At 43.4% G+C, this 59,922-nt stretch overlaps 1 protein-coding gene and 1 long non-coding RNA gene across 3 annotated transcripts; one reads left to right on the top strand and one right to left on the bottom strand.

Moving 5' to 3' along the window:
- The first annotated feature begins 17,844 nt into the window (after nt 1-17,844).
- Nucleotides 17,845-39,528, top strand: LOC106009709 (uncharacterized). The gene is made up of 3 exons (XR_001183724.3): nt 17,845-18,352; nt 33,294-33,503; nt 34,270-39,528. It is a non-coding gene; the product is annotated as an uncharacterized LOC106009709 (long non-coding RNA).
- Nucleotides 22,249-57,566, bottom strand: Slc18a1 (solute carrier family 18 member A1). 2 transcript variants are annotated; one of them, XM_087216874.1, is made up of 16 exons: nt 55,880-57,566; nt 53,792-54,003; nt 52,144-52,507; nt 51,481-51,539; nt 48,550-48,633; nt 47,644-47,736; nt 46,047-46,136; nt 45,781-45,824; nt 40,348-40,408; nt 40,170-40,265; nt 34,286-34,364; nt 33,290-33,341; nt 31,844-31,907; nt 31,515-31,634; nt 31,161-31,294; nt 22,249-23,593 (listed from the first exon to the last, which is right to left on the bottom strand). In XM_087216874.1, the coding sequence occupies exons 2-16, from the start codon at nt 53,913-53,915 to the stop codon at nt 23,480-23,482; spliced, it is 1,578 nt and encodes a 525-aa protein (XP_087073000.1). In that variant the 5' UTR covers nt 53,916-54,003; nt 55,880-57,566; the 3' UTR covers nt 22,249-23,479. The 2 variants fall into 2 exon arrangements, with proteins under 2 accessions (XP_087073000.1, XP_004848312.2); XM_004848255.3 differs by lacking the exon at nt 55,880-57,566 and having other exon boundaries at nt 53,792-54,648.
- Between the last annotated feature and the right edge of the window lie 2,356 nt (nt 57,567-59,922).

Here is a 59,922-nt window from a genome sequence, read left to right as displayed (position 1 = left end):
CCTGTTATTTTTGCCAGGCTTGTAAGGTTTTCCAGGCTACTTCTGAAAAATCTCAATTGGTCCAGACCACAGAAAAATAAAATTTGGGAACATGTTCCCTGAAATCAAGGACCCTGAAGAACCTAGTGGTGCTGGGAACCTAACAAGTCTCCTGCTGTTTGCAGACTCCTCCCAAGTACTGTGACCACTTTGCTGCTGCCTGCTGTGGATGTCATCTGCAGACACCCTTGGCTACAAAACAACATTTCCTGGTCACCACCACTGGCCCAGCCACCAAACATCCAGCCCAACCCACTGAGCTGTGCCAAGAAACATTTCCAGAGAAACAAACCAACACCCAGGAAATAAATCACAATAGCTTCTTCACTTGGGTTAGCACCACAGTTGGTTCAATTGAACATTTGCTAAAACCAATTCAAAAGACTTCCAGCAAATGTTACCAACATGATCCGGTTCTCAATGCCAAGTTTAGAAAAACCAAGTTAACACACTTCCAAGCAAGCGTAATGGGTAATTTTGTTAGAATTCTTTCCTTGCCCTCTCTAAGCCAGAGACAGGCCATGGAAGTCCCTCTAGGAATGATTTGTCAAATATTCCCAAGTCCACTTTTCCTGCGTTGTACCAATGGTCACGAAGTAGAAGTGATGCAGGCATCAGGAATTCTGAGGTTGACCCTCTCAGCTTCCATGTATAAGGACCTCTAGGCACGCACAGAGACACATTCTGTGGCCATGTTCACCCTGCCCTGTTCCCAGCACTATGATCTACCCAAGCTCATCTCATCCATCCCCTTTGCTACTCTGTGGTCTTCTCTGCCTCTTGAATAAATAAGAAAATCACCCAGCTCTTTAAAAATACACCTTCAGGTTGAAAGCACTGTGTAGGTCAGTGGTGGCAAACCTATGGCGTGCATGTTATTTGTTTTTCTTTTAAGACAAAAGATGTTATTGTAGGAGTGATTTTTTTTTCCAAACTGAAACCTCAGTATTCAGGTTTAATTGCAATATTGACACTTTGAGGTAAATAAGCGGGTTTAGGGTTGATGTTTGGCACCCATCTCTAAAAGGTTCGCCATCACTGGCCTAGGTGCTTATGAGGGGCTCCGAGATGACTTATAGAGCAGCACAGAGTCCTGACTGTGCCACTGTTGCCTCCCTGCTGGTGCCACACAATGCCAGCATCCTGGAACCCCAAATCTCTCCTTATCCCAATCCCTGTCCACAATTTCCTCAATGAATCTAAGTCAGATTCTTCACTAGGACAAGTTTTGGAGACACTGTCATTATAGAAAGGATAAAATTAAGATTTCTGGTATTTCAACTAGGAAAACAGAAGTTCAGGTCAGCTGAGTATTGCTGGGCACCAAGAACGGTGTGCAGAGGCCTGGGCTGCGTCTCTGCTGCTTGATTCCTGGGGTGGGGTGGGGAGTGTCAGCCTGGGTGGAGGCACTGGCTCACCAGGGAGGGCTTTCTAAGAAAGGGGTGGGCCTGGCATCTCCTAGTGGGAAATCTACTGTTCACCTCATGCCTAGCTCCCAACTTCCCTCCCACCAAGCCTATTAAAAGAGGGAGTTCGGCTGGGCTTTTAGGAGCTCCAGCTGTCTGAACTACACACCAAGCCAGCTGCAGCAAAGAGCAGCTCCACTCCCCAGTCAGGAAAAGCCCAGGCCTGGTGAGCACAAGGAAGAGCCACAACTCGGTAGAAACAGAGACAGACGAGCAAGCACAGTCAGGCTGCCAGCTGTCTCCTGGAAGGACAGAAGTCACCCTAGCAGGAGGTCCGTCTCAGGGTGGGTGTGAAAGTAAGAAGACTAGAACTCACTCGCGTGCTACATGGAGGTGGTGTTTGGAGTTTCCTCTGTCCAGTGCTGTTCAGCCACACACAGCGCCTTACAGCAGACACTGTCACCCTGGCTCCCCAGGAGGAAGCCGGCTCTGAGGGGACCCTGTTTCCTAGTGCGAGCACTGGCAAGACTGGGCCTGATACCAGGTCTGTCTCCTTTCCTGCTCAGACTCTTTCCAGGAGCCAAGCCCTCACCCAACCCCCTGGTCAGAGCCACATGGGAGTCCTGGGGTGTTTAAGTCAAGGCTGAAACTGTGGCCCCCTCAGCAGAATTTCAGGGATGCCCTTGACTGACAAGTTCTTCCTCGGTAGCTCACCAGCAGCGCCTGGAATTCACACCACACTCCCCTTTTGGTTGTTTCCTCGGTGAACAGATTCACCTGTATTCGACGGCCCCCTAACCATGGGCTGCTGTGGGGGTCTGTAAAGCATTCAGCCCTTCCCATTCTAAAAGCGCTAAAACTCCATCCAACCTTTCCACTCCTCTGCCCATCCTCACTCTCAGCCTTCTCCCTGGTGCTCCCACTGTGGAGTCACAATGCTGCTCTCTTGCTCTGTCCCTTGTGACCAGTCCCTGCTTTGGTAGAACAGACTTTGTGAGGTGCCCAGTGAGACCTAATTGTCGTGGGTCATGTAATTTTGCTGTCTTCTTTCTTCTTGACCTTTCTGGAGGTTCACGGTTACTGACCTCCCCTTCCTTGAAGTGTCTTTTTCCTCAGCTTCCGACCAATTCCAGCCTTTCCTGATTTATTTTTTGCTGCTCTGAGTATTTCTCCAGCTTTTTTGTCTACACATGACACTGGTCTCCAGTTGAAACTCCATGTCCTCTCTGTTTCTCCTCCTTTATCTCCCCGATGACCAAAAGGCATCATCACAAAAACCACTCCTCAGGGTGGAGAGGAAACTGTGTGTTCTGACACTTTCTTCAATTCCTACTTCTCCACATTCATTTTACAGAGTGTGACCAATTCCGCTTTCTTTCATTCACTCCACCTCCTCTGCTTGTACTCCCTGAGAGGTCATTTATAGTAGGGAACTCCTAGCTGGTCTCCCTGCCCACGATATTTCCCCACATCTGCCCAACTTCCACATAGCTGTGACTGAGATCTTTTAAATGTACAAAGAGAGCCACAGTAAGACTTGAATAAAACCTTTAACTAAAGTCATGGGTGACCAATATCACCAGATGCTCAAATCTCTTCTATGAAATGGCATAATATTTGCATATCACTTACACACATTCTCCCATGTACTTTAAATCACCTCTAGAGGTCTTATAGTCCCCGATACAATGTATATCCTGTATAAATAGCTGTCTTATAATCCCCAATACAATGTATATCCTGTATAAATAGTTGTCTTATAGTCCCCAATACAATGTATATCCTGTATAAATAGTTGTTATACTGTATTATTTAGGGAATCATGACAAGAGAAAAGACTACACATGTTCAGTTCTGAAGCAACCATTGTTGATCTGACTACACCCTGCACACTCCGCTGTTGGTAATTTGGCAGGTGAGGAACCCACGGATACGGAGGGTCAGGTGGAATCCCAACTGACTATAAATTAATGTGTGAACTCCTTGGGTTGGGGTTGAAGGCTCTTCATCAAAGAACTCCACTGTGCTTTGCCAGAACCGCCTCCAGCCTCTTCGGCCATGTGCCTGCCCCTCCAGGTCCATGCAATGACCTGCCAGCCCTCCCTTCTCCTGCACTCCCTCCCCGCCATAGGATTGCTGATGGTAGGGTAGGGTGGGCCTCCTCTGCATTCCCAGAGTGCTTTTATCCTTCTGCCAACAGAATCCCCTCCTGAGCTCCTCTTGCCTAGCAAGTTGCCCAGTAGTCAGGAGCCAGGTTTGATCCAATGTCATTTTTCTAGTACAGTAACTGGTGCCTCACAGGAGCTTAGTGCATGACAACACTGACCATGGAAATGGATGAGTGAACCAGCTGGCAAGTGGACAAGTCCTTCCAAGGACTTTCAGGAAGGACTGGGAAGGTAAGAGATGAGGTGGACAGAGGAGGAGCAGAGGCGGTGACCGTAGCAGCATACGTTAGCTTCCGGGCTCACCAGCTGAACTGAAATGAGAGAACCCAGTGGGTCTTATTGGGTGGAAAACTGGCTGGCAGCTTAGCACTCCGGAGAGGTCTTGGAAGGCCAGGAGAGGTGAGAAGCTGCAGGAAACAAACCACAGCCTGGCAATGACAGGGCTACACCGGGCCTTGGGGTGACTTGCGCAGTCCAAACTAAAAGGGGATGGAAAAGTAACCAAAATTACCACTTTTCGATATCACCTTAGGCCTGTTTGTAGAGCGACATTTCTCTCTTGCTTGTGGAGGGCTCCCAGAAACGGAAAAGGCTGGGAAGTTTTTGAGGAGCACAGATGGGCGTCGGTAGTGTGGTGAAGGCGCCACCTGGTGGCCCTTTATAGAGCCAGGGAAGAAACTTTCCTAACTCCTCCTGCCAATTTATTCAGCTCGCACGCGCTCTCTCTTTCTATATTTTTTCTTTTCTTTTCTTTTCTTTTCTTTTCTTTTCTTGTCTTTTCCCTCCTTCCTTCCTCTTCCACCTCTTTTTGTCCCGGGGATCAAACCCAGAGTTTCACATTAGGCAAGCACTCTACCAGGCAGCTACATCCCCAGCCCTCTACTACTGTTTTATTGCTACTGTAATAAATCACCACAGACTCAATAACCCAGAGCAATGCAGTTGCTTTTTATCTTACTGCTCTAGGTTAAAAATTCACAATGAATCCCACTGGGCCCAAACCAGGGATGTGCTCTGCAGGCCCAAGGTTCTGGAGGAGCCATTTCTTTGCCTGTACTGATTGCCCGAGGCCAACCACACTGGGTGCTCACCGCGTCTTCAGCGTCTTGCTTCTGTCTTCTGCCCTCACGTCTTGCTCTGACCCTGACCTCGGCTGCGACGGTTCTTCTCCGTGGAGAATCTGTTTGATTGGATTAAACGCACCCCAGAAAACCCAGGATAATCTTCCCATCTCAAGCAATCACAGCTGCTACATCCCCTTCGCCACACAGCGTGTTATATTCACCGGTTCCCGCCGCTGGCCCGCTGGGGCACAGGCCGAGCCTTGAAGCACTGAGGCCTGGGAAGCTGCCTCAGAGTCAAAGCCCCTGTGACCTCGCCTGGCTCCTCGCCAAGTGCACAGAGAAGCTGTTCCTGGAGCTCGCTACCTTACTGACTAAGGGAAGGAATGCAATTGAATTACGTCCCCTCCCTGGGAATCCCATAAGTAAGAAGGGAAGACCTAAAGTCTCCACACCCAGGACACCGCGTCAGACAGACTCTTCCAGTTTTCCTCCCCCAGCTCCTCGGAAGTGTTCTCCTTCCACCGAGCCGTACCGCAGCTTCCCAGCTGCACAGCTCTTCTCCTGAGGAATACTCCAGAGGCTTCCTAAGAGACTTAACCAGCACACTAAGGCAACCTTCATCGTTCTTGTATTCCTCTCCTCACTCCTCCATAGCTTGAAGCCACCACTCTCCCGAGTGCCCCAAGCCTCTTCCTACCAAATCTTACAACCCATGAAGTTATTTAAGCCTTGGCATCGGCATCAACCCCTCTGGGGAGACACTTACTTTGCATATGACACTTCTCTGATTTGTCCCCATGCACCATCTCCCCTTGTCTGCTCCTTGCAGCAAATCTGGGACAGGTAGGGCCCATACCTACTGAGCCTCACACTGTTGGGAATGGGATAAAGACCAGGCATCCAGATCAGGCCTTTGATTGTGAGGTCCAGGTCCCTTTCCACTGTGCCATAGTTATCTTAGGAAATGAGCATGCCAGAACAAATAATCCCTGAGGTCTTTTAATGTCCACAAAGGATGCCCAGTGTTTTTAAGGAAGTTCTGACCCTCACATTTTTCTGACAACCTCCTGTGTCCCACCATGAGCACCATTTCTAATCTGACCACCAGTGAAAATTAAGTTTTCTAAAGCTGTGAGCAAAAAGGCAGTGAAGCAATTTAATCAAGCATGAGACAACACTGCATGTAAGATTTATGGATCGTAATCATGAGTGTATCTCATAAATAGAGCTATTCAATGAGGCACTTATTTGAACACAGATTTTTCATCAAGTTAGTCCCTGCTGAGGAAAATTCTGCTGGTACCTGGCTCCTATGGGACATGGAAATCATATTCTCCATTTCTCCACAGCCTTTTGGAAATGTTATTTCCTTCTTTGCTATGACCAAAGCCTCGTACCATAGTGGGCTCAGAGGTTTCATCTGATGTGCTGTAACTTCTAGTGATCTCTCCAGCCAAACTCCTGTCTTCCTTTGACTGCTGAGAACTAATGTAAGGAATCACATGATAAATGTCAATATTCAAAAGATTTGGAAAACAAGAAATAACAGATTTCCAAGTCACAGGTCACAAAACATTCCCCAGGGCCACCCAAACAATTCTGACTGAGTTTAATTGCTCAGCATTTTTCTACACAGATCTTCATAAAAGAAGAAAGCGGGATACCTAGAATTCTAGAATGAATGGTAGGATAATAAGGACCAACCCATTTCACAGATAAGGACACCAAAACCCGGGGGTCCTACAGTCTGGTGGGGAGAACCCCTCGTAAACTCTGGTTAGTAAGAATAAACCCTGCAATGTGTATGAATAGCCAGGTAAGGAACAGTGGGTATTTTTACACACCAACATCAAGTTCTGTAATTCTGTAACTGGGGTCTCCAGCAATGCAATTTGATTTGGGCACAAACCACTCAGAGTTTGTGCAGACCCTACAGGGCTCAGTTTCACAAGATGCCCCTGCTTAGGATGCTAATAAGTCCTGAGCCACTCTTACTTCTGACTGACTATAAATCAGGATTCCCACTCCCTTCCTGGGGTTTGATGATCTGCTAGAACAGCTCTGAGAACTCAAGAAGATACTTTATCTTTCCTGGTGTATCATAAAGTATGCAGCTCAGAAACAGCCCCTTCTGAAGAGCCGAAAGCCCCAAGTTTCTAACCAAAGCTTGTTCTTTCTGCTCACTAGCCTCTGTCCTAAAGCCATCCAAGACCCTGACAAGAGTCACCATTTGAGGGCAAAGACACTCCTGTCACCCTTAGAGTTTAGGAAATTCCAAGGGTTTGGAGTTCTGTGCCGGGAACCAAGGACAAAGCCCAGATGCCTCCCTGTGATACCACAATGTTACAGCCAAGAAGGCAGAGTCTTCTGAGGGAAAAAGGGCCTCACATAGCGGGCAGGAAGGCTCTCCATCCTGACCCTGGTGAACCACAGGGCTGGCTGTGACATCAGCTCTTAAAATGCAGAGAGAGCTGCCCCCAGAGCACAGGAGGTGAACTTTCTGAGCCCCTGTACCACCACCTCAATCACAGAGGACAGAGCTGCCCCCAGCACAGAGGAGGTGAATCTTCCAGGCTGCCTTACCACTGCACCTGGTGCCAAGGAACAGAGCTCCCCCCAGCTCAAAAGAGACGAACATTCTGGCTGCCATACCACTGCCCCCAGCACAGAGGAGGTGAGCCACATGGGTGCCAGCAACACACATCCCTCCCCCACCAACCCCCCCCCCGTTGAAATGAGAAGACATGTAAACAAGTCTCAAAACCAGACTTCCAGATCACCTAAAGCAACCCCAAAGAGAAATAAGATGGAACAATCTGATACTCAACCACCTGGACTCCCTGAACTGGCAACAAAAGAAGATCTGGAAAAAATGAAATCAGAAATAATTGCTCAGATAACAGCAGAGATTATGCCCATTGTGCAAGACATGATTAATAAATCTAGGGAGGACACAGATAGAAAAATAGAGGAGTTGAGGAATATGATGGAATCCCAACATAGGAAACAAATTGAATCCATAAAACAGACGCAAACAGATTTCCAGGAAATTAAAAACTCCATTGGAAGTTTACACACCAGAATGAGCCAATGTGAGGATAGAATTTCAGATATAAAAGATAAGATTGCAATTGGTGACCAGCAAGGGAAAAATTTCTATAAAATAGTAAGGGGCCATGAGAAATCAATCCAGCAGCTGCTAGTCAATGCAAAGAAGAATAACATAAGACTGATTGGAGTCAATGAAGAAAAAGGAGAGAGTGCAGATGACATAAAAAAGCTGTTCACAGAAGTGATGGCAGAAAATTTCCCAAGCAGGGGAAAAGAACTTGACATAAAGATAAGTGAAGCATATAGGACCCCAGCTAGCCTTGATAAAAAAAATCAACATACAGGCATTTAATAGTTAAAAATCCAGACACCCAACAGAAGAACAAAATTCTACAAGCACTTAGAGAAAAGAAACAAATTACATACAAAGGAAAGCTCATCAGAATCATAGAAGACTACTCAATGCAAACCCTCAAGGCAAGAAGAGCTTGGAGTGACATATTCCAAGCCCTAAAAGAAAACAGCCTCCAACCCAGATTGATGTACCCTGCAAAACTATCTTTCAAACTTGATGGAGAAGTAAGATACTTTCATGACAAAGAGCACCTTAGCAACTTCACGAATACCAAAGCAGCACTCCAAAAACTTTAAGACAATATCCTAGGAAAAGACAATGAGTATTACAACCCCAGGAAGCACAGCAGAATGAATCCATTGGGTGTGACAAGAAATTAAATGTAAAGGGGAGAATCCAACAAAAAGAAAAAGTCATAACAATGATAAGTCAATATATATCAGTTATAACCATCAATGTTAATGATCTCAATCCACCAATCAAAAGAAAAACACTGGCGGATATTGACTAGACTGGTTTCTGGCGTTCCCATCCACTCGCGAGAAGAAATTTTATTATTTTATCCTAACTCTGTGTCTCTGTGTATTTCTTTCTGAGATTTCCGTAACATTTGGTGCGTTGGCTGGGAATCGGGAATGAAATAGCCCCTTTGGGCATTGGCCCGAACCCCACCGGAGGGAGCGGCTCTCTGTCTCCTTGAGAGGAAAGGTGCGCCCCTGGGACTAATTTCCTAGGCTCCCCAACAGGACACAGAGATCCGCTCACCGTTGGAGGTTTGCCTGAACCTGAGAAGGAGACTACAGAAGGAGGACTGGTGCTCTTGGTGTCTCGTCTGTCTCTTTCCTTTGCTGGGTGAGAAACCCCTGAAAACCTCCCCCTAGTCATTAACTTTCGATTTCGTCTTGTGAATTTGTATTCTGTAACTTTGGGCAAATACAGCACAGGGGCCTGATCACCCCTTGTGCTTTGCCGTTTGGAAAGATAGCTCCTCCTATTTGTCTTGGTTCACTTTGTGAACGTTGGGCAAACATAGTGCAGGGGCCTGATCACCCCTTGTGCTTTGCCATTTGGGGAGGTAGCTTCTTTCATTTGTTTTGGTTACGATTAGGGGGTCACCGGGAGGGAATGTGATAACTTCTGAATAAATGTGTGAGTGAAAGAGTTCTCGATAGGAGAGTGTGTGGAACAAGCTGTGGAACAAGCTGTGGAACAAGACAGAGGGAGGAAGCACTTGCACTTAAAGAGTCCTCCCCGAGTTGTAGAATTTGTGTGTGGTCGCGTTTAACAAAGGCACAATGGTGAGCTTAGGTGACAGCCCACCTTAGCCTGAACGGACCTTAAAATGGCCGAGAAGCCCGCAACCAGGCAGGTGAGTGAGTGATCCCCCACCTTTGTTTGTCTTTCATCTCTGTACAAGGGTACCCATATAGGCACCAACACTCTGATCGGCCGATCATGGGGACAGAAACATCTCATCCTACTGTTTTGGAATGCATGCTTAGGAATTTTAAGAAAGGTTTTACTGGAAATTATGGTATTAAGATGAAACTCCAAAACTTAGAGCCTTTTGTGAGTTAGAATGGCCCAAGCTTTGCCTAGCTTGGCCAACTGGGTAATCCCTAGGTGAGGGTCTCGTCTGGTCCATCTGGCTAACAGTCACTGCCCCTGGATGGGAACATCCAGATCAATTTCCCTATATTGATTTATGGCTCAAATTGTGCCACAGAATGCCTCCTTGGCTTCATATGTGTGCCCTGGAAGCGAAAAGCAGCATCCTGGTCATCTGTCAGAGAGGGGACGATGCTGAAAAGTAACTGGTTCTTTCAGATCTGGACTGAGAGAATTTAGACTTTCCCCCTCTTTTTGAGTTGCTAAATTCACAAGTTTGGAGGAGGTGGGGACAAAAGCATGAAAACTGCTTGGCTTCAGAGCACCGTGCTGTGGTCAGACTCAGGGAGGATCAAATAGGGCTTACACTCAAATTTTAAAAATTAGTAAGAAAAAATAAGTAATGGATTAAAAACAGCTAAAAAAAAAGCTCTGAAGGACATAAAGCCAGAGAAAGTAAGAAATTTTAAAGTGTCCCTTTTTTCATTCTCAGATTGTTACACTTTAAATTTGGTTGGCTGCCAATTGAATGGTAGTAACCTTGAGGGTTTTTTTCAACAAAGTGCAGAAAAGAGCAAGTTAACCTTATAATTACAAATGAAGAATTTGCAATGTACAATACTTTAAGCACACCAATTAAACATCAACTCAAACTGAAACACAGATACATTTATCAATTAACTAAAATTTGTAACCCTTGTAAAATTTCTTTTAAGGATTTAAGGAGCCAAAGGTGGGAAAACTTTTCCTTTAATTCTACATCTATTAATGGAATGATTGGGGGAGATTGCCCATAAATAATCTGGAAAGGGGACAGATTGAGGGGAGGCTTGGGAGTACATCTTATTTGGAGGAGGGCAAAAGGGAGAAGCTCTACCCAACCTAGGTCAGTCTCCAAGCATAATTTAGTCAGAGTCTCCTTTAAAGTCCTATTTGTTCTTTCTACCTGTCCTGAACTTTGAGGCCTATAGGCACAGTGTAGATTCCACTTTATTCCAAGGATATTACTAATTAATTTAGATATCTTAGCCGTGAAGGCCGGACCATTGTCGGACCCCAGAGCTAAGGGCAAACCGAAACGGGGAACTATTTCTGTCAAGAGCTTTTTGACGGTTACTTTAGCTGTCTCCCTCTTAGTGGGGTATGCCTCTACCCATCCTGAAAACGTATCCACAAAAACTAGCAGGTATTTGTACCCATACATGCCAGGCTTCATTTCAGTAAAGTCCAATTCCCAATGTTCTCCTGGAGTTAGTCCTCTGTGTCAGACCCCAGGGGGCCCGGTTACCCAATTAGCATTTACCTTGAGGCAGGTGGGGCATCGTCTCACCATGTCCTGGGACTTTTGAGCTAATCTCTTGCTGACGAAATGAGGTTGCAGGGCAGCCATCATCCTTTTCTCGCCGAGGTGAGTGGACTCGTGCAGTTCTCACAGCAAAGTATCTGCCACAGCGGCTGGAAGCACCACCTTTCCCTCTTTAGTCATCCACCATCCATGCTCTCCTTGAGTCCAACATTTCCTGTTCATTTCTTTTATTTTTTTATCTGTGTATTCCTGTCTTTCTGGGAGCACCGGTGTGGGGAGTAGAACCATTTGTTTCCCCACTGATTTTTGGGCAGCTTGTTTGGATGCCTGGTCAGCAGCATTATTACCAATTATTTCGGGGCTAAGCCCATTTTGGTGCCCACAGCAGTGGATGATGGCGACCTCTCGAGGTAACCAGATTGCTTGTAGCAATGCCAATATCTCAGTCTTATTTTTGATCTCTTTTCCTTCAGAGGTCAACAGTCCTCTATTTTGGTAAATTTCCCCATGTACATGGGCAGTGGCAAAAGCATAGCGGCTATCAGTGAATATATTTATCCTTTTTCCTTTTCCCAATTTCAGAGCTTTGGTCAAGGCAATCAGCTCAGCTCTCTGAGCTGAAGTCCCTTGAGGTAGGCCCTGTTCCCATTCTACCTGTTGGTCCTGGTTGACTACTGCCGCTCCAGCAAATCGTACACCATCCCGAACGAAACTGCACCCATCAGTATAGAAAGTTATTTCTGCATGGGGGAGGGCTTGGTCCGTTAGGTCCAGATGCCCTCCTCTCAAATTTTCAAGAGTCTCGAGACAATCATGGATGCGCAATTGTTCGTCAGATTCTGGGAGCAGAGTGGCTGGATTGAGGCTAGCGGGGGTGGTAAACTTAATGCGTGGCTGTTCTAATAAAAGTCCTTGATACTGTAACAGTCTGGCATTAGACAGCCATTTGCTAGGTGAGCTATTCAACAAGGGCTCAATGGCATGGGGAGTGATCAAAGTTAAATCTTGTCCAAAGGTCAATTTGTCAGCCTCTCGGGTTAAAGCAGCTGCCGCTGCTATTGTCCTCAAACAGGTAGGCCAACTCCGGGCCACTGGGTCGAGTCCTTTTGAGAGGTATGCCACAGGCCGTTTTCATGGCCCCAAAAGCTGAGTAATCGCTCCCTTAGCCACCCCATTTTTCTCTGCCACATACAGGGTAAAGGGTTTATTCAAGTATATATCAAAGACCACTAGGGATGAGATAATGGCTAAAAAGGATATAAAAAGGGAAATGCTGAACAAAGGGGCCATGGATATTGACCAGACTGGTTTCTGGCGTTCCTGTCCGCTCAGGAGAAGAAATTTTATTATTTTATCCGAATTCTGTGTCTCTGTGTATTTCTTTCTGAGATTTCCATAACAGTACAAGATTCCAATGATGAATGTAACTGTATTTTATACCTAAAATGTACCAATAAACTTAATGGGGAAAAAAAAAAAAGAAAAGACTGCCAGAATGGGTCAAGAAGCAAGATCCAACAATGTGCTGCATAGAAGAAACACACTTAATTCAAAATTCATATACTGAAAGTTAAAGTGTGGAAAGCAATATTCCATGGGACAGGAACCTGAAAAAAAGCAGGACTAGCTATCCTCTTTGCAGATCAAATGGATTTCAAACCAACACTGATTAAGAGAGACAATCAAGGACACTACATCCTCGTAAAGGGAACAATCCAGGAAGAAGAGATGACAATCATGAACATATGTGCACCAAACACTAGTGCGCCCAACTATATAAAACAAATACTAACATACAAGGAAAATCAAATAAGCACTAATACAATAGTAGTGGGAGACCTCAATACCCCACTGTCACAAATACATGGATCAACTAAACAAAAAATAAGTAATGAAATACTAGAACTCAATCGAACTCTTGAACAAATGAACTTAACAGATGTTTACAGAGTGTTCCACCCCACAAAATCAGAATACACATTCTTTTCAGCTGCACATGGGTCGTTCTCTGAAATAGACCACATACTCACACATAGAACATGTTTAAGTAAGTGTAAAGGAATTGAAGTTATGCCCTGTATATTATAAGACAACAGTGCAATGAAATTGGAGATCAATAGCAAAAGAAACTGCAAGAATCTCATAAACACATGGCAATTGAACAACACACTTCTGAATAACCAATGGGTCACAGAGGAAATTAAAGAAGAAATCAGACAGTTCCAACAAATAAATGACAATAACAATACTACATATCAGAATCTATGGGACACAATGAAAGCAGTCCTACAAGGGAAATTCATACCAGTGAATACTCATATTAGGCAAACAGAGAGAGCCCCATTAAACAACCTGAAGCTGAACTTCAAGCTTCTAGAAAAAGAAGAGCAGGACAAACCCAAAGCTCATACAAGGGAGGAAACTTAAGGATCGGAGAAGAAATCAATGCAATGGAGACTAAGAGAACAATATGAAAAATCAATGAAGCCAAGAGTTGGTTCTTCGAAAGAATCAACAAAATTGACAAACCCTTAGCCAACCTTATGAGAAAAAGGAAAGAAAAGGCCCAAATCCATGCAGTTATGAATGAAAAGGATGAAATTAAAACAGACACAGCAGAAATCCAGAGGATCATCAATACCTACTTTCAGAACCTATACGCCACTAAGATGGAAAACACAGAAGAAATGGACAGATTCCCAAATACATATGAATGACCAAAGTTGAACGAATAAGACCTAAAAATTCTAAACAACCCAATATCAATCAATGAAATTGAAAATGTAATTAAAAACTTATCAACTAAGAAAAGCCCGGGTCCTGAGGGCTTTACTGCTGAATTCTACAAGACATTTAGAGAGGAACTGCTGCCACTACTGTTTAAACTCTTCAGTGAAATTGAAAGGGAAACAATACTCCCAAATTCATTCCTGGAAGCAAGCATCACCTTGATCCCCAAAGCAGAGAAAGACCCAACCAAAAAAGAGAACTATAGGCCAATCTCACTAATGAACATAGAGGCAAAAATCCTTAATAAGTAGGTAAATAGAATGCAGAAGATCATCAAGGAGATCATACACCCTGACCAAGTGGGATTCATCCCAGGGATGCAGGGATGGTTCAACATATGCAAATCAATCAATGCAATACACTATATCAATGAAGCCAAGGACAAAAACCATATGATCGGGGCTGGGGATTTAGCTCAGTGGTTTTGCCGCCTGCTGCGCAATTGCAAGGACCCAAGTTCAATCCCCGGTACAAAAAAAAAACCCCATATGATCATCTTAATAGATGCAGAAAAAGCATTTGACAAAATCCAACATGCATTTATGATAAAAACCCTACAAAAAATTGGAATAGACAGTCTTTACCTCAATCTGATAAAAGTGATCTATGGAGAACCAGGACACAATATCATATTAAATGGTCAAAAACTGAAATCCTTCACACTCAAATCAGGAACAAGACAAGGATGTCCACTATCACCACTCCTGTTCAACAGAGTCTTGGAACCATTAGCCATAGTAATTAGATAAGAGAAAGAAATAAAAGGAATAAAGATAGGAAATGAAGAAGTCAAATTGTCATTATTTGCAGATGACATGATACTCTACATAGAAGACCCCAAGAACTCCACCAAAAGTCTTCTAGACTTAATAACCAAATCCAGTAAAGTAGCTGGATACAAGGTCAACACACAAAAATCAATAGCTTTCCTCTACACGAACAACAGACTCACTGAGACAGAAATAGCACAAACAATTCCTTTCACAATAGCATCCAAAAACCTGAAATACCTAGGAATCAACCTAACAAAAGAAATCAAAGACCTCTTCTCTGAAGAGTATAGCACTCTGAAAAGAGAGATTGAAGAGGATATGAGAAAATGGAAAGACATCCCCTGTTCCTGGGTAGGAAGAATCAACATAGTGAAAATGGCCATTCTTCCAAAACTGCTATATAGATTCAATGCAATCCCAATTGAAATCCCATCAACATACTTCTCAGACCTTGAGAAAACAATCCAAAATTCATTTAGAACAAGAAGAGACCTAGAATAGCAAAAGCAACAGAGATGTGGCAGGGAGTATCACAATCCCCAACTTGAAACTCTACTACAAAGCTACAGTGATAGAAACAGCGTGGTACTGGCAGAGAAACAGACCTGAGGACCAGTGGAACAAATTAGAAGATGCAGAAACAACTCCAGACACACTCAACCATCTCATCTTTGACAAAGGAGCCAAACACCCTCACTGGAGGAAACATAGCCTCTTTAATAAATGGTGCTGGAAAAAATGGGTTTCAACTTGCCAAAGATTACAAATAGGCCTATATCTCTCACCATGCACTAAACTAAAATAAAAATGGATTAAAGATCTAAATATTAAAACAGTAACGCTGAACTGGCTGGAACAGAGGTCAGGTAGAACTCTTGAAGACATTGGGGTAGGAAAAGATTTCATGAACAAAACCTCAGTTGCCCGTGAACTAGCACAAATAATCAACAAGTGGGATCTCTTCTCATTAAAAGGCTTCTGTATAGCAAGACAAACCATCAACAGTGTGAGGAGACAACCCATAGCATGGGAAAAAATCTTCACCTGCTGTTCCTCAGACAAAGGTCTACTATCTAGAGTCTATAAAGAACTTTAAAAAATCAGACCTCCCAAATTTAAAGACCCAATCAAAAAATGGGCATCTGAAATGAACAGATATTTCTCAGACAAAGAAGTAGAAATAGCAAATAAACATATGAAAACTATTTGGCATCACTGGTCATTCAAGAGATGCAAATGAAAACAAAGCTGAGATTCCACCTCACCCCAGAAAGAATAGCTGCTATTATGAAATCAACCAATTACAAATGCTGGTGGGGCTGTGGGGAAAGAGGAACCCTGCTCCACTGCTGGCGGAAGTGTACACTGGTGCAACCACTGTGGAAATCAGTATGGAGATACCTCAAAGAACTAGGACTGGAAGTCCCATTTGACCCCGCTATTCCCCTGCTGGGTATCTTCCCCAAAGAATTAAAAGAATCACACCACAGTGATATATGTGCACCCATGTTCATAGCAGCACATTTTGTAATAGCTAAAGCTTGGAAGCAGCCCAATTGCCCATCAACTGGAGACTGAATAAAGGCAGTGTGGAGTTTTTTATAAAATGGAGTACTACTCCACCATAAAAAATGAGAAATTAGAGACATTTATAGCTAAATGGATGCACATTGAAGAGATACTCATAAGTGAAGTAAATAGGACATACGTGTAAATACCAAATAGTTTCTCTAGTGTGAGAAAGTGAAAGTGTAAATAAGGACTAAAAGGTATAATAGATAATGTGAAATAGGAAGAAAAGCGCAAAGAGGAAGTGGGAGGGGTAGAGGAAAGGAAAGACGGGAATGGAATTAATATGAGAAAATGAAAAAATGGAAACAAAGTCTTTGTAAATAGGGAAGGATGGAGGGGTTGAATGGAGGGCAGGGGAAGGAGGAAAAAATAAGAACCAAGAGAGATTATGTAAAGGTGCAAATTTCCAATGATGAATGTCATCATAGTGTATACCTAAAATGTGCAAATAAAATTGATTTAAAAAAAAAAAAGATGCAGACATCGGCCTCTATGGGGTTTTCTCTGGTTCCAGAAGATGGTCCCTACCTGCTCAGGAATAGCAGGCTCTCTGCACACCAGTGTGTGAACCATAACTGCTTCTGTGGGTGCCTGAAAAGTGCTTGGCATGGAAAACGTTTGCTATTATTATTTTGAGTTTTTAACTTGCCTTGAAAATTCCCTGAGGGACTTGCCTGATACTAAGCAGGTAGCAGGCAGTTTCTGTGGCAGTGAAGTCAGATGGCACCTGTCATTTCAAGGTAAGTCCTCAACACACCCAGGCAGCTCCTTATCAGGGTCATCACTCTCCTGGGGAGAAAACAGAGTTCTCACCCATCTACTCTGAGAGCTAGGAGCAGGTAGGAGCAGACCCTTCTGCCCAGAGGCTTCGGTGAGTTACAATTTAAAAAAAAAAAAAAAAAAGATAAGGATCCAACAAGGAATGCAAAGTGTAGGAAAAATATTTAATGAAAATCTATAAGTATGTGTAAGGCTCATAATAAGTAATACATATAAAATCAATAAATCAACAAACCCAGTTTTCAAGTCTCTAGGCAGAGCCTTTTGACTTCCTAGTTCAATATTTAAGCAATTTAGTGTGGACTCTACTGCCCTCTTCTGGAAAGTGTGGAAATTGACCCCCACTCCAGGTTGGGCAAGTGGATCATAAGTACTGGAAATCTGAGGCCAATGTCACACGTGTTGAAACTGACTCTGGCAGGTGGCTCAGGACGAAAGGGAAGCAAGGTGGGAACAGATGGAGGTGACAGAAGCATATTTCTTAAATATGCAAAAGGGTCTCTACAGACCATTCAAACTTTGTTAATAATTCACAAAAGAAAGAAAGGAAGGAAGGAAGAAAAGAAAAGAAAGAAAGAAAACTGTTAAATACTGTTCATGAGCAGCAAAAGCTGTGTGTTGAGATGCTGGTTTACAGAGGAAAGACCTCAGGCTTTGGAGTCAGAACCTGAGATCAAATCGAGGCTCTGCCTGTTACCAGGTGAACAGGTAACCACGTGACTGGAGCAGCTTAAACCCTCAGATGCAGCTTTTTCATTTGCAGACTAGGGGGATGACATGAGATGTCCTTGTTGCAGGCTTTCCTTCCAGAAACGCAGTTGAAAAAATAATTATAAAATCCTGATGAGAAAAATGAGGCTCTAAGTAGATAAAGAAATATATAAAATATGGTCAGCAACAGGCAAAATGAACTGCTAGGACTAGAAGTCAGTTACCTCTGGAGGCTGGTGGAGAAATCCCTCTGAGTGCTCTGGAGGGTTGGACATTTTCACACTAGAGGTGGTGACACACATAAATTTATCACACACGCACTTCAAACACACGCACTTTACCACTGTAACACACACAATTCTGAACAAGAGTGGTAGGGAAGAGAAAGAACGAGGAGAAGAAGGAAGAGAAGGAGAAAGGAAAGGAAAGAAAGGACTTTGAAGGTTGAGGTGGGGTGGGGGACCTCGGACCTTAGGGCAGGAGAGCAATCTTGGCCTCTTTCACTCCCTCCCATTTGTTGTGGAAACAATTGCTACAGACAACCATGCAGAGAGCAGGAAGTGCTTCTGTGGGCGGAAACGTGTGCAGGTAGAGGAAAGGGAGCAAACCTTACTGGGCCAGGGCCGGACAGCGAGGAATTCCACAAGGAAACAAAGCAAGCCAGTCCAGAAACAGCGCGCTGTCGACACCATCCCGGGTCAAGCATCCAGCAACACTGCTTTGTTCATGGTAAGGCAAATCCTGACTACTAATTAGTAAGTTGGGATGGAACCATGTTGGGCATTGGCTGCCGTGAAAGGAAGACAGCAGATTAGGTCAGAACCTGTCAGATCAAGAAAGTGCTGAGCAGATGTTTCAGATGTTAAGAAACAACAATAATAATAAATAATAAGATGGATAAAATGTGGAAGTGAAGGATAGGAATCTGGAGTGAGGAAGGATGTCACGGAAGACTGCTGGGGTTTTTGTGACACACGGGAGCATTATTTTTGGCCCGCAGTCGTGCATCGTTTAACAGCCGGCCGGGTGGGACAAGGGCAGAGGCGGCCTTCCGTCCTGACCTACCTTTGCACCAGGGCCTGCTGCACACGGAGGCTGCACACTGGGCCACTGTTCCAGGCCACAGCCCGCGCGGTGTCAGTGTGTACTGAACTGGATTCTGTAAGCCGCCGTAACACAGCTGTGTGAACACGGAAACGGCGCGGTATACACGAACGCGGGGGTGGATGGGGCTCGCAGGACCGGAAGTTGCTGGGGGTGATCAGTGGGGAGGGGATGGGAAGGCCTGAGGGTTACTACGTGCGGCTGCGGGCCGTATAAGCGCTGTGCATTTAGGCTACACTGCTTGGATTTTTAAAAAGTCTTAATAAGAATCTTAATTACTGTAACATTTTTACTTTATAAGTCTTTGGGGTTTTGGGGGAATTGTGGGGATTGAACCCAGGACCTTTGCACTAAGCCACATGCCCAGCCCTCTTTTTTTTTTTTTCCACTTTTTGAGACAGCATCTTGCTAAGTTACTAAATTGCCTAGGAGGGGCTCAAATTTGGGACCCCCCTGCCTCAGCCTCCCAGAGTGCTGGGATTACAGGCGTGCGCCACTACACCTGGCTTAATTTTTTTTTAACTTTTTGAGTCTTGTAACAACACTTGGCTAAAACATAAATACATTTTACAGCTGTGCAAAAATATTTTCATATTCTCATTGTATACATTTTTTCTTTCATCAAACTTTAACATTCTATTTATTTTACTTTTTAACTAAAAATTAAGACACAAATGCACACATTAGCCTTGGCCTACATGGTATCAGGGTCGTCAGGATCACTGCTTTCAATCTCTGCCTTTTGCCCACTGCAAAGTCTTCAGGGGCAAAAAACCAAAAACACAAAAAACATTGTTGCTAGTCTGTAGCAACAATGGCTGTGTTCTTCAGTCCTCCTGAGGGACCTGCCTGCAGCTGTTTTATGGTTAACTTTAAAAAATTAATATATCAGTAGCAAAAGCACTGTCTGAAATAATGACAAAAAGTACAGTGTAGTACATAAACTAGTAACATAGTCATTTATTATCATAATAAATAATGACTGATGCACTGTACATGATGATATGTGTTGTACTTTTATATCACTGGCTGTGCAAGAGGTCTGTTGACACCAGTGTCTCCACAAACATGTCAGTGGACTTTAGGACAGCTACGGTGTCACCAGGCAATTGGAATCTTCCAGTTCCATTACAGTCTTATAGGACCACCAACATATACTCAATCGATTGTTGACTAAAACCTGTTTATCAGTGCACATCCTTTTCTCAGGACTTCAGGAGACTGCATAGTGACTCAATTTGGAGAACAAGTCCAAAGAGAACTTTATCACTTTCATGCCTCTGTTGAAACTGTGTCGTTTCTCCAGAAGAAGGGGGAGGAGGAGGAGGAGCAGGAAGAGGAGGAGGAAGGGATGGAAGAGGAAAAGGAAGAGTGTGGGAGGAGGGGGGAAAGAGAGGGGGCGAGGGACACACTTCATTTCCATTAATTTCCTGAAAGCACAACATCAAACCTCAAGTCATGTGCCATAGGTGGGATGGAACCATAGAAAGCTAAATCTATAGAGTGACGATAATTCCAGCTGCCCTCGGGAGGCTGAGGCCAGAGGATCACTGGGAGTTCAAGGCCAGCCTGAACTACACAGCGAGAGCCTATATCAAAACAAAGGAGTACATGGGCCAGGGATTTAGCTCAGTCAGATCAGAGCTGGAGAGCAGCCAGAGCACTAAAATCGGGGCTGATTTACTCCTGATTCTGTCCTCCTGCTACCCCAAGTCCTATGGCCATTCCTCTCTCAAGCTCCTCCTAGCGGATTGGAGGCTGCACAGAGCATGGAAGCCAGGGCTCAGCTCCTCCCTGGATGTCCTCCTCCTCCTCCTCCTCCTCTTCACAAGGCTGCAGGGGTGAATTTAACAGACGGGCAGTGCTTAATGCACTTGGCAGTGCTTAACGCACTTGGGCCCAGGGGTGATCTAAGGACCGCAGGAATCTTTCACCGTGTCCCCTCCGGGCACACCCGGAGACAGGACATGGAGGGCTGGATTCCTTTCTTCACATCAGCCTCAGGGCCCCTGGACCAAGCATGACAGAGGCCTCTGGAAACGGAGTTCCATCTTCTTGGAACATTTATCATTCTCTGCTTGGGCTTTCACTCGAATAATGGATTCCATAAGTGAGACAAGAATGGGAGGCAGTTTTCAAATATCCGACTAGTATCAGCTGCTGTGGGAGAAGCCATGGGAGTAGGCGGAGGCTCTGTGACCAGGCCCCTCTGAACGGTGTTGGCTGCGTTCATCGTCTCCCACGAGACTGGTCCTGCCCCCCTTGCTGCCCAGAAATCTCTCCTTGTCACCCATTGTCCTCACAGCTGTCTCCTCTGCATCGCCTCCAGCTTCTTGGTCGCTGCCCCGACACGTGGTGCTGTGGCTTCCAACCCAAATGTGGAAGCAGCACACTCTGTACTTGGGGAAGAAGGTGTCTTCCAGTTTGTTTCCAGCACTTGGAGAATGTCCAACATTTTCCTGGCTTTTTAAAATCCCGCTGTCTTCTTTACTCCATTGCAACTGGTAACTCAGAGCCCATCACCCCCTGAATGTGTTCCTGCCTTTTGCAGGGATATCTCCATCTGTCCCGCAATGCAGCCCACCTGCCGTTCCATGCTGCTTTTATAGAAAACTTCTTGGGGCTCACACTTGCTGGGTTGGCGTTTTCATTTTTAGAAGAACTCCGTGTGACCTGTGAGTGGGGGAAGTGTGTCACACATTCTCTTCTTCATATCACTTATAAGGCCACTAATAAAGACTAATGTTCTGTTTTGTGGGATTCTCCTTTATATACACTGCCATGCACAGGCTACGTGCATTGTCCTTACTTTGCTTCTGATCTACAGCTTTAAACATGATTGCCTGACTTACTCTGTGGTGTTTGGGATCGACTCATCTGAAAGTATTTGGTTCAAGTGTTCCTTATGTGCATCACTTTTTTCCTTATCCATCTTTGTTTGTGACTCCATGTTAACTGGCAAGTCAGGAATGAGTTCCTCTTTAAAATTTCTCCCTGCATCTTTAAATGTGTTAGCAATTTCCGTAACAAGCTGACCCTGGGACCCCTCCCAACACTGCCACCTCCCCGCCCCCTCTAGCTTTGTGCAAGGGTCTAGTGGCCACCCGCTCCGCCACCGTAAGCTGTTTGTTACAGCTTATATATTTGGTCAATTTTCCAGTTTTATCTTTGCGGTCCTTCACAATCCAAGACACCTATCATCTTGACTAAAAACAGTGTAAATGCATCTCATCTTGCAAAGACAGGGAGTGTCATTAATGCTCAACCCCTAAAAACATATCCACCAGTCAACTGGGGCTTTGTTGTCTAGGTAGTAAGGATTTATCAAGAGCTTTGGCCCAAATGTGTCCTGGGGATTTGGGTTTTGTGCCAAATCCTTCAAACTCCTGCAAAGCCAGGTGTCACTCCAGGTGAAGTCCGAACACCCCGTCTGATAAGCATCTGTGGGTCTCCCCATCTTGTGTCCCCCCCACCTCTGCCATTACCCCCAACCCAGACCTGGAGCAACCCCACCTCCTCGTACTTGAATGTGCAGTCTACACAACCTGCAGTATTGCTTATCCCTATACTGTGTGTCTCTGCTTTGCCCAGATGCTGCCTAGGGTGGCTGCCCTGTCTCCTGTCTCTCTGAAAGCTCAACACCCCATAACTTTTCAAATTGTAGCAAAATGTTGTAATATGACACCTACAGTATTTGCCCTCATACTCACTTTTGCTACAGAACAGCATCTAGTTTCCTTGTGTGAATTAAATAGCAACTTTCTCGTTAACAGATGTGAACAATGGCTCATTATGCTCTTCATGTTAAGAAATCCACATTAGGAGAGATTTCATGGCAGCTTCTTTTCCCTTCTTCCCAGGAGATCTTGGGTGCATTAGAATACTTTTAGGGGCAGGTGAACGTAAGGCCTTTTTACACTTTTTAATTTTTAATTTTCAGATGGGTTCTTGCAAAGTCACTAAGTTGTTTAGGCTCGAATTTACAGTCCTCCTGCTTCAGCCTCCCCTTCACCTGCTTTTATTTCTAATAGTCTGAGAAGTTCAGGAAAGATAGAAAAACACAGATGGGAAAGCACGAGGATGTCATAACTCAAGTGAAGGAGAAACACCTGCTTTAATCTCACTAGATAATGAAATTAGGAAGACACTTTGTTCATCTTCAGTAGTCATTTGAGAAGCAGTAAGTAGGTTTAGCTACAGAAAAATCAATCAATTTGTTAAAAAAAGAAAAGAAAAGAAAAGAAAAAAATCCCCTCCCTGTTGGCACTGCATGATGGTGAGGCCACCTGCTCTACTCAGCTGGGAAAACTCAGGGCGGAATGCGCCAGGGAACAGATGACAAACTCTTGCAGTATGTTGGGAATGTGCCAATGAAAATCAGAAAACAAAGGAGCCAAGGTCTGCAGTGGCCCCTCAGTTTCAGGGGTGCCCTGCTCACTGCAGCCTCCAGAAAGTGAGTCACCCTTGCAGAACTGGTCCCGCCTCAAGTCTAGCAGCCTCAGAGCAGCCAGGGAGGAGGGATCACTCTGTCCTCCCACAGGAGAAGCTTCGAGGGAGAGCTAGGGGGTGCTCAGGTGAGCGAGCAGAGTAGGAGGCGCAGCACCTCTGGGAGAGAGGAGGCAAGATTCCCCAGGACCTCGCAGTGGGGCCCACTGAGCAGCCCATCTCCAGCTGGTTCCAGGGAAGAAGCGCCACCTGGAGTCCAAGCCTCGTCGGGTCAGTAAGACCTGACTCAGGGGCCACCTTCAGCTGCTACTCCTCACTGTCAGGGTCCTCATCTCCATTCTTCCCCAGGGGAAATTCCTCTGTGGGCTTCTGGGTTGTGTATATCCGGGTCTCCATGGGGCAGTCCTGGCTCAGAATAGCCTGCAGGGAGAGGCAAGAAGAGAAATCCTGCGCATAAGTGACTGTCTCCCCATTCCTGTCCCCCCAGTAGCTCATCCGAGTCTAGTGCTGTTTAGGAAAGACTCAGATGCAACTATAGACTATAGAGCCTTCTTTCTGCTCCGTGTACATGCACAGGTCTCCCAAGATACCTAGGTAAGCACCCCTGTAGGGTCACACATCTAATATGCTTTTGACTGAATCCCAGTGAAAGTGCAAGACATAGCAGGAAACCTGCTGAAATCGACACCACTTTGCATCGGACCTTCCCATCTTCCTTTATTCCTTTGAGCACCATCAATCATCCCCAAGCTATTAGAGCCTCATCCCCAACCATCCCCAACCATCAGAGCCTCAGGGTTGAATGCTGGAATAAGAGGAAAATAAATACCTTGTTAGCTAAAATCACATGCAGAAGATCTTTTCCTTGAGGTTTTTACTACTTAAAGAGAGATGGCTCAACCAAAGAGATACAGACACAGACACACAAAGAGAGAAGGAGGGAGGGAGGGAGGGAGGGAGAGGGAGAGGGAGGGACAGAGAGAGAGGAGAGAGAGAGAGAGAGAGAGAGAGAGAGAGAGAGAGAGAGAGAGAGAGAGCCAGTAAAGATAATGGCGGACTAATTGGGTGTGCTGGGCCACACCTGTAATTTCAGCACTCAGGAGGCTGAAGCGGGAGGATCACTGTGAGTTCAAGGCCAGCCTGGGCTATATGGTGACTTCCAGCCCAGCCTGTACTACCTAGGAAGATCCTGTCTCAAAAACAAACAAACAAACAAACAAAAACAATGAAAAAAACCAGATAATAGCAGACTCAGATGAATGAATGGATGAATGGATGGATGTACTCAGTGGAATTCTGCCCATCTGTGGAAGGAATAATTTGTTAATTTATACCATGCTAATAACTATAGTAAGTACAGGATAGCTGCTTTTCTTCTTCCTCTTCTCTTCCTCCTTTTTTTTCCCCCAGTATTGAGGATTGAACCCAAGACCTTCCTGCTGAACTACATCCGCAGCCCTTTGTATTTTAGTTTTTGTTTTGGCCTGATTTGGTTTTTTTGTTTGTTTGTTTGTTTTTTATTAAATTCTTTTATTGGTACATTGTAGGTACACAACACAATTACATTTCTCATTGGGAATTGTACCTTTACATAATCCATCTTGGTTCTTACTTTTTCCCCATTCCTAGACCTCCCTTCACCCCCTCCACCCTTCCCTATTTACAAAGACTTTATTTCCATTTTTTTCAATTTCTTAGCATTTTTCCTTTCCCTTCTTTCCTTTCCCTTGCCCCTCCCACTACCCCTACCCCTTTGGACCTTTTCTTCCTATTTCAAATTTTCAATTATTCATTCTAATCATTGGTACATTTTAGGTATAAAATATAATGACATTCATCATTGGAAATCTGCACCTTTACATAGTCTCTCTTGGTTCTTATTTTTCACCCTTGCCCAGCCCTCCCTTCAACCCCTCCAGTCCTCCCTATTTACAAAGATTTTCTTCCTATTTTTCCATTTTCTCATATTAATCCCATTCTATTCTATCCTTTCCCTAGCCCTCCCACTTCCTTCCCCTTTGCCCCTTTTCTTCCTATTTCACATTACCTATTATACATTTAGTCCTTATTTACACTTTCAGTTTCTCACACCAGAGAAACTATTTGGTATTTACACATGTGTGTCCTATTTATTCCACTTAAGAGTATTGCCTCAATGTGCATCCACTTAGCTATAAATGTCTCTAATTTCTCATTTTTTATGGCTGAGTAGTACTCCATTTTATAAAAAAAACACATTTTCTTTATCCAGTCTCCAGTTGATGGGCATTTGGGCTGTTTCCAAGTTTTAGCTATCATAAACTGTGCTGCTATGAACATGGGCACACATATATCACTGTGGTATGATTCTTTTAATTCTTTGGGGGAGATCCCCAGTAGTGGAATAGCGGGGTCAAATGGGACTTCCAGTCCTAGTTCTTTGAGGTATCTCCATACTGATTTCCACAGTGGTTGCACCAGTCTACACTCCCACCAGCAGTGGAGCAGGGTTCCTCTTTCCCCGCAGCCCCGCCAGCATTTGTTATTGGTTGTTTTCATGATAGCAGCCATTCTTTCTGGAGTGAAGTGGAATCTCAGCATTGTTTTCATTTGCATCTCTCGAATGACCAGTGATGTTGAACATTTTTTCATGTATTTATTTGCTATTTCTACTTCTTTGTCTGAGAAATGTCTGTTCATTTCAGATGCCCATTTTCGGATTGGGTCTTTAAATTTGGGAGGTCTGATCTTTTTCAGTTCTTTATAGATTCTAGACAGTATACCTTTGTCTGAGGAAGAGCAGGTGAAGATTTATTCCCACATTGTGGGTTGTCTCTTCACACTGCTGGTGGTTTCTCTTGCTGTGCAGAAGCCTTTTAATAAGAAGAGATCCCATTTGTTGATTGTTTGTGCTAGTTCACAGGCAACTGAGGCTTTGTTCATAAAATCTTTTCCTACACTGATGTCTTCAAGGGTTCTACCTAACCTCTGTTCCAACTGGTTCAGAGTTTCTATTTTAATATTTAGATCTTTAATCCATTTTGATTTTAGTTTAGTACATGGTGAGAGATACAGGTCTAGTTTTAATCTTTGGCAAGTTGAAGCCCAATTTTTCCAGCACCATTTATTAAAGAGGCTATCTTTCCTCCAGTGAGGGTGTTTGGCTCCTTTATCGAAGATGAGATGGCTGAGTGTGTCTGACATTGTTTCTGCATCTTCTAATCTGTTCCACTGGTCCTCAAGTCTGTTTCTTTGCCAGTACCATGCTGTTTTTATCACAGTAGCTTTGTAGTAGAGTTGCAGGTTGGGGATTGTGATACCCCCTGCCATCTCTCTGTTACCTAGAATTGCTTTTGCTATTCTGGGTCTCTTCTTGTTCCAAATGTATTTTTGGATTGTTTTCTCGAGGTCTATGAAGTATGCTGCTGGGATGTCAATTGGAATTGCATTAAATCTATATAGCAGTTTTGGAAGTATGGCCATTTTCACTATATTAATCCTTCCTACCCAGGAGCAGGGGATGTCTGTCCATTTTCTGATATCATCTTCAATCTCTCTTTTCAGAGTGCCATAGTTTTCAGAGAAGAGGTCTTTGATTTCTTTTGTTAGGATGATTCCTAGGTATTTCAGTTTTTTGGATGCTATTGTGAAAGGAATTATTTGCCCTATTTCTCTCTCAGTGAGTCTGTCATTGGTGTAGAGGAAAGCTATTGATTTTTGTGTGTTGACCTTGTAACCAGCAACTTGACTGAATTTGGTTATTAAGTCTAGAAGACTTTCGGTGGAGTTCTTGGGATCTTCTATATAGAGTATCATGTCATCTGCAAATAATGACAATTTGACTTCTTCATTACCTATCTTTATTCCTTTTATTTCTTTCTCTTCTCTAATTGCCATGGCTAATGTTTCCAGCACTATATTGAACAAGAGTGGTGATAGTGGACATCCTTGTCTTGTTCCTGATTTGAGGGTGAAGGATTTCAGTTTTTGACCATTTAGTATGATATTGGCTGTTGGTTTTTCATAGATGGCTTCTATCAGTTTGAGGTAGAGACTATCTATTCCAATTTTTTGTAGGGTTTTTATCATAAATGCATGTTGGATTTTGTCAAATGCTTTTTCTGCATTTATGGAGATAATCATATAGTTTTTGTCCTTGGCTCTATTGATTACATTAATTGATTAAATTGATTGATTTTTGTATATTGAACCATCCCTGCATCCCTGGGATGAATCCCACTTGATCAAGGTGTATGATCTTCTTGATGATCTTCTGCATTCTGTTTGCCATTATCTTATTAAGGATTTTTGCATCTATGTTCATTAGTGAGATTGGCCTATAGCTCTCTTTTTCAGTTGGGTCTTTCTCTGCTTTGGGGATCAAGGTGATGCTTGTTTCCAGGAATGAATTTGGGAGTATTGCTTCCCTTTCAATTTCATTGAAGAGTTTAAACAGTAGTGGCAGCAGTTCCTCTCTAAATGTCTTGTAGAATTCAGCAGTGAAGCCATCAGGGCCTGGGCTTTTCTTAGTTGATAAGTTTTTAATTACATTTTCAATTTCATTGGTTGATATTGGGTTGTTCAGAGTTTTTAGGTCTTCTTTGTTCAACTTTGGTAATTCATATGTATCTAGGAATCTGTCCATTTCTTCTGTGTTGTCCATCTTATTGGCGTATAGGTTCTGGAAGCAGGTATTGATGATCCTCTGGATTTCGGCTGGGTCTGTTGTCATTTCACCCTTTTCATTCCTAATTGCATGGATTTGGGCTTTTTCTTTCCTTTCCTTTTTCCGATAAGGTTGGCTAAAGGTTTGTCAATTTTGTTGATTCTTTCGAAGAACCAACTCTTGGCTTCATTGATTTTTCTGTATCGTTCTCTTAGACTCCATTGCATTGATTTCTCCTCTGATCTTTATAATTTCCTCCCTTGTATGAGCTTTGGGGTTGTCCTGCTCTTCTTTTTCTAGAAGCTTGAGGTTCAGCATCAGGTTGTTTAATTGGGCTCGTTCTGTTTTCCTAATATGCATATTCACTGCTATGATTTTCCCTCGTAAGACTGCTTTCATTGTGTCCCATAGATTCCGATATGTTGTATTGTCATTGTCATTTAATTGAAGGAACTGTCTGATTTCTTCTTTAATTTCCTCTGTGACCCATTGGTTATTCAGAAGTGTGTTGTTCAATTTCCACGTGTTTATGAAATTTTTTGAATTTCTTTTGCTATGGATCTCCAATTTCATCACACTACGGTCTGATAGTATACAGGGGATAACTTCAATTCCTTTGCACTTACTTAAACATGTTCTATGTGTGAGTATGTGGTCTATTTTGGAGAATGACCCATGTGCAGCTGAGAAGAATGTGTATTCTGATTTTGTAGGGTGGAACACTCTGTAAACATCTGTTAAGTTCATTTGTTCAAGAGTTCGATTGAGTTCTAGTATTTCATTACTTATTTTTTGTCTAGTTGATCTATTTGTGACAGTCGGGTGTTGAGGTCCCCCACTACAATTGTATTAGTGCATATATGACTTTTCATGTCTGTTAGTATTTGTTTTATATAGTTGGGTGCACTAGTGTTTGGTGTATAGATATTTATGATTGTCATCTCTTCCTCTTGGATTCTTCCCTTTACAAGGATGTAGTGTCCTTCTTCATCTCTCTTAATCAGTGTTGGTTTGAAATCTACTTGATCTGCCAAGAGGATAGCTACTCCTGCTTTTTTTCGGGTTCCTGTTGCATGGAGTATTGTTTTCCACCCTTTAACTTTCAGTCTATGAGTTTCCTTTTGAATGAAGTGTGTTTCTTGTATGCAGCATATTGTTGGATTTTGCTTCTTGACCCATTATGCCACTCTGTTTCTTTTGATTGGTGAATTGAGACCATTAACATTGATGGTTATAACTGAAACATATTGACTTGTCATTGCCATGACTTTTTCTTTTTGTTGGGTTCTCCCCCTTTCCATTTAATTTCTTGTCATGCCAGATGGGTTCATTCTGCTTTGCTTCCTGGGGTTGTGATCCTCAATGTCTGTTCCTAGGGTATTGTGTAAAATTCTTTAGAGTGCTGGTTTGGTATTCACAAAGTTCCTAAGGTGCTCTTTGTCATGAAAGTATCTTATTTCTCCATCTGTTTTGAAAGATAGTTTTGCAGGGTACATCAATCTGGGTTGGAAGCTGTTTTCTTTTAGGGCTTGGAATATGTCACTCCAAGCTCTTCTTGCCTTGATGGTTTGTGTTGAGAAGTCTGCTGTGATTCTGATGGGCTTTCCTTTGTATGTGATTTGTTTCTTTTCTCTGACTGCTTGTAGAATTTTGTTCTTCTGTTGTGTTTCTGGAATCTTAACAATTATATGCCTATGTGTAGAATTTTTTGATCAAGGCTATTTGGAGTCCTATATGCCTCACTTATCTGTATGTCAAGTTCTTTTCCCCTGCTTGGGAAGTTTTCTGCCATTATTTCTGTGAAGAGATTTTTTATGTCATCTCCACTCTCTCCTGTTTCTTCATTGAGCCCAATCAGTCTTATGTTATTCTTCTTTGCATCATCTAGCAGCTGTTGGATTGATTTCTCATGTTCCCTTATAATTTTGAAGCAATTTTTCTTTTCCTGGTCACTAATTGCAATCTTATCTTCTCTATCTGAAATTCTGTCCTCACATTGGCGCGTTCTGCTGTGTAGACTTTCAGTGGAGTTTTTCATGTCCTGGAAATCTATTTGCATCTGTTTTATGGATTCCATTTGTTTCTTATGTTGGGATTCCATCATGTTCCTGAGCTCCTCTCTAGATTTATTAATCATGTCTTGCACTAGGGGCACAATTTCTCCTGTTATCTGAGAAATTATTTCTGATTTCATTTTTTCCAGATCCCCTTTTGTTGCCAGTTCAGTGGGTCCAGGTGGTTGAGTATCAGAGTGTTCCATCTCATTTCCCTTTGGGGTTGCTGTAGGTGATCTGGAAGTCTGGTTTTGAAACTTATTTAGGTGTTTTCTTATTTTGACTGGGGCAGGGGGCTGTTAGTGCCTTCACAGATTACCTCCTCTGAGCTGGGAGAGGTGGGACAAGGGCCTGGAGCAGCGGTAGGGATGGTGATCCAAAAGCCCTTTCCTCTGGGCTGGGAGCAGCGGGAGGGATGGTGACCGGGAAGCCCCTTCCTCTGGACCAGGAGCAGTGGGACGGCAGCTCAGAAGCCCCTACCCCTGGGCTGGGAGCAGCGGAACTCAGTACCTTGGTCTGGTGGTCTGGTGTCCTCTGCGTCTTTGTAGTGTGGAACCAGGTGTCTGCCTGTCTGCAGCAGGGTGATTTGGTGTCTTCCGTGCGACTGGGGACCTCGGTAGGGCGTGGGCAGACCTGCCTGTCTGCAGCAGGGTGATTCAGTGAGTTCCACACGACGCTGATTTGGTTTTTTTGGAGACTGAGTCTTGCAAGTTGCTAAATTGCCCAGTGTGACCTTGAACTTTCTCAATGCTTTTTTTTTTTTTTGTACCAGGGATGGAACTCCGGTCCTTGAGCTTGTAGGGCAGGCAGCAGAACCACTGAGCTAAATCCCTGGCCCCTTTGACCTTGAACTTTCAATCCTCCTTCCTCAGCCTCCCAGAATGCTGACATTACAAGTGTGCACCACAATGCCCAGCTTCATGTTCCTGCTTAAAATCCTTCTTAGCTGCACATGGTGGCACCCACCTGTAATCTCAGCACTCAGGAGGCTGAGGCAGGAGAACAGGTGTGAATTCAAGGCCAGCCTGGGCTACATAAGTGAGTTCAAGTCCAGCCTGCACTACATAGTGGGCCTTTATCTCAAAAAAAACTTTTTTAAAAGGAGGTCGTTATTTCGAGAAAGGAAAATAAGGAAGGGCACAACAGGAGACACATATGAAAAAGGAATCAGAAAATGTAGCAAGTCAGAGAGATGATCAACAGGGGGAGGAAATTAGCATAGGAAAAAGGGCTGAGACAATGGAAAGAAACAGGCATGTGATTTTTTAGAGCAGGTGGAGCTCCTTACAAGCTTCTCCTCCTTGGCTGGGGGGTTTCGCAGGAAGTAGCAGAGAGGAGCATAGACGATGTTAACCACCCCAATGATGACCATGAGCCAGGGGAAACCAATGGCCTGCACAATGGCACCCCCAGTGGACGGTCCTGTGAAGAATAAAGCAGATGCACAAGTATTTACTGAGCCTCAGTCACCTGTAGGATATTACACTAAGAGCACTGGGTGACTCATGAGATGTCACAGAATCAGATATCTTCAGACCCCTAGGATGATCAGCCTTCGGGCTATACCTCCAGCTGGTCAATAGTACATAGGAGTGAGTAGGGTACCCAGGCCTGGGACTCCCCTCTCCCCCAGCCAACATACCAATAGCAAAGCCCACACAAAAAGCCACGTCAGCAATGGCGTAGACACTCCCATACACTGAGGTGTGCCGCAGGTCCACCAGGTGTCCCATGATGGGCATCAGAGAGGAATCCACCATACCTGAGGCCAGAGCACACCAGACACTGTCGGTCAACTCTACACACAGCCGTGGCAAGCCCTCTCCTCCTCCCCCTTTCATCCATTCCCTTGGCCTGCTGTCCTCTTCCTTTTTCCTTGCCACTCTCCTCTGATGAGAAAAGAAGCAGGAAAGGCATTTGATCAATGACAACATTCAAGGGCTTCCTGCTGCCTTTAAGGGGGCTTCTTACCTATGGCAAAGCCAAGGCCGGCATTGGGGCCAATGAGACCAAAAATATCGCGAGCCAGTGGGACCTGCAAGAGGAAGGGGGAAGAGCTCATCAGGACTCCAGCTGGGCTGGGTTGGGGAAAGGCTTCACATGAACACCTCTATACAGTGTGTGCTGTGTGCCACACACTGAACTCACACCTCATTATGAAGAAGAATCATTACCTTCACATTAAGACATGAGAACAGGACTGGTGGCAACTGCATTAAATGCCCTCTCCAAAGTTACAGAGCTAATGTGCAGCAAGACCAAGTTTGTACCTCACACTTGACTCCAATATGCCACACCAATGGTCCTTTTCAGCTCATGCAATCTTCCTCCTCGTCCTCTACCATTCTCCACCCAGACACCTTTCTATCCTCATTCCTCACTGATGGAGCTGGCTCTCTTTTCCATTACTGACATTATCAAATGCTTTATTTAAATCCCTAACTCGGTAGCCATTGGAGCAAAAAGACAGAAGAGCTCAACATCCAATTACCCCCAGGGGCAGTGGCATGGTTTCAGAACCATATCAAGACGGGAAGCTCACTCCCATTCCCCACTTCCTATTATGCAAGCTCCCTACCTTCCTTTCTAGGTAGCTGTCACTCAAAGCCATTACCCCGGCACACTCACCCCTCGCATGGTTAGCATACCTTTTAGACATTACTGGCTGATAACAGTGTTAGGGTGACACCCAGGAGGGGTTTCTATTTGTCTTCAGTACGGTCTGAAACTCACTGAAGGCCACACATCATGCTGCAGTGTGTGTGGATTACCATAACCATCCTGCTAGCGAATCCTCTCCACTTAGATGAGGGCACCAAGGATATGAGCAGAGAGGAGACTAAAGGTGCTCACAGTCACACAAAGGGCGAATAAAGTTGGGGTGGAGCCTGAACTCCAGCCCACCCTAAGCACAGTACTCAGGGCTTTGTGTCTCTGTTCTTGTCACTCCCCAGCCAAGACACCACTGTGCTGATGAGGAAATGAAGGCTTAGAGGGCTTGGAAGGAGCTCTCGAAAATGGCAAAGCCCTCTTTTTTTTTCTTCTACCAAATATTATGATGCCAGAGACCAAGGCACAGCTGATGGTTCTTTGGTGACTTATGGGGACCTGTCAGAGTGGGTCAGTAAATGAAGTCACAGAATGCACCATTGAGGTGGCTCCAGAAGTAGCTGCTGACACATCTCACTTCGTGTCCTGCATGCCAAGTCTCAGACCTCTGGCTCTTACTGCCCATCGCCCTCTTCACCCTCTCCTTCCCCACCTCCTCTCCACGGTGCACCACTTTGACTGGTGGCTTCTCCTCCAGCGGTGGTTCCTACCTACTCAGAAACAGTTTTTTGGAGCTGTGCTTATTTTGAAGAAAATGGTCCTTTAATATCTGTCTGTCTGTTTCTCTCCTTGCTTCATTATACTTACACAGAGCAAGCTGGTACCAACCACTACCATCCCAACCAAGGAGCACAGCCACCTAGAAGAAAAGAGCCATCACCAGACAAGAGGCAGGGAAGGGAGCCCTTCCACCTGCCACCCCAAATCCACCGCACTAGCCAGTCCTGCCCACCCCCAACTCCAGCAACTCCTGAGGACATGAGAAGATAAGTGCATCTCTACAGGACCAGTTCATACCCAGGTCCTTCCTATCCTTCCCTTGTTCTCATCTTTTGCCGGCCCAGATTCATTCCCCATTCTGTAGCAGAGGCAGGGATGGTGCAGTGGGACATATTTTTACTTCCCTTAGAAGAACAATTTGCTGATTCAGAAGGCACACGTGGGAGCACCCCTTGAACTTGCTTTGTATGGTTTCCCAGTCTAGTCTACCTTCTACCCATTTACATTTTATTTGATTTTGGAGGTCCAACTCAAAAAGCAAACAAAACATTTCAAATTTTCTATCATCTCTACTTTCCTTTGGCAGTGACTGTAAAAATCTATATTCTGAACTCCAAAGATAAAACTAAAACCAGAGCTGTTTTCATTGTAATAGAGGAACAGAATCTGGATGCATAATACTCAAGCTGTTGCCCTATCCCTTTGATAGTGTCTGAGATCCCTCTGTCAAATCCCCCAGGGTTCCATGGAACATTGTTTGACAACAACTGCCCCCAAAGACATACTGCTTTTTTCACAGTTGTTCTCTCTGGGGTTGTCTTATTTCTTCAGCTGGCTAGCAAATAGCTGGAGAGCAAAGATCATTCCTCACGTGTCCACTGCCCCTTCTCTAGCATTCCACTGAGGACCATCCTTCCTCCATGTCCCCTCACCAAGCGCCCACTACTCTTCTCTCAGGGAGCAGTTTTTACCACTCTGTGTTCATCTGAATCTTCCAGTCTCAGAGAAGTTGTTTGTCATCCTAAATGCAGAGCTTGTCCCTTACATGTTCTTATCATTCTTCCCAGACCCCAGGCTACGTACCGACCCATCTTATTGGCCAGCACACCGAAGAGGTTGGTGCCAATGAGGTAGGACACACTGGCAGGCAAGAAAGCCAGACCTGTGGAAGGACACAGAGCCTCACCTTAGGATGTGTCCAGTTGAATCTGAAACATCTGTCTGCTGTGAGACAGCAAAGTTCCCCCAACACACTGCTTTATGGTTTGGAGATCCTGGTGCAAATGCAGAGCAGAAGTCCCGGGAACCCACATTGCTGCTCTTCCTAAGAGCCTCAACACATTTAATGTGCTTCTAGTCCCTTCTCAGACTTTCTGACAAGAGGCCCTAATGAGCCATCAGCAGGAGAACGTGAAGGACATGCATACTTCTTGGAAATAAAATTCCCACCTTGCTATTTACTTGTTCTATTGCTCTGCTAGTGACCTAGGATGAAACATTCTGAGCCTTGGTTCCCACGTCTGGGGAAAGTAAAGCTATGATTCTCTCCTAACAGGTTACGGTGAAGAGCAAATTAGATATGGTACGTGAAAACATCTTGTAAATGGAAGCCCTGGCCACATGGCTTTGTGTGAGGGTAGAGTGAAGAATTCTAGAAACATGGGCTTGCCACGCAGTTCTGAATTCAAATTGTGGCTTGGCCACTTGTGAGCTCTATGACCTTGGGCAATTTACTTACTGTTTCTGAGTCTCTTTCATTCATCCCTTAAAGTAAACTTTCCATTTGCCAGGCATTCTGGGGATTAGGAATGGAGTCAGAAATAGACGGACACAATTCTAGCTTACATTATAGCAGAGAGAAATAGTAAAACACTAAACAAATAAACAAAAAAATGTAATTTTTAAAAATGCTGCCAGGCCTGGTGGTTCACGCCTGTAATCCCAGCACTTGGGAGGTTGAGACAGGAGGATTACTGTGAGTTCAAGACCAGCTTGGGCTACATAGTGAGTCTGAGGCCAGTGTGAGCTACAAAGTGAGACCTGGCCTCAAAAAAACCAAAAACAAAAAAAGAAAGAAAGAAAAATGTTGGGCTCTGTGGAGGAAACCTAACGTGGCAATATGGCAGAGTGAACAGGAAGAAAAACTGTATTGGCTCAAGGAAAGCCTCTCTGAGAAAATGCTGTAAGCTGAGACTCCAGTAACCAAAGGAGAGCTGTGTGTGTGTGTGTGTGTGTGTGTGTGTGTGTAGCACTTCATACAAATGCAAAGGCCTTAAAGGAGAAGACTCTTAGTCTGTTCTATGAATAGAAAGAATGTCTGTGTGGAGCAGAGTGGACAGTGAGACGCTTTGGAGAAGAATGAGACTCCAATTCCTATTTCCTAAATTCCCTTAGTCAAATGGACTCATAGACAAGAGTGGCAGCCAGAAGACTCAGAAGAGTATTTTTAAGCCAAAGAGAAAAGTGACAGAGCCTCAGCATGGAGGTCATAATGGAGAGAAGCAAATGAAATGGGAGGAATTTTAAAATTAGAGTTGGGATTTTCTGCTGGACTGGGTGTGGACATGGTGGGAGTGAGGAGGACAAGAGAGAAAGAAGGTCTCTGAGTTTTCACCTTGATCAGTTGGGTGTCTGGAGATGGAGAGGACTCGTGGGGAGGAAAGCCTGAGGAGAACATGAGAAGTTTGAAACGCCTATTAGGTATCCAGGTAGAGATGTAAGCAGTCAGACACACAAGACTGGAGCTCCAAGGAGGGGTCATAAACACAGATATAAATCCGGGACTCTTTAATTCATTCATGGTTCTTAAAGCCACGGAATGGCTGGTACCACCTACAAAGGTCAGATAAAGAACAGTGATCCCAGATGTGAGCCGGGGGGGCTCCAGCCATAAAAGTTAGCAAAGGAAGAGAAGTTAGCAAAGGTGATGAGGAGTAGCCAGTGAAGTGGGTGGGAAGTGGTAGAACCCAGAAAGCAAAGAGAGTAGGGCTTTGATCCCAGCTGGGATGCTTCAACCATGTTTAAGAAGGCACAAGTGTGGGTACCCAAGCAGGGACGCAGGCACATTTAGTGACAGAGATGTGTGAGTTCCCTTCTTGCTTTGACTAGGTGGCAAAGCCAATAGCTGAGACAATGAAGGTGAAGGAATGGGAGTCAACAGGAAGTCTGAACAGAAAAGTAGAACACTGTCATTTTGGAAAGTGGAAAAGAACACGTGACCAAGGACTTAGCGAAAGATTGTTAGATGGCAGGGACATGCACTTCAGTTTTGTGGCCATAAATACAAGGTGAGTCCAGCCATATGATTGTGTGTTATTCCACTGTCCCATCGCACTCTCCAGGTACCAACAAGGAGCAACAAGGGGACAGGCTTAACTAGGGTCAAGGAACGGGCCAGGTGACACCAGTTCAGAGGAAGAGAGGGTCTCTGGGTAGGAGGCCGACATTAGTGATGAGCTATGGAATCCAAGCTGAGTGAAGAAAGGGGGAGATGAGTCGTGATGGAAATAATGCAAGACCTGAGGCCAGTGGATTGCTGATCTCAGTGTGACCAAAATTGACATGGGATATTAGAACAGCAAAGCGAAGAGCATGTAAGGTAATAACAGGCTGCCTGGAATTGAGATTTCAGAGGTGATGGAATTGACAGAGAGGTCAAAGCCAAGAGTATACATAGGATTGATTGGTTAAAGTAGACAGGAGAAAATAATCCCTGAAGAGAGTAGGTTAAGAAGTAAGAGGCCTAGATGTTGGTAGGGTTATTCACCTGGATACTGCCATCCCTGAAAATGGTAACAGAAGTAAAAGAGAAGAGAACAGGTGTTGGCAGCTTTAATGAATGAGGGGGGGTCACTAAGAGATCAGTAGATGATTGCAGTGAAGATCGGTGGGGTAGCATGGTCTTCAATGGGACAGGGTTTTTGAAGGACAGAGAAGACATAATGTGTAAGCAAGAAAGGAGAGCAAAGCCTGGGGGAAACATGGACTTCCCTCAAGAGGGCTGTGGGAAAGCAGAGAATGAGGGCGTACAGGCCTGCGCCAATGACAGGGAGTCCCACAAAGGCCAGAATTTAGAAGAACAGTGGGAAATTGGGTTCTAATGGGAAATTAAGAAACCCCTGAAATAAGAGATTGCTGTGGTTTGAGTATGTTCTCCCAAGGTTCGTGTGTGGGAGACTTTGTCTCCAGTGTGGTGATTCAGGAGGTGATGAGACCCTTGAGAGCCGAGCTTAACTGGAGGAGGAGCCACCCTCCAAATGGATTACGGTAGCGTGAGGTCCCTGAGCTTTGCTGAGTGAATTGGTATAAGGGTGAGCTGGACCCCTGGATCACTCTCTAGCTTCCTGTTTTGTGATGTGACGCTTTGCTTCTGCCCACACGCCAACCATCTGCCAGAGGCCCTTGCCAGAGCTGACACCATATTGCTTGGATCATTGGCCTCCAAAACTGTGTACTGTATAGAACCTGCCTCAGGTATTTGGTTATAGTGACAAAAATGTACTCATACGAAGGGGTGGCAATGATTCTGACCAGATAGGCTGGTTGTGAGGCTTCGAGGCGATACTCCCTATCAAGCAAGCATTTGACCTGGTGCCTGGCACAAGTAGGTGCCCTATGAGCACCGATCTTAATTATTCTCATCATAAATGATGAGTGACTGGTTTAGGACCAGCACCCAGGCTTCTTACTCCAGTGCCAGGCATTCCCACTATCCAGCCTCAATGGTGTCACAGCACAGATGGCTCCGGAACAAGGACCTGCTTGGAATTAGCAGTGTGAGTTTCTTTGGATCTCAGCAGCCCTCACTACACTACACTTCCCTGGATGTAAAGGAAACAATGGAGCCCAGTAGAAAACATCATGACCATCACCATTAATCCCAAAGTCAACAATTCACCAGGTCTTGGCTGACAGCTTGTTTGCTTTTAATATTCTTTTCTATGGAGCAGAAGCGAAACATAGCTCAGTGTATTTGTCCAGTCTATCTGCACAAGGGTAGCAATTTGTTTAAAAGTGTGTCTATTTGTTTCTGTGTAATTGCTTTGGAAAAACTTAGAGGTTATAACTACTGGACTGTTTATCTGATTTGAGGAAATAGGCATCTCTAGGAGGCTTGCTGGCCCAGATACATCTCCTTGACATCACTGCAAATGGTGTGGAATTTCCAAATGAGATTTTCCTCAATCCCTGTGGCTTGTTCTTTACCACCTGGCTATCTTTACACTTCAGCAGCACTGTGTATTCTTGACTACATGTCCACTGGTGCATATTTACTCTTCTCAGCATGTCTTCAAGGGTGGCAGAGCACACACAGCTGTGACTATTAAGATGGTTTAAACAAAATAATTATGAAAATAGTTAATAATAATTCTTATCAGCAGACTATATGCCATATTCTATGCATGGTGCTAATCTCTTTGGAATAAATACATAGACCAAAACAATTTGGGAAAAACCTCTACTTTTACAAAGGAAGAGGTAGAGTTTAAGGTGAAATTACACATCCAAGGTTATAATCAGGAAGTGGCCAGGTCCTAGTTCAGACCAGGCAAGTCTGTCTCCAAAGCTGAGGCTTCTCTCAGCACTTGGTGGCTGGGCTTGGCCTGCAGTGGGCCATGTGGCAAAGGCTGCATCACAGACTGCACACCATGCCCAGTAACCTGGATGCCTTGGCTCCTCCCAGCAACCTGGAGAGGTGATCTCTGTGTAGAGCAGTGGTTTTCCATGTGCGGCTGTTGGCGACCAGAGAGCGTCACCTGGAATCTCACTGGGAATCCAGATTTGTCTTTACTGACTTGCTATCTGGTGCCCACAACCTCGCAGGGTCACTCTGGTGTCAACATTGGAGAACCTTTGATGTTAGACTTTTCAGATGCAGAGAGCACTGAGGAAAGCTGCACAAGACACTGATAAGTGGGGCTGGAAACTGGGTTGCTGGGGAAGGGCTCCTCCCTGCTGCAGTTGCTCATGGGCACCAGGAGCCTCAGTGGTCAGAGCCTTGGGCAAGGGATGCATTATCCCCACTGAACACTGCCTAACTCAATTAGTTGTCAAGGCCAGAGGCAGTCACAGTCCAGAAAAATTCAATTTGGGGCCAGGAGTGCAACTGGGATCTTTGCCTATAATTGTTCCCTAAAAAATTAGATTTGGTGCTTTTCAGTGCACACTGAGCTATTTCAGGTTCTTATCAGCTTCCCCTCTGGCTCCATGAGCCTCCCCTCCTTGCAGTGACTGAGCCATTTGCACGTAGCAGTCTCTGTCCCCTTTGCCTCTGGCTTCCTGAAGGGGCAGGAGCTTTTTCTCTAAGGTCAGGTGAGTCCTGAGGCTCCAGCACAGAGGCCGGAGCCTCGCTCCTTGCCATAGAGATCTCCATGGCAAGAGCTACAATGTTTCTTCCACAAGAACCTTTTTAGAGGTGAAAAGACAGCCAAAAGGTAGGGGGAGTGGAAAAGGGGAAAGTGTGGATGGTCTTGGTGGTACATACTCTATGTGGTACAAAGTACACCCACACCTTCCATCACTTATTCCTACAATTAATATGGATGGTAATGATGGTGCACAGCGATATTGTGCGTGCGCAACACATTTCCACACCCTATACCATTTATTCCTCCAATTTCTCTTTGAACTTGATAGCGCTTGCTGCCATTTCAGAGAGGAGAAAGGTGAATTGCTCAGGTTTACATCACTAATCAATGGAACTGAAACAAAATCCTAGATCTTTTGATTGGAAAGTTTTAATCACCTATACCAAACAGCTAGGTACAGCTCCTGCCACCTGCTCCCCCTGTCCCTTCTCAGGCTGCTTCTCTGGAAGGCTGCTCACATGGAAAGTAATTCTACAAGGGAAACAGATTCCCATGCAGAGACGCTCATGACCTGGGCTTGATACTTCTTGATTACCTGCGAAATGGCCCATGGCATCTGCTTCTAGCTCAAGTCCAAGGTGAGGCCCAAGGTTACTTACCTAGCTGCCACTCAGGGGAGCACATGGTCTGCATCATCCAGATGGGCAGTGTGGGTTCCAGAATGGCGACTCCCATGTTGGCAAAGCAGATGGAACCTGAAGCGATGGTTCTGTGAGCCACTGTGGCTGCCCGAAGCCCAGACTCTTCTAGTCCAGAAGGAGACCATTGCTAACTTACCAGCAGCCACCAGGATATAAGGGTCTTTGAGAAGCATAAGAATCGGAGTCCCCTTGGCACTCTGGAAAAACATGGACAAGAAAAACTTTCCATGAGTACAGTGTTCACATCTCTCCTGCCTTCATAGAGTCTGAGAACACAGGACCTTGGAGAGCATCTACATCAGCTCCTTTACTGCAGAGATCAGGAAACCCAAGAGTAAGCTGGGGGCACAGCCCACCCTGTAGCCAGGCAGGCACTGCAATAGGCATGGAGAGGGGGCAGCATGTTCCAAGTGCGATTCCTGCCTCCACGTGACCTCCATCAGGTCCAAGTGAATGGTGGCGAGGCCAGGATCAGGCAATTGGTGTTCCAAGGCCTTTCTGCTCTATCTATCTGGCACCAATATTTGTTCTGGGAGGATCACAGGCTGAGCACTGAGTCCCCAGAGTGAGCTTAAAAGTGCTACCTCAGGAAGCTCCTCAAGCCATCTGAATTCTTCCTGCTCGCCAGGTAAGGCATACTGGACTGGTGTAGCAGAGAGCTTGAACACCTGGGTTAAAACACTGGTCTAGGTGCTCAGTTCTAGTTTTCCCTCCCCTCTTGGCATACCCTTATCCCAGTACATTTGGTCACCCTATCTTCCTTCCGTGCATCCCAGCAGTCCCTCCACCATCACTGTTCTCTTTGCCAGAACAACCTTCTTTCTCGTGTCCCGGTTCCTCAAGTTCATTCTTCAAGGTAAAGCTCAAATGGCTCCTTCCTTTCCCTAGTGTTCCTTGACTTGGTAGCTGGAATTTCTTCCTCTTTCAAACTTCCTCAGCATTCTGTCCTAATCTTCTATGGTGTGTACTCTATTTTATTTTGGAAGAGCTTTAATAATTTTTATATGATAATTTTTGCATAGGCAAAAGAGTGGATTAAGACATAAAGAGATCCTAAAAAACCGGGGATTTAGCTCAGTGGTTCCGGTGCCTGCCTCAAAAGCACAAGGTCCTGAGTTTGATCCCTAGTACAAAAAAAAAAAAGAGAGATCCTAAAAAGATCATGACCTCACTCCATATATAATTCAAAGTAAAGAAAAAAATGGTAATCATAAAGATAAATATGATGAAGTTCAATAAATCTCTTATCACAACAATTCCACTCCTAGAAATTTGAAGATTACTACCAACATTCTAAAAATGCATGTCCACAAGGTAATTAATTGTAGCACTATTTGTAACTGCAAAGTACTGAAAACTGTCAAAGTGCTCAAACAGGAAATTAAATATAATATGGTATGTACATGGTAAAAATAATGAGGGAAAACTCTATAAACTAATAGGGAGTGATTTTCATGATGTATTGTCAAATGAGAGGAAAAAAGTAGAATGCAAAGAATAATATGTAGTATAAAAGCTTTTACGTGAAAAAAAAGAGGTTGAGAAAATGTACATAAACTATTTTGGAGAAGAAACACAAAAACATTGGGGAGATAAACCAAAAAATCATTAAATTGGTTATTGTACTTATAAGTAGCAAGGGTGAGGGAGGGTAAGGGTAGAAAGGTCATAGAGAGATTCACTTCTAAATGGTAATGTTTGATATATTAAAAAATAAAATTATGTTAGTGTTATGTACTTAACTGTGCCCCTCCAAAACTCAAATGCTGAAGCTATAACGTATGTCCTATTGAAGACAGGGCTTTTAGGGAAATAATTGGATCTAAGTGAGGTCATAAGGATAGAGCCTGGCTGGTAGGACTAGTGTCCTTACAAGAAGAGGAAGGGACACCAGAGATCCCTGTCTCTGTGCACATACATCCAAGAAAGACCGTGTGGGGGTGCAATGAGAAGGTGGCCATCTACCAACCAGGGACAGAGGCCTCACCAGAGGCCAATACTGACAGCACGTTGACCTTGGAGGTCCAGCCTCCAGCACTGTGAGAAAATGAATGCCTGTTGTTTCAGTCACCCAATACTTTGTTATGGCAACCTGAGTAGACTAATACAAGTACCATGAGTAGAGAAGCAAACTAAAACTAAATGCCAATAAAAGCAAATGAATACAACTGCATTTTAAATGCATTATGCATAATACAATCACATTCACGATTGGAAAGAGAACCAACACAAGTAATTTCTAAACACTAGTTTGGCTATATTCCCTGAGCTTAAGGGGAAAAGAACTGCAAACATCTTGAACACTGTTTGGTAGGTTTATTTTTTATAGTGGTATGGACATAGAAATCATAACATTACACATTGTTATAGGAGTGCACAAATAGGTAAATGTCTTAATTACAGGGAAACACGAGATTCCCATGATGAAAATGGATAGATACAAATATAGAATGGGGAAAGCAACAAAATGCCTGTGAAGTTGGGCTGGAAGCAGAAGTTTCACCATGAACTCGTGTGTGTGTGTGTGTGTGTGTGTGTGTGTGTGTGTGTGTGTGTATTAGCTCTCTCATTAAGGGGGCCTAGAAAGGAGACCCTAACAGCAGTGAGCAGACCAAGTGCCCATATTTTGGTTTCTAAGCACCATTCTCCATTAAAAGAAACCAAGACTCCTTGGAGAAATGGACGGTTCCAGGGCCATAGTGAGGAAGGTACGAGATGAACACAGGACATGTTTTTGTACCAGAAATTAAAACATTATTCAAAAAATACCGATGGCACACTCAAGTGGCACAAGAACCAGTTTGAGAGGGCTCCCATTTGCTAAATCTAGGACAATTTGACTGTCAAAGTAAATAGACAATGAGGAACTACAATCCACTAATCAAAATAGTGATCCATGGATTCCAACTGAAAATGAACAGGTAAAAAAATAAAGTATATGTGTTTGCATAGAATATGCATAAATATATGTATAATATGTATCAAGATAGAGAAAGGAATGGCTATTTCTTATAGCAAAATGTCAACTGATGATTTGGAGGGATTGGTAAAATAGAAATCCTAGCATTTATCAAATATTATAGTAAGAATTAGTTCAGGCAAGGATCATTGATGCATAATAAACCTGGGGAAGGGTAAAATTTGGAGAAGATATGAAATTAATGTGACGAGATTTCCTCCCGTAGACTATTCATGAGTTACAAAGTGAAAAATAATAACCACAGAATGGAGAAACCAACAATATCTTGGCCCAGTGATAAAAATGGTCACCACTGACAGGTGAATGGGGATTGTGTGCCTCTAGATGTAACACTTTGGAAGGACACAGTATTTCCTAGATGGTATGACAACAGTAGGTATAGGGCCTGGAGCTGATCACCAGGCCAGCCACATTTAGGAATATTCTCTAAAATAACCATATGCTTCAAAAAATAAATGTCATGAAAGATAAAGAAAGGTGGAGGAACTTTTCCAGATTAGAGGAGACTAAAATATGGGACACACGAAGGTACCACATAATCCTGGACTAAATCCTATACTGAAGACTTAAGAAAAAGACTGCTGCAAGACTTTATTAAGACAATGGAAAAATCAGAGTAGGTACTTTGGATATTATATCAATGTTAAATTTCCTGAATTTGATAACTCAATTGTCATTACACAAGAAAATATTTGTTCTCAAGGAAAATCCTTTATTAAGGGATAAGGGAATGACATAAGCAATCTACTCTCAAATGGTTCAGCAAAAGATAAGGAATGATAACAATTTGTGTATGTGTGTGGGAGAGAGAAAGAAGAAATATGTCAAAAATGTTAAAAATTAGTAAAGAAACTGAATGTATGGAAGTTCTCTTCCATAGGAATACATATTATACCTTATGCTTACAACTTTTCTGTAGGTTGGAAATTATTTCAAAATTTAAAGTTTCAGGGCCAGGGATTAGCTCAGTGGTTCCGCTGCCTGCCTCGCAAGCGAAAGGTCCCCGAGTTCGATCCCCAGTACCAAAAAAAAACCAAAAACACTAAAGTTTCAAAAGTTGTTACAGCTTGTGTCTAGATGTCCCTCCAAAGCCTCATGCAGTTGTAGGTGGGGGTTCTTCCGAGTGGCTGAATCTAGAGTGTGTGACTGATTCTTGGTGGAATGCTAGGCCCAAGAGCACTAGGATTAAGGGTGTGACTGCTATCCACCCTAAGTAGCCTGAATAAAATAAAAGGGGCAGGAAGAAGCTGTTAAGGTCCCTTGTTGCTTTTGCTACCAAGTGGGCTCTATGAACTGTTTCTCCTCTGCAATGCCCCTCTGCCATGTGCCACTCTGCCTTGGAGCCAGCTGATTATGGGCCCAAACCGCTACAAACATGAGCTAAATAAACCCTTTCCCCTTTAACTTTGGGTGTTGGGTATTTTGTCTCAGGAAGAGAAAAGTAACTAAAACAAAAGTCTAATGAAGCTCTGATCCCTCCTCCCCCAACCAAGATCTTTTTAAAATATTTGTTGGTATCTTGCTATCCTAGTTTCCTTTTCCCCAAACTTAGTCTGTTGGTTGAGTGATTCGTCACTGTTGGCACAGAGGGCACTCAGTAAGTACTGGTGGAACCATCTGGAAGGAAGTTCCTCTGCCTGGGCAGGTACTGGGACCAGGCCAGGCAGTCTGAGGAGAAGGAATGTGGTGTTCCTTGCTCTGAGGAGTTCTAGTGGGAGTGGGTAGTGGTTACAATTTCGCCCATCCCTGAGTACCCAGACATGTCTGCTCCTAGATCCAGGTCCCAAAGAGTGACATCATCTCAGCTTCAACAGACCACAGAAGGCTCCCAAAGCTACTGTGAGGGAACTGGCACTGTCAAAATGTCAACTCTGTCCCAGTTCCAAATTATTCAGATGCTCCTCACTTTACCTTCAATTTCTGTGTCTGTAGAATGAGACTAAAATATGTGAGGCTAAAATATGTGAAGGCTAAAATATGTGAGGCTAAAATATGTGAAGTATAGATGCCATACTTACTAACCAGACTCCTGGGTCATAAAAAACCACCAATAATGTTTATGTAATATTTAATTACTTTTAGAATACCTTGATAACCTATAAGATGCAAAGTCAAGGTCTTTAGATTAAATTTTGCCATATTTTCTGCATTCTTCTGTTTGTTGAGTAATTCGCCACAAGAGGACTTGATATTAACTTCACACAGCCATCTTTGGCATGGAATCAGACAAATGCCAGCTCTGATATTTATTATCTGTGACAGGATAATTGTCTGTTAGGAATGTCTTGGAGGAAGTCTTTTTTGGGGGAAGGTTGTCTGGAGGCCTCTGACAGTTTTCTCCAAGACAAGACTTCTTGGGGTTTTTTATAGCACCCATCTTTGTCCTCTGAATTGTCCAGTACCAAGCTAGACTCTTGGCATTGCCCACACTGCCTTAAATGCAACCCTATGTGGAACTCTAAGTGCAATGCTATGTGGAATCTGACTCTTTTCCTTGCCCTTTTTCCTGATAATGTGACAGGCTTGCCTGGGGTCCTTCTACCTGGCCATTCTGTGTATCTCTTAGTGAAGGAACTGGTGTCCACTCACCTCAGGAGAGACTTTGGAAGGCTGCAGGATGCAGAGCTGGAGGGCTAAGAAAGAAAGAAACAGAAGACGAGTTCAGCTTGTTCACAGTTAGGCAGGTGTTCCAATAACAGCCACATTGCTACCAACTAATACCTCCTTTTCTAGGATGGGGAAATCCTTGCTCCATCAAAACATGTCCACACTACCCATTAGTGGCAAAGACTGATAGATTGCATTCCCAGTCTGACCCGTGCTATCATCTGCCCAGGACCCCATTGCTGACTTACCTCCATCCAGTAGTGCCAGGAAGGCCAGGATGAGAAAGGGAGCAGACTTTCCAACAAACTCATACATCACACTTCCAAAGGGAGCTCCCACTGGAAAGCAAAGCAGCACATATGCAGAGGTGAGGCCCATCCCAGATGGTGAGATGGGTCCACATTACAAAGTGAAGATTTATTGAAGACCTACTAAGGGCTAAGCTCCAATGGGGGTTCTGGGCCTCAGAGATGAAGACCTCATCCTTGTCCTTGTAGTGAAGGACATTTGCTTGGAGGACTGAAGGACAAATAATGAGAATGTGGTGAAAAGCTCAGGAGTAAAAGGTTGTGTGCACAAAGTGCTGTGTAAGCCCAGGGGAGTGGGTCAGAGAGTTCAGGTAGCCACAGAAGATTTGCCAAGTGCAGCAGCAGGAAGCATGTAAGGACAGAGAGGTGTCAGAAAAGATGGTGCCACTGAAGAAAAAAGCCAGTGGGGAAGAGTAGAGGTGGGGTAGGTTGAGGCCCCTGAACCAATGCCCCCAGATAACTGGATGAGATGTCTACTAGACCTTGTGGCCTAGGGAGAAACATCGGTGCTCTTTAGCAGGAGGGAAACACCACCAGGTCTGAGCTCAGGAACATTCTTCTGGCAGCACCATGCAGGAAGGAGGGAATGGGAAAGAGATCAGGCAGGAGTCTGGCGCCGTGTTCCAACCAAGAAGGGGTGAGGTGACCTTGAAGCACTTGCAAATGATATAATGGATTTGTTCACTTGAAACTTCGGGGATGAAGGACCCAGGATCCACCAAAGTTTAAAGCTGAGGATTAGGTAGATGGATACTAACAAGGAACAGAACTTTGTTCCCTCTCTTTTCCATGGTGGTAGAAGGTGGGCCCATTCTAGGAAAGGGATTTTAGGTGTTGTCTCAATGAGTTTGTGAGCTCCTGAAAGGCAGGGCTTTGTATGTCTGGAGCTTCTTATCTACATGCCCTCTGTGCTAGCATTGTGTTTGACACTAGGAAGCACTCAACAAAAGAAAGTGACTTGTTAGGTCTCATCAGTTAAGAGATATGAAGGATGAACTTCAAGGAAAGTGTACCTTATTGTTTGGAGCTTGGATTCTGAGAGAGAATGTCTCAGTCTTTATCCTGCCTCTTGCACTGCCTGGCTGTGTGACCTTGGATGGTTACCTGACCTTTCTTATCTTCACCTGTATACTGGGGACAGTCATTCCTTCTTCACAAAGTGGTGTGCAGAGTAAAGGAAATTATATCTACAAGAAATCTAGCAGAGAATCTGGCAAAGAGCATGCTTTGACACTGAAAACACTGCCCCTGTGTGGAAGCAGAGGTGAGGCAGGCAATGGATACAAATGTGGGATATTCACTCCTTAGGATGCACTGGTCCTCTGGACTTTCCCCCAGGCCTTTGTGGGCTGCTCAACTTGAGGAACAAGAAACCTTTCCATGGTGATATTTTCAAAGAAGTCAACATGAGATTGGGATAGGGAGGAAAATATTTGTCTTCCATGGCCTTGGGAACACCTGCCTCTGGAACCATCTCTGATGGGTCTGCAGTTCCCCCACCCTCCTGAACCTCAATCTCCAACCAGGTACAACCTACCCAGCACTCCCAAAGCCAGGCCACCCAAAGCGATTCCCATGACTTTTCCTCTCTCGTAGTCATCGGTGTAGACACTGGCCAGCATTCCAAGACCTGAGCAGAGAATGACAGATGAAGTTGGCATATGGAAGGTTTCATTCTGTCCCCTCAGTGTCCTTGATCCCTGCCCTACTATATCTTGAGTAACAATCTTAGTTAGAGTTCCAGTTTGAAGGGTTAGCCCACAAAACTTAGTCCACAGTGTATTGTAAATACTGTTTCCCACTGGTCCCCAAAGTCCTCACACTACTCACTCCTCTGTGCACGAGTAATTTTGGAAGTACAAAGGCTTCTGGGAAAGGTAACATAGAATACCATTGTCTAATTGAGGAAGTAAGGGTAAGTCCTCTTTGTAGGGGTGGCTAAGGGAAGGGACCTCAATGAATACAAACTGTCCTATTCAACATGGTGCCCAAGGAGGAGCATGAACATGCCCAGCACCAGGGAGAGGGTGTGACCTGGCAGTGCATGGCAGCTGTGCTCCCAGCACATTTACTCTGGGCCAATGGCATAGCAGCCTCACAAGAGTCCATGACATATTGTCGAAGCATTTAGCAATACTTGGCAAACTATACTGGTATTTCTGGCAATATTCATATAACTCCTCTCGAGAAATAAGAGGGCAACAAAGAAAGGGCCACAAAATGGCACTAAGTAGAAGCCTGACCCACTTGGGCTTGTTCTGACTTGAGCTAGCTGCAACTGAATATTATCACAGGAAGTTGCATCAGACTTAGGGATCTATAAGCCCCACTAGCAACTCAAAACATGTCCCTGAATCATAATTTCTACCTACCAGGATGATATTTTCCTTAATTTCCTGAGGTAGTAAGAGGTGGTAAAAAAAAAAATGTCTGTCAGTCTTACCCGCAACAGAGGAAAATGAAGATCCAATGCCTTGGAGGGCCCGGGCCACAAACAGCAGGCTATATGTGCCAGAAAAAGCAAACACTGTGCACAGAGAATGGCAAGAATGCTTCGTTACCAAACTGCCTGATATTGCCCAGCCACCAGATGACGCGCCAGATATGGCAAACATGAGTCATTTGTGCATATGTTTATGTAGAGTATGATGATTTTCACTATCCGTTCTTGAAGTTACCTTTCTAATCTTCCCCAGCCTTCAACCAGAGCTGATTTTAATTGATTAAAAGACTGGGAAACCACATGCATATAAACCAAGCCACTGCACAGTGGATGAAAGGCTGACTTTCCCTATATCTTGCTGAAAACCTGACATTCTATCCACTGGAATCAGATGTCCATGAAGCCCAATGCCCCGGGCTTGTAACTACTAGGACCCTACTTAGACTCTGCTCCTGGGATCTCCAAAACATCCAAATTTGGCCTTTTCTGATACTGGGCCACACTGGTCACCTTGAGTACTGTGACAACATGTATGCACACCAGGAACCATAGGCACTGAGTAGAAAATATCTTGTGATGCAGTCAGATTGTTTCCTTTACCTCATGTTTGAAGATCTTTGTTTTTTTGGTTTTTTGTTTTTTTTGATACTGGGGATTGAACACGGGACCTTGCGCTTGCAAGGCAGGTGCTGGAACCACTGAGCTAAATCCATGGCCAACACTGGAAGATCTTTTAATCAAATCAAATCAGTGTTTGTTAAATAATACTGAATGTACAGCTTTGCTAGACTCTGTAGCAGATGGGAGAGAAAGAAAGAGAGAGAAAGAGAGAGAGAGAGCACACACATCTAGGTCATGCCCCTGAAGAGATTCTGACTCTTTGTTATTTGGAGACTAACATACATGAAAATGAGAGTCAAACAAGAATATGATATCAAAAACTAAATTACAGGGTGTTGGCAGTCAGGTTGGTAGGTTCAGACATGCCTCACCGTCAATTCCAGAACAATGTCTCCTAAGAGAGAATTCCTCCCAAAGTGTCTGAATCAGAAGAATTTTAATCCTTTGGGGCATTCATTACAGGTGTCTTTGGTTGTGTTTATAATCTTCAGCAGTTACTTCTCGACATGATCACATTCTACTACTCATTGTCTCCCAAACAAGCACATTCTTCGTCTCCCTCTTCCTGCTTCCAGTGCCCTTTCATGGGCTTTCTGATTTCAATCTGTTCAGTCTACCATCCCTATATCCCTTGAGAATAGAGTGACCGACTTGTCTTAGTTTGCCCAGACTTTCTTAGCTATAAAACTGCAAGTTTCGTATCTTGTGAAGCCCCTCGGAGAATGAACAAGATAGGATGGTTGGTCACTCTATTTAGAAAGATCAATGTAATTTCCTTTTTCTTTTGCTCTGCGAACCCAAGGCCACTACTTAGCTCCCAATTACACTAAGCATGGTTCCTAGATAGGGACCTTTGGCTATTGCAGTGGGCATCAGGAACCTTTTTAGGTTCTAGGTTAACGAAAACCTTTTTAGTTTTTTTTAAACCCTAAATGATGCTACAGAGGGATATTCTAACCACTAAATATACTTTGCTTGTGATAGAACTATGCTAAGTCAATATACAACACCACTGGTGATCTCATGGAAACAAAAATTATGACTTATCACATATTGTTTGGTAAGTAAGAAAACCTTTAAAAAATATGAGTTCTTGGCAGAGAATCAGCTAGGACCTAATGCTAAAGAGTTTTGGGCTCCACTAATATATTGCACTATCTTATTTTGCAGGATGTTTTTTCCCAGCCACCATACCCTCCTGGAGACCTGGATCTATGCCTTTTCTTTCTTTAAGTGACATAATAAAAAATCTGTGGAATGATTTTTAAGATTCATTAGATGATCTTTTTAATTTTTAATTTCCAGCCCTGATTGTAATACATTCATATTAAATAATGGGTCAGTAGGAGTCAAATCCTATGGTGGGAGGTAAGAAAAATTGAGGAGGAGTTGTACAGAAAATAGATAAGTAACAGGAAGATAATAAAGATAAGAGGGAAAAGTTATGTTTTTGGAGGAGAGCAGGAAGTCAACAGAGACTGCAGGATCTCTGGTGGGTCCACAGCTTGCCTGCCCTTAAGTCACACCCTAAATGTGAACTCCCCTTGCATTCTTATTTACTTTACATTTCAGGGTCAACTATATTTTTCTTACTATTTCTATTCCATCCCCATTTAATTAGGAATGTTTAGCTGATACTGGGTAGACTATTTGTCCTTTTCTTTTCTTGCTCCATTAGCAAATTTACTTTCCTAAGCTATAACCTTTAATGCCCTTAGCTGGAAAGCAGTAACCTTTTTGGAATCTTTCAGTACTGTTGTCCAACTTTCATTTTATTTTGTTAGTTGTCTTTTACCAAGGCATATCAAAACACTATGATATCTTCCCAAACATGGGGAGGGGTGCTAAACTTGCTCAGGGGTCTACTGGTAGTAGCACACACATGCACATGTGTGCACATGCACATACACACATACTATAGCATACATATTCATGCAGCTTTCATGATTTCCACTGACACAAATGAAGTATCTGTTCTTCCACAGAATAGACACATTCCAACTAGACTAAGTTGCCACTACTATGCTAGTTCCTACTCCAAAAATTGCAAAGCATTCAAATCAATGTTCTAGTCCACTTAGTCCAATGCCTAATTACCCTCTGGGCTAAACTGACTCTGTTCTTTACACTGCAGTCACATGAGAAAAATCAAACACACTCAATAAGGGCCAGGGATTTAGCTCAGTGGTTCCAGTGCCTGCCTCGAAAGCGCAAGGTCCTGAGTTTGATCCCCAGTACAAAGTAAAAAAAAAAAAAGAAGCACACAAAGACACTCAGTGAAGGGAAGAGCAGGGGAAGCAAATTACTTACTAGTGGTGGAGAGGAACATGATAACAAAGCCAGCAAACATAGGAATGTGATATCCAACCCTAAAAAAGATTAAACAAGATTCACTCCCAACAGGCTTTCATATACATATATATTTTTAATGTAAATGGGAACAGAAATGCAGTTAATTTGAGTACATGGTAAAACCTGTCTATGAATCCAAGTGCGGAGATGGAATACAACACGTGAATGAACACAAGTAAATAAAATAAATAAACAAATATGAAATTTACCCCCCAAACTAAGGGCAAATCCTCTTTTCCAGAAAGGATAGCTTATATAGTGTGCACTGCCTTAAAACACCAAGACAATCCCAGACACAAACAGTAGGAAGCCCAGTACTTTAGACTGGATTAGACTCTCCTGCTCTCCCCATTCAAGCCCTGCTCCAGAGCACTGATGAGATATCAACTATAATCTGCTGCTCACTGGTTCTCTTCTTTTCCCTTAGTATTCATTACATCACTTAGAAAACAAGAAGCCTGCGACATCTCACAGATACATCATCCTTCGGACAAACCAGCTTTCCAAATGTCTTACTCCCCTGGGGACCAGAGTCTTCTTTGTTTTTCCCCTTCTAACGACCACTATGAAACCCCAGCTATTAATACCTGAGCTTGTGGGGTACTGTGCCCACTAAGATACCTGTTGGTGAGAGGTCCCACGAATGGGTTGACCAGAAGTTGCATCAAAGCCTTTGAAGCAAACAGAACTCCGACCCGAATGTTCTCTTCCTCCAAGAACTCTGTGCCTTGCAAGCAGTTGTTTTTAGGCGCTGAGCTGGCCACAGCGACTGGAGGGGGGATGGTGCCAGAAGAGCCACTGGGCCATGCTGTGCTCCTGGGAACACTTTCTTCCACAACTATGGTGATGTTGTCAAAAAAGGAGAAGATGCCAGAGAAGGCAAGAGGGGTGGGAGTTTGCAGGGAACTTAGAGAATGACCGGTGTGCAGAGAAGAGTTGCTTTCTTCAAACTCCGTGGCATAGAGGAAGGTGGGCACAATGGGCACTGAAAGTCAAAAAAGACGTGAATGAGGGCTAAGGACAGATCACCTTTTCACCACTACTGGGTTCGGGAGCATTACGAAGGGGGTTGGTTTTGCACTAAAGGAAGATGTACAAGTGACATCAGTTACCCACTAAAGATTGTGCCTGCCTACAAGCAAAAGGACCTAAATCCCAACCATCATACAGTTGGTCTCACAGGTTTGAGGATTCTGTACTGGCTAACTCACTGCTCACTAAGGTTGTTTATAACCGAAAATCAATACTTGCTTAGCTATCGCGATTTTTTGCAGACAGGTGGAAAGTGCCTAAGAATTTGAGGTACCTGATGTGTACATTCTGGCTGGAGTGGAAGAAGGGAAGCTCTGCCCCTTGTCTCAGCCCCACACACAGGTGATCAGAGAACTGGAAGAGGCTTAGGAACCAGTGCGGTGTGGTCCAAGGGGAACCAGCTCTGGGATGGTTTCATGAGATCTGAATTCCACCTGGTTGCAAGTGGCCTTGGGCACATCATTTAATACTTCTGCACTGAATTATTTTTGGTAGAGAAAATACAAACAAGTGGGATGCATTGTTTTGATGACTTAATTTATGTTGGGGAGTATTGTGTGTATGTCTGCCTAGGAACAATGATTCAGTATTGCCTAATTCAGTGTTTGCAACAATTTCATAGACCATAGCTGAACTATAGAACCATATTAATAAGAATTGACAGTATTGGATTAACTATTTTTCTTGGGAAGATTCTTATTTAAAGGCATACATTCTACTCATGAGGGGCAACATTTTAATAACTATTTATATACTAGCAATAATAAAATTTATAGATTAAAAGAGCATCAACCAGAAAAAGCAGGACTCTGAAAAAGTGAACTGTGAGAAAGATAAGCCTTGGTAAGGACTTGGATACCCAAACACAGTATACTATATTTTCAGGGAAAAGCCTGGCAAGGCAAAGCTACCCACTGACTCAGAGGCCACTGGAGTCTTTAGCACCTTGGGAAGACAGAATGAGGAGGAAGAAAAGCGGGGTCATCTTGGCTCCCTGCCTTCCTTTCATCTAGCCAGATGCTCTCTGAACCTTCTTCTCTTTGAGCCTCTGGAGTCAATAGCAAAGGCTGGCAGGCTTTGAACTCATTGCCTCCAGCTTCCTTCAACCCCAGAGATCTCCATGTGTTTTCCATTAGAAAAATTCTGAAGTCTGCTCGCTGCTGAAACTGAGCAGGGTGTGTGCTGCCTGCCAGGCCCAAAGCCAGAGATCCCTCAGTACAAAGATGCTATAACGTACCCACCACAGTAAGCAGCATGTTGTCCAGGAGCAAAGCTACGAATACCACCACCAGCACCAGCTGCCGGGACTCTCTCCCTTCCTTCAGCCACTGCTGGGAAGCATCCAGGACCCCCCAGAGCATGGCGAGGGCGGGGCTGAGGGTCTTCTCCAGGCAAAGGCTGTCACCTTTACAGAAGTGGGGAGCAAGTCTGCCCAGCGAGTGACACTCACTGTTAAAATGAAAAGTGCAACAGGTTTTGGTTGGTAGGATGATGTTTGAAAAATAGCTATGCCTTATCTCCATGCATTTCTTATACCTCTTAATAATGACTCTACCAGTTCCCAGGATGCCTTCCAGGCAAGCACTGCTTATCAGCAATTCATATCTGGAATTATACCTAGCACAGTAAACAAATAGCATGGATCACCTAGCCCCATATCTCTCAAATGGCAGGCTTTTGCCTCTCGATTGCTTAGGTCATAGCTGACTATTACCTGGACTATTTATTACCTCCTTTTCCCCTCTAAATTCACACTTATGAAATATTACTTTAAAAGGTAACTTTATGTACGATGCAAAAAATTACATTCTATGTCTATCTGCCACCCAAAAATGATAGTCTGGGTTCTATGTAACCCCCAAATACACCTTGAGTGGCCCAGTCATTTAGGCAACTCACTGGAAAACATCAGGCTGGACCAGAGCTTTCATCTCACAGTTACAAAATCAGAGGCTCGGGAGCTGAGGAGATTTACCTTAGGTCACACAATTGGTGTCAAGTAGGATGAAATTCCAAGCTTTTAAACTTGCATGCTTCCATTCTACCATTTTCCTTTACTGTGGAGTACTAGAAGAGCTCTTATTCCTTTGTTAAGCTGTGGATCCCTGCTCAGAAAGGTGTGTTACACTGTGTAAGATACTGACTTTCATGATTTCCCATTTAGGATTTCCTATAATTCACCAGCATTAAGTCACAGTACCTTGTCAAATGTCAAGTAAACATTGTTTCAGGGAAGATTTCATTTTCTTTTATGTGGCTTCTGTTGTGGTATCAACAATACCAATAATTTAAATTTTTTTTTGGTACTGGGGATCAAACTCAGGACCTTGCTCTTGTAAGGCAGGCACAGCACCACTGAGCTAAATCTTTGGCCCCCTAATAACTTAAATTTTTAAAATACACTACTGTCATGAAATGTATCAGGTCCTAAAAAATGTTATCTTTTTACATTTGCTATTTTTATTTTTATTAGTACATGTTGGCTTTTGATTTAGTAACTCTACTTCAAGGAACCTATCCTAAAGAAATTATTGGAGGCACAACCAAAGATTAATGATCATAATTATTAATTGCTGAATTTTTTATTAGTAAAAAATGGAATATTTTAAAGTCACATTTTTAAGTAATTATAATGACTTAGAAAATACCCTAAGTATAATGTTAAGCAAAAAAAGAGATATTAAAACTGTATTTACCACTGGACCTCAATTAGTAAAAAATAAATATATAGGCCCTTTTTTATATCCAAATTCTGGCTGTTTATAATTGATGATTTCAATTATCTTCTTTTTCATTTTTATCACTTCTAAATACAACATTCTATAATGAACAAGTTTCCTAATACCAGCAGTAAATACTTTTAAGTGATTGTCTCTGGAGTTCAACGTCAGCCTCAAACATAGGAGGAATCCCGAGAGCTGAGCTACTCGGTTCAGAGCCCTGGACTAGAAGAACATTCTCCAAATGGCAGTTCAAGTGATCAAGGTCCCAAGTGGACCAATTTCCAAAATAAGTGTTAACCAAGTACTGAATGCAATTATTTAAGACCCTTCAATTCTCTATCTAACCAAGGGATTTTCAAGTACAAACTTATTTAAGATACACAAGGATTGAAAGAAGAAAAATAATGAAAAGGAAAAGATATAAAGTAGAACAAGATAAGTACTATAAGGAAAGACCCCCAAACAACAAAAACAAAAAGAAAGAAAACCAGGAAGTTTCTAATAATCAGTAGTAAAATTTATAGTTCAATTCCTCTAATGAGGGACCAAAATTACAAGGAAGTATTAAATTTGTCCAAAAGGAGAGAGAGAAGAAATCTTACCTTGCAGCCTATCTTGGTGGGAAGCACCCAGCAAAGCATCAGCAGCTGCTCCGTTCGCCAGGCAGCAGGGACTCTGTTCTCTGTTCTCTGAATGTGCATGTGCTGAAGGATTTATTGCCACTTGTTATCTGGGGATGCTGAGTGTGTGTGTGCCCTTTGTCCACAAAGATTTAATTGGAGCCTCCAACAAGTTTCATTCAGACCCTTGGCTCCCTGTGTCACAGGCCGGTAGGCAGGGCTAGGAGCACACAGGGGAGGGAGAGATGGCTTTGTAACTACAGAGGCACTGGACCGCCTGTTTTTCATTTGTGCTTATCTGTCATCAGATTCTTTTTAACTCTTTCCTGGGTCTGAATATAGAATGTAAGACAAGATAGAACCAGGGTGCATTTCCCGTCATTTGCTACTTAGTCAGAGGCTCCTCATACCCTAATTGCTTCCTGGAAAGAAACAAATCTCTGAACATGTACAGAGCAAAAAATGCAATAAGGTAAAATAAAGTGTGCTTGGTGTTCTCAAGCCATAAGCAATCCAATGTCTGTGGCCTGAGTAAAAGTACAGTCCTCACATCCCAATACCAGTTCAGTATCTGGAACATAGTCTTTTTGTAAATCTTTCTTGTGCAGATCACTGGATGGATGGCTACATGACAGAGTACAGCTCATTTTAGAATCTCAAGAGACTGAATGTGTCGTAGTTCTCTCATTGCTGAGACAAAATACCCTACACCCACAAGTTAAAGGAGGAAAAGTTCATTTTGGCTCACAGTTTGTAGAGGTTTCAGTCCATAGTAGGCTGGCTCTAAGGCAGGGTGGCATGGCAGAGGGGCACAGCCCAGGAGGCAGAGCAGGCCAGAGGCAGCCAGGCCTGTCTTCCATCTTTCCTTTTATATTCCATCCAGGCTACAAGCTCATTGATTGGTGCCACCCACATCCAGGTGGAGCCTCCATCATCCGCACCCCAAACTATGCTGAAGCCATTTAGTTATCACGCACCCTAGATCCAACCACCTCTGAAAATCCCCACCTGTGAGCACATGAGGCTTTAGGGGGACATCTGAATATAAACTATTACAGTATAGGTCTATATTATACTGACACTAAGAGTCATCAGGATATTTGGAAGTTGGTGGGGTGCCACAGGAAATTACAGGACTACATTGTGAATGAGTTACTAACTAGGAAAAACCCTTAAATATTGGCATTTAGAAAGATAAGAAAATCAGCTGAAGCAGTGCATTTCAGCAAGTATATTTAACAGTCCACGTTAGGTATTGCTTCTGCTTCTATAGAGGTAGGGTCTGACCTTGTTTTTCCAAGTTCTCTCCCACTAGGTGTTGTTACTTGGATCTTCTAACTTCATGTTTCTGCTGGCTTATTAATTGGATTCAGTCTTCCCGTATCTTCTCTCACTTTCCATTTATATTCCCATCCCTATTCTTCCTTCTTTCCTTCCCCTCACATAACCTCTTAAACCTATCTTCCCTTCCTCCTTCTTTCTTGGTATGTAATTATGTAATTTTATCATTAAAAACAATTTTTCCTTTCCTTTTTTCCTCTTCATTTATTCTTTTCTTTCCTCCTTTCTCCCTATCCTATATTATTACTATTCCTTTATTTTCCTGGACTCCTGAAAGGGTAGAAAACCTTTTCTTAAAGTTTTAAATTATATATATTATATATCTCATTTAAATTATATCTATGATTGGTTCTTTGGATGTTAATGTTACTGATAGTGATTCTTTCCTCACAATACAGTGGTAGGTATTGAACCTAGTACAGTACCATATATAGGTGGAATGGTGCTTTCATGCTGAATCACACCCAAAGCCAAAGGTACATCAAAGGAAGAAAATCACTTACTAACAAGATGTCCACAGTACTGGTACAGCCTTCCATCCCAACTGATCTATAAACTTCAACACAAAAACACAAGAATCGTGAGAAAACAAGGCAATGGGGAATCCCCAAAAATTCATAACTCCCCAAACACTGAGCCCATAGATACTGAAATGGATGAAATCCCAGATAAGGAACTTCTAAAACTGATAGTTCAAATGATCAAGTCAAAGAAGAGACCAACAAGCAGCTCAATGAATCATTTACTAAAATGTTCAACGAGTCCAAAGAGGATATAAACAAGCAGCTGAACAAATTAAGGGAGGCAATCCAGGATGTGAAAGACCACTTCAGTAAAGAGATGAAAGTTCTGAAAAAAAAAGAGAAGAAATCCTGGAAATGAAAACCTCAACAAGACAAATAAAAAATTCAACTAAGTCTCAGTGGCAAGCAAGCTGAGTCAGAAGAAAGGATATCACAATTGAAGACAAGGTGAACATATGAAAGCATTCACTCAGTAAGAATGAAAAAAGAACAAGAAACAATATAAATATTGTCCAAGAGCTCCTACATTTCTAAAAGAAATGTAAGAATCATACCCTTTGAGGAAAATATTAAAAATTATAGGGCTGGGGATTTAGCTCAGTGATGCCACCGCCTGCCTTGCAAGAGCAAGGTCTTGAGTTTGATCCTCGGTACCAAAAAAAAAATTATAGAGAATTTCCCAAATCTAGGGAATGAGATGGATACGAAGGTAATGCGGACATTTAGAATCCCAAATAGATATGACTAGAAAACAATCTACTCACTATGCATCACAGCCAAAATGCCAAAAACTCAGGACAAAAAATAATATTCTGTTAAGAGAGAAGCACCACATTACTTACAAGGCCAAACCCATCAGAATAACAGTGGATTTATCAATGGAAACTTTAAAGGCTGGGAGAGGTTGGAATGACGTTTTCCATGCCCTGAAAGGAAACAATTGCCAACATAGATTACTATATTCTGCGAGTCTGTCCTTCAATATCAAAGGAGAAATAAAGATCTTCCATAAGGATAAACTAAAGAAATTTATGAACATGAAGCCAGCATTGCAAAAAACATTTATGGGAATTCTAAATAGAGATAATATTTACTCCCATAAATACTTATAGGAATCCTAAACAGCTAAGAGGTGAAGGGAAAAAATACATCTCATTGGGAAGGTAATTAAATGAATCAGAAACAGAAATGAATCAAACATTTAAAAAACAAGAAAATGGGGCCGGGGATTTAGCTTAGCGGTTTATCCACCTGCTGCACAAGCTCAAGGACCCGAGTTCGATCCCCTGGTACCAAAAAAAAAAAACAACAACAAGAAAATGACAGGAATTAGTACATACCTTTCAATAATAATTGAATTAAAAACACGATTGGCAAATTAGATTAAAAACAAGACCTACCTATCTGTTGCCTCCAAGAGCTGCACCTCATCTGCAAAGATATACATTAGCTGAAAATGAAAGAATGGAAAATGAAACTCCAAGCAGCTAAAAGCAAGCAGGAATGGCTGTATTTATATCCAGCAAAGCTGGCTTGAAACCCCATCTTGTCAGAAAAGACAAATGCATTATATATAGATGAAAAGAACACTTCACCAAGAAGAGAACAATTGGAAATATATATTCACTGACTGTCAGCACATCCAGGTTCATAAAACAAACCCTACTTGGTACAAAAGGACAGATGGACACCAATACAGTAATAGTGGAAGACTTCAATATCCCATTCTCACAAGGAGACAGGCAAACAAAGAAACAGAGTTAAACTACACTTTAAATCAAATGGATTTAACAGCTACCTGCAGAGTGCTTCATCCAACAATAGCAGGACACACATTCTTTTCAGTAACTCATGTAACTTTCTCAAAAATAGACTGTATTTTATGCCACAAAGCAAAACTCAGTAAACACAAAACAACCATGATTTGGGGGAACTAAGGGCACGAGAGAGTAGGTATAGGCAAAGAATCACCATACTTTCACATTAATAGGAACAAAGGAACAATGATACTAGCTACCATTTATTTATTGAGTGTCTACTCCTGGCATGCTGCTAATGCGATACTGTGCATGTGTTCACAGGCAGGACAAGCCTGGGTTGTCTTCACAAATGTGTACTACTATTAATAATTTGAATATATTTCTATTAAACAGGAATGAA

The sequence above is a fragment of the Heterocephalus glaber genome, unplaced genomic scaffold (genome assembly GCF_053883595.1).
Source record: "Heterocephalus glaber isolate CG9 unplaced genomic scaffold, H.glaber_assembly_v1.0 deba00001460, whole genome shotgun sequence".
Classification (NCBI taxonomy): Eukaryota; Metazoa; Chordata; class Mammalia; order Rodentia; family Bathyergidae; genus Heterocephalus; species Heterocephalus glaber.
Note: the sequence above shows the minus strand (reverse complement) of the source record. Positions and strands in the feature narration are given on the sequence as shown.

Bases quoted from the DNA above. Each gene is read 5' to 3' on its own strand.
- Slc18a1 (XM_004848255.3), bottom strand. From the start codon at position 54,194: ATGCTATTTGTTTACTGTGCTAGGTATAATTCCAGATATGAATTGCTG. The intron at 45,825-46,046 runs GTAAGTCAGCAA...TTTCTTTCTTAG, and splicing joins CCTGGCACTACTGGATGGAG to CCCTCCAGCTCTGCATCCTG. The intron at 31,908-33,289 runs GTAAGTATAATG...TTCCTCTTGCAG, and splicing joins TTGGTACCAGCTTGCTCTGT to GTCCCACTGGCTCGCGATAT.